General features: G+C 44.1%; 2 protein-coding genes across 2 annotated transcripts; both read right to left on the bottom strand.

The window, feature by feature from the left end:
- Positions 1–35,657: 35,657 nt before the first annotated feature.
- Positions 35,658–37,869, bottom strand: LOC147864505 (putative L-type lectin-domain containing receptor kinase S.5). The gene has a single exon (XM_087319762.1). It carries the CDS (start codon positions 37,867–37,869, stop codon positions 35,707–35,709), a length of 2,163 nt encoding a protein of 720 aa, XP_087175888.1. The 3' UTR covers positions 35,658–35,706.
- Positions 37,870–46,754: 8,885 nt separating this feature from the next.
- Positions 46,755–50,402, bottom strand: LOC147864504 (acyl-CoA-binding domain protein). The gene is made up of 6 exons (XM_087320537.1): positions 50,218–50,402; positions 48,983–49,064; positions 47,871–47,942; positions 47,292–47,373; positions 47,124–47,173; positions 46,755–47,053 (listed from the first exon to the last, which is right to left on the bottom strand). Exons 1-5 carry the CDS (start codon positions 50,358–50,360, stop codon positions 47,151–47,153), a joined length of 402 nt encoding a protein of 133 aa, XP_087176663.1. The 5' UTR covers positions 50,361–50,402; the 3' UTR covers positions 46,755–47,053; positions 47,124–47,150.
- Between the last annotated feature and the right edge of the window lie 21,687 nt (positions 50,403–72,089).

The following is a 72,089-nucleotide window of genomic DNA, read 5'->3' as shown; positions in this document are numbered from 1 at the left end:
ATAAATCCGCTTGTATCTTGCGTAACTGCTCCAAACGATCCTCCGCGCAAGGATTTGTGGACATTTCTGGGGTTTCAAGGACACACCACCGGGGATGATATCCCGTATAAGCGTAGAATGGCGTGACTTTAGTCGATGCGTGGATAGCGTTATTATAGGCAAATTCGGCGAACTGAAGAATATCTGCCCAGTCATTCTGATGATAGTTGAGAAAGCACCGCAGATACTGCTCCAGTGTTTGATTTGTTCGTTCGGCTTGACCGTCGGTTTGTGGGTGGTAGCCGGAGGAGAGGTTACAAGTGACCTTCAGCATTTTAAAAAGGTGCTTCCAGAATTTTGACACAAACTGGGGTCCACGATCGCTGATGATATTATCAGGGAGTCCATGATGCCGACATACTTCCCGCATGACAATTTCGGCGGTGTCTTCACTAGATATTTCTTTAGTACATGGTAAGAAATGAGCCATCTTCGTATATCGATCCACCACTGTGAGAATCGCACTGAATCCCTTAGAGACTGGAAGATCTGTAATGAAGTCAAGAGCAATGGATTGCCATGGCTTGCTTGGAATTGGTAATGGTTCTAATAAACCATATGGATGATGTCTTGGCATTTTCGCTCTGCAGCATGTATCGCAAGTCCGAACAAAATCTTCGACAAATTGTCGCATACGGGGCCACCAAAATGATCGTTGTACTAAATCTAATGTTTTAGTACTACCAAAATGTCCTGCTGTATATGTGTCATGGCAGTTTTGTACTACTCGAAGGCGGCAAGAACCATTAGGAACATACAAAAGTTCTTTAAAGAAGAGTAATCCATCACAGTATTTGAATTGCCGATAATCCGTACCTGGTGATTGTGATTGTGAACATGACGCTCGAGAGGGGTCAATTTGTGCTAGTATAGCTTGGGCGAAAGCGTCAGTCTTCAAGTCCTCACGTATAGTATTGGTAATGTCGGAATCCACGGGCATGTCAAAGACCTGTGCTGCTTGCAGTCGTGCTGGACCCAAGATTACTTGCTTCTGGTTATCGAAGGCTGGCTCACCGGGACGTGGTGTTAGATACGAACGCCGTGATAATGCATCTGCCTTCCCTTGGTGCTTCCCCGGACGATATGTAATTTTGAAGTCGAAGCGTGTGAGGAAGTGGGCCCACCGAGCTTGACGTCGATTCAGTACACGAGCATCTTGAAAGTAGGCAAGGTTCTTGTGGTCACTGAATACAGTGACCTGATGAGGAGATCCCTCCAGGAAATGCCTCCATTGCATAAAAGAATCAACTATTGCTAATAGCTCTTTATCATGAATTTCGTAGTTGATTTCGGCGGCGTCAAACTTACGGGAGTGGAAAGCCACAGGATGTAGCTTCTCGTCGTTACCCTGTTGTGACAGAATGCTCCCCAATGCGAAATCCGATGCGTCAGCTTCGATAATGAATGGTTTTTCCGGATCCACATGACCTAAAATTGGAGCTGATGTAAACGCCTTCTTAAGACTCTCGAAAGCCATGTCCGTCTCTTTAGACCAAATGAATGATTGTCTCTTCCTGGTGAGCTGTGTGAGAGGCAGCACAATTTTTGAGTAATTTTGTATGAACTTCCGGTAAAAATTTGCAAAGCCTAGGAAGCATTGCACATCCCGCACCGAACGCGGAGTGTGCCATTCTATCACCGTTTTGACCTTGGCTGGGTCCATGGATATGCCTTCTGAGGAGATGACATAGCCCGAGAAATTCCACTTGGTTGCACCCGAAACTACATTTCTCTAACTTTGCATATAGACCATGTTCTCGAAGTCGATTTAGTACTAATAGTACATGAGAATCATGTTCTTCTTGGGTCTTTGAATAAACCAGTAGATCATCCAAATAGATGATCAAAAAATCATCCAAGAGATCTCGAAATATATCATTCGCCATGTGTTGGAAGACTACCGGCGCATTAGTGAGTCCGAACGGCATGACCGTATACTCGAAGTGCCCATATCTGGTGCGAAACGCGGTCTTCCATTCATCTCCTGGTCGGATCCGTACGAGGTTATAGGCTCCTCGTAAGTCGATCTTCGTGAAGAACCTGGCACCGTTGATCCGTTCTAAAAGACTTGAGATAAGGGGAAGAGCATGTTGGGATTTCGGTCCCTCCGGATGGGATGTCCCCGGAGATAAATGACGGCAAGCCCGGTTGCGGTTACGGAACCGGATGATGAAGAGCACCCGGCATGAAGCCGGATGAAGTGTACCCGGATGCGGATCCGGATGATGAAGAGTACCCGGATACGGATCCGGATGATGAAGACCCCGGTTACGGAACCGGATGACGAATGTACCCGGAGAGAGATCCGGATGCGGGGACATATTTGTGAATATGTTTGCCAAGGGCCCTTGAGGCTATATTTGTAAATAGCCCGAAAGTCATATGTGTATAAATATGACTTAGGGCAAACAGTTTATGTTGCTACTCAATTTTCTGTTTTTCCACTTAAGAGGAGTGAAGAAGAAGCAGCCGAGAGAGAGAGAGAGAGAGATAGAGCGAGAGAGAGACGAAGAGGTAGACGCCTCTGTGTATTTCCGCCGCCTGTGGCGAGGACAGCGAGTTCAAGGTCGTTACCTTGCAGCTCGCCATTGTATATTTCTCTGTGCATAGTTTGGTTTGGAGTCTCGCACTCCCGTGGTTTTTCCCGTATAGGGTTTTCCACGTTAATCCTTGTGTATCGCGTCTTTCTCTGTATTTCCTATTTTCTGCTGCATTGATCCGCGATTACTCGGTTGTGGCCGGACGGAGAAGGTGAATCGAAGACGCTGATTCACAACAAACTGGTATCAGAGCGACTGTTGCAGAAAATGGAAGGCGGCGGCAGCGCACAGCCGATGATGATGGTGCTGAATGCACAGAATTACGCCGACTGGAAGATCAAGATGGAGGATCTTCTGATTGTTCGGGACCTGTACGAACCGATTGACAGGTCGGAAATACCGAAAGGGGTACTTGAGTCGGAGTGGAAGCTCCTGAACCGGAAAGCCGTAGCGACGATCCGACAATATGTCGATGTAAGCGTACTACAACACGTGGCGAACGACACCAACGCATACGAGATGTGGAAGAAGCTGTCGGGCCTCTACGAGAGGAAGAATGCGTTGAACCGGACCTCCCTGATGAGGAAGATAGTGAATCTCAAGTACCGGGACGGCGAGAGTATGGTGGAACACGTAAGCACGTTCATGGGATTCGTGAATCAGCTTGCGGCGATCAAGTTCCCGTTGGAGGATGCAATGCAAGCCATCATCCTGATGTGTACATTGCCGGAAAGCTGGGAGAACTTGGTGGTGACTCTCAGCACCTCCTGCACCGAAGACAACTTGTCTCTACAAACGGTAAAGACAAGTATTCTAAATGAAGAAGCGCGTCGGAGAGATAAGGAACCGGCCTCCGACTCGAAGGCGCTGCTTACCGAATCGGAACGGGGAAGACAATGGAACCGGAGTCCGCAAAGACGGGAGAAGTCGGGGACCCGGTCGCAATCAAGAGGAAGACCCACATGCTTCCACTGTGGGAAGCCGGGGCACTTCCGGAAGAATTGTCGGCATTACCGAAAAGACAACGGAGCCGACGACACCGATTCGAAGAAGTCACCGGAGAGAAACGGTGCATACCGGGGAGCCACGGACCGGAGAGGTCCGGATCGGCGAGGGCAGGACCGGAAAGGAACGACAGCACTCGCGGCAAGTGAAGAAGAGATAATGCTCATTACCGAAGAGACGGAGCTGAACCTTGCCGGTGAGGAGATGACCTGGGTGGTCGATTCCGGAGCATCGTTCCATCTGACCCCGGAGAAGAAATACTTCTCATCCTACACAGCCGGTGAGCACGGCTGTGTCCGGATGGGAAATGAAGGTACATGCCGGATTGCCGGCATAGGAGACGTGTGGCTGATGACATCAACCGGATGCAAGATGCTGCTGAAGGATGTGCGACACGTTCCGGAGGTCCGATTGAACCTGATCTCGGCTGGGAGGCTAGATGATGAAGGCTACACGGGTAGCATCCGGAACGGTGTCATGAAGTTCAGCAAGGGGAGCCTGATAGTGGCTCGGGCCCGGAAGGTCAACACACTGTACCTGATGAATTCCCGGCTATGTCCGGAGGAGCTGAACGTGGCAGCCGACACTGCCGGTGAGCTGTGGCACAAGAGACTGTGCCACATGAGTGAGAAAGGGATGAAGAGGCTTGCAGAAGACAACCTTATTCCAGTGAAGCATGTGCACCTGGAGAAGTGCACCGATTGCCTGGCCGGTAAGCAGAACCGAACCTCTTTCCACTCAAGGCCACCGACGAGACGTGGCGCACCATTGGAGTTGGTGCACACTGATGTGTGTCAGGTAGAAACGAAGTCACATGGCGGAGCCCAGTACTTCGTAACCTTCATAGATGATCACAGCCGAAGACTGTGGACGGCACCGTTGAAGACAAAGGACCAAGTGTTGTCCGTCTTCAAAGAACTCCATGCAAGAGTGGAAAGAGAATCCGGCAAGAAGCTGAAAGCGATACGAGCGGATAACGGAGGGGAATACCGGGGGCAGTTCCAGGAGTACTGTCGCTCGAAGGGAATCCGACTCGAGTTTACAGTGCCGAAGACGCCGGAACTGAACGGGCTGGCCGAGAGGATGAACCGGACCATAATGGAGAGGGTCCGGAGTATGCTGGCGCATGCGAAATTACCCAAGGGATTTTGGGTTGAGGCAATGTCGACGGCGACATATGTGATAAATAGATCACCCTCAGTACCTTTGGACGGAGACACGCCGCAGAGAGTGTGGACCGGTAGGGAAGTATCCTACCGGCATCTGAAGGTGTTCGGGTGTCTCGCATATGTGCATGTGGCAAAGGACCGGAGAGGAAAGCTAGATCCAAAGACCCGTCCATGCATACTCCTCGGTTACGGCGACGACGAGTTCGGCTACCGAGTATGGGACCCGGTCGACAAGAAGATATTCAGGAGTCGTGATATCATCTTCATGGAGGACAAGACACTTGCCGACTGGGAGTCGGAGAAGAAGATGAAGAGCTCCAAGTCGACCGGTGAGAATCAACTCTACGAGGAGCAGTCCCGACCGGCAAGGGACCGGTTAGCACTCGAGGATCCGGCCGAAGACGGTGAAGAAACAGAACCGGCCGAAGAAGATGAAAATGATATCGGAACCGGCCCCGATCCCGAAATGGATTCGGATGAAGAAGAATCGGAAGAACCGGTTACCGAAGCTCCGGAACGGAGATATCCTCTAAGAGAGAGAAGGGCCCCCCGGAGATTTCCGGAACCAGAGCACGTGCTGCTAACCGACGAGGGGGAACCGGAGAGCTTTGAAGAAGCAAAGCATGACACCAAGAGCCGCAGGTGGTTGAGTGCCATGCAGGACGAGATGGATTCCCTGCATGAGAACCACACATATGAACTTGTGGAGTTGCCGAAAGGAAAGCGGGCACTTCGAAACAAGTGGGTGTTCAAGCTGAAACCGGGAGATGCCGGAAACCCCTCGAGATACAAAGCCAGGATCGTGGTGAAGGGGTTTCAGCAGAAGAAGGGCGTCGACTTCGACGAGATATTCGCCCCGGTGGTGAAGATGACCTCCATTCGGACGGTGCTGAGCATAGCGGCAAGCATGGACCTCGAGGTAGAACAGATGGACGTGAAGACGGCATTCCTTCACGGTGACCTCGAAGAAGAGATATACATGCAGCAACCGGAAGGATTCGAGAAGAAAGGGAAGGAGCACCTGGTATGCCGGTTGAAGAAGAGCCTTTACGGACTGAAACAGGCTCCCCGGCAATGGTACCGGAAGTTCGACTCCTTCATGACCGACGAAGGGTACCTCAAAACGCAGTCCGACCACTGCGTGTTTGTGAAGAAGTTCGAAGGAGGAGACTTTCTAATACTCCTCCTGTACGTGGACGACATGTTGATCGTCGGACGGGACCAGGTCAAGATACGGATGCTGAAGAAGGCTCTTCACCGAACCTTCTCAATGAAGGACCTGGGTCAGGCGAGGCAAATATTAGGGATGCACATCATCCGGGACCGGAAGAAGAAGCAGTTGTGGCTGTCACAGGAGAAGTACGTGACGAAGGTGCTTCACCGGTTCAACATGTCGGAGGCAAGACCGGTCGGATCGACCCTCCCGGCAAACTGCAAGTTGTCCAGCAAGCAAAGCCCCAAGACAAAGGCTGAAAAGGAGGATATGATGAAAGTGCCGTATGCCTCAGCCGTCGGGAGCTTGATGTACGCCATGGTGTGTACGAGACCGGACATCGGATATGCAGTCGGAGTGGTGAGCCGGTACATGAGCAATCCCGGCAAAGAGCATTGGAACGCGATCAAGTGGATACTCCGATACCTGAAGGGCACAGCGAATGTGTGCCTCCGATTCGGCTCCGGTAAACCCGAACTCGACGGTTTCACCGATTCGGATATGTCGGCTGATGCAGATACCAGCCGGTCCACGTCAGGGTATGTGATGACGTATGCAGGGGGAGCCGTTTCGTGGCAGTCGAGGCTGCAGAAGACGGTTGCGTTGTCAACCACGGAGGCGGAGTACATGGCAGCTGTTGAAGCCGGCAAGGAAGTAATATGGATGAAGGACTTCATTAGAGAGCTCGGTATCCGGCAGGAGGAGTACCGACTCTACTGCGACAGTCAAAGTGCAATCCACCTTGCGAAGAACGCGGCCTATCACTCCCGGACGAAGCACATCCAGCGAAGATATCACTGGATCCGGGAAAGGATAGAAGACCAGGAGTTCGTGCTGACAAAGATCCACACGGACGAGAACGGGTCGGATATGCTGACCAAGGTGCTCACACCCGACAAGCTGGAAGCATGCCGGAAGAGAATCGGATTGGAGAGACATCCCATGCCGAAGTGAAGGGGGAGTTTGTTGGGATTTCGGTCCCTCCGGATGGGATGTCCCCGGAGATAAATGACGGCAAGCCCGGTTGCGGTTACGGAACCGGATGATGAAGAGCACCCGGCATGAAGCCGGATGAAGTGTACCCGGATGCGGATCCGGATGATGAAGAGTACCCGGATACGGATCCGGATGATGAAGACCCCGGTTACGGAACCGGATGACGAATGTACCCGGAGAGAGATCCGGATGCGGGGACATATTTGTGAATATGTTTGCCAAGGGCCCTTGAGGCTATATTTGTAAATAGCCCGAAAGTCATATGTGTATAAATATGACTTAGGGCAAACAGTTTATGTTGCTACTCAATTTTCTGTTTTTCCACTTAAGAGGAGTGAAGAGGAAGCAGCCGAGAGAGAGAGAGAGAGAGATAGAGCGAGAGAGAGACGAAGAGGTAGACGCCTCTGTGTATTTCCGCCGCCTGTGGCGAGGACAGCGAGTTCAAGGTCGTTACCTTGCAGCTCGCCATTGTATATTTCTCTGTGCATAGTTTGGTTTGGAGTCTCGCACTCCCGTGGTTTTTCCCGTATAGGGTTTTCCACGTTAATCCTTGTGTATCGCGTCTTTCTCTGTATTTCCTATTTTCTGCTGCATTGATCCGCGATTACTCGGTTGTGGCCGGACGGAGAAGGTGAATCGAAGACGCTGATTCACAACAGAGCATACCTATTTCTTATTGTGACCTTATTCAAGCCACGGTAATCTACAACGAGTCGAAGCGAGCCATCTTTTTTCTTGACGAAGAAAATGGGTGTGCCGGCTGGAGATTTCGAATGCCGAATGAAACCGTTCTCCAAATTCTCCTCTATATAGGCTCGAAGGACTTCTAGCTCGGTTGGTGACAAATTGTAGATCGGCCCCCATGGCGGCTCTTTTCCCGGTTGTAAGTCGATGGCGCAATCGTACGGCCGATGATGAGGAAGTGTGTTGGCTTGTACTTTATCGAACACATCAGCATACTGACGATACTTCTCGGGAAGTTGAACGGTGGACTCCTCTTTGGTGGTGCTGGAGGGTTGTACTGATATTGCGAAGAGAAACATTTCCTCCTTGCGCCCTTCCTCACGCAACTGACGTAGCGAAATGGTTGCAACCTTCTGGGTAGATCCTTGGGTTTGTCGCAACCGGATTTCCCTTGTCCTCCAATCTATGTCTGGGTTATGTAACTCGAACCATGGTAATCCTAAAACTATGGGATGTTCTGGAATACTAATAATATTAAATGATACTACACATGTTAAGTTATCTAGGACAATATTAACGGGTTCCGACTCTTCTATGATATTACCAGAAGCAATGGGACGACCATCAATGACTATTACTGAGGCTGGACATGGAAGCTTTCTGAGAGATATCTGATGAGCTCGGGCAAAATTCCTATCCATGAAGCAAGAATTAGCTCCGGAATCTAGAAGGGCTAAGGTATGTACTGGAGGGGTACTTTTAGTACTAACTGCTACTTGGGCTACGAACACATCACTAACTTGCTTAGAGGGAATGGAACCACTAATGGGCTGCACAGATCTAGGGCTGTCCAACCAAACGGCTCCTATTTTGGCTGGACTTAGTCGTTTAACTCTTCTTCTAATTGGCTAAGGACATCAAATTTGTTTGCGAGATTCGGACTACTATTAGGACTATTATGACTATGAGGACTATCAGAGATTCCTACTGAAATAGACTCGGGTTTAGTATAGTCAGAACTAACAACGACTTGGTTTACCTGCCTTCTTGGTCTATGGGGACAGTTTATCGCGATATGCCCTGGTCCACCGCAATAAAGGCATAATCGGTTTGTTCGGCGTCGTTGCTTTTCCTCCTCCGATAGCGGCCCACGACGACGTGTAGTGTCAATTTCCATTGGAGTTGGAGTACTTACTGGAGGCGCATTATGTGACTCCCTTTGAAAAGGTTTCGATACCACTGAGGCATAGGTAGGCTCGGATCTTGCCCTCGGCATCTGAAATTGTCGTTCCGAACGTCGCTCGAAGAGGCGGTTGTCACATCTGACCGCTCGACTGATTGCTTCTGTTAATGATTTTGGCTCTTCAGGGAAAGTCAAGAGTAAATCCTTGACATCGTTGCGTAGACCATAGCGGAACTGCTCCATCAATGCTTGATCATCCCAGGGGATATCGGCGGCGAGTAGACGGAAATCTGCAGCATATGCGGAGGCTGGACGGTCACCTTGGCGTAATCGCCGGATTTTGTTGATTGCAGTCCTTATGCTGTCAGTATCTCCAAAACATGCTTTAAACTCACTTATGAATTCTTCAAAATTATTTAGTACTGGAGATTCCTTTTCTAGTAGCGGAGCGAACCATGCTAATGTTGAGCCATTTAACAACGTGCCTACTAAACCCACTCGTGATGCATCGGTGGGATATCGGGACGGATGCATTTGAATAACTAACCGTACCTGGTTAAGAAACCCTCTAAACTGCGATCGCGTTCCATCGAACTTCGTGGGAAGGCCAATCTTGGGTTCTTTATGAATCCCTTGTGCTCTGTGCCCTTGTTGTTGCATTGCTACGATGGTTGCTTCGAGTTGTTGCACGCGTAACGCAAGTTCCCCATGCTGTTGTTGCGTTTGCTGCTTTTCTAAGGAAATTTGCTGAAGATCCCCCAACAAGCGTTGATTTTCTTGTTCCAAAGCATGAAACTTCTCTTTCAAGCATTGAAATTCCGAGAAAACGGATTGATACTCTTCAGCGCTAACGGTGGCCATGGGATGAAGGAAAAGGGAAATAAGAGACTAGTAGGAAAGGAGGGAGACAGAAGGAAGAGGGAGAGAAAAGACCAGACAGGCACCCAAAAATCGGTTCAAACTGTCAGGAACTCTATTAAGGCAGAGAAGGAATTAGTACTAAAAGAAGGATTAGTACTATTGTTGGGGAATAGTACTAAGACAGAGAAGGATTAGTACTATGAGAGGTGTCAAACTTTGAGAGAAGGAATGAGTGAGTGAGAGAGAGAGAGAGAGAGAGAGAGAGAGAGAGAGAGAATGATGATGCGAAAGATATATGTATTATATGAAGGAAGATATACAACAGTAGTTAGAAGGCTTAAGACTGGCGTTGAACCGATTTGGTTCGAACTAATGCCTTGCGCCTCCTTTTATAGTGTCTTCAGGAATACTCCTGAAGTTTCTAGAATGTTCCAGAGAAATCTGGAATATACATCAATTTCCCAATAAAACCTAAATGAAAATAATATCCTTCAAATTACAATTCATAACCTAATGGTAAAGTCTCGACCCGTGTAACAAAAGGTTATGGGTTCGAGTCTAGTTATGACAGTTCCCTTCTCGGAGGACAACTGGGAGTAGATGAAAGGGGTCATGGCCAACCCAAGTTTACGAGATCTGACCTGCATAGCGGTTCACGGACGAGACGTTGCGGAAGCTCAAGATTGGTGGGGGTGGCTTCCAACTGCCCGCGGAGGAGGATTGGTTTCGGAGGATGCTCGAAAGGCACGGAAAAGCCTTTGCATTCTCGTCGGGGGAGATCGGGTGCGTCGACTTGATGATTGTAAAGCTAATGGTGATCTTCACGGTACCACACGTACCATGCAATCTCAAACCAATTACGGTGCCGAGAGCTCACATCCCGAAGTTGATGGAGTTGCTTAGGCAGAAGGTCGATATGGGTATCCTCAAACCGTTGAACGCCCCATACTTGAATCGGTGGTTCACGGTGCCGAAGAAGAACGACACACTACACTTCATTCAGGACCTGCAGCTGGTCAACAAGGTGACCATCCGGAATGCAGGGATTAGTCCAACAATAGATGAGTTCGTAGAGGCCTTCGTTGGAAGGTTGATCTACTCGGTCGGGGACCTATACTCGGTGTATGAGCAATTCTAGCTAGTCATGGAGAGTAGGGATTTCACGACGATGTGAACCCCTCCCGGCCTAGTTCGGATGTGTACCCTACCGTAAGGAGGGACCAATTCGGTGGCACACATGGTGAATGCAATGAATAAGGTACTGAAGGACTGCATCCCGGATATCATCATGCCATTTTTGGACGACATCCCAATCAAGGGATATCCGGAGGACGCCAAGGACGATTCGGTCAAAGCGGATGGATGTTGGAGATTTGTCGCGGACCACATCTCCGACTTCGAGAAGATATTGCAAAGGCTTGAGCACGCTCGCTTTACCTTCTCCGGGGAGAAGTCATCTTTGGGACAATCGGAGATCCTGGTTGTCGGTGACCTGTGTGGGCCATACGACCGGAAACCGTCTCCGGCGAAGGTAGAGGCCATCTCAGCAATGAAGGAAGAGTGTCGGTCGGTCACTGAAGTTCAACGGTTCTTGGGGGCGTGCGCCTTCTACTACATTTGGATCCCGCACTACACGCATATCGTCGAGCCTCACTATGGCTTGCTAAAGAAGGGCCGGAAATTCGAATGGGGTAATGAGCACATAAAGGCGGTCCGGAGATTGAAGGAGAGGCACCAACTCTCCGGAAAGTGGAATACAAGGTTGACACTCCGGTTTACGTAACGGTGGATTCGAGTTCGACCAAAATCAGGGGGGTGGTTAATTAGGAGGACAAGGACGACACACGGTTCCCCATCCGGTTCGGTGCAAAGGTGTTTAGTGATCGGCAACAAGGATATGCCCAAGGATTTCACGAAAGCCTCTAGTTCGGACACAGGGGGACGTGGGCTACATTCAAGAAGTTGAAGGAGAAGTACTAGTGGTCGGGGATGTATCGCGGCGCCCATCACTTTGTGATGATGTGCGAAAGCTGTGAGATGCATTCCGGGATCTAGCACCATAACGAGTTGCACCCAACCTACCCGCCAAGTATTCACTTCAAGTGGATGGTCGACTTAGTGACGATGCCGATGGGGGTAGGGCAGATGTGGTACCTAGTGCTTGCAAGGAAGATTTGACAAACCAGGTGGAAGGCCGAGACCTAACGAACAAGAAGACTGTTGTAGTTTGTCGGTTCTTGATCGAGGACATGATTTGCCAATATGGGTGCGTGGGAAAGATTGTAGTCGATCGAGGGGAATTGGATGCGCAAGAAGCTGAGGAGCTATTTCATCGGCTTGGGGTTAAGCTTTCCCTCACGACGGCATACAATCTAGAGGTGAACAGGAAGGTGGAGCGAGGGTATGGGCCGATCGTGAAAGCGCTAGTACGAACATGCGATGGTTGAGTGGGAAACTGGCGGAGACTCCTACCTTACGCACTATGGGCCGACCGAACTACGCACGGTTCGATAACAGGGTACATGCCAGTGGAACTTATGTTTGGGTAGAAACCAATCTCGTCATTCATGGATGGCGATCGCCTAGGTGGAGGAGATGAGCAGAGAGAAATTGTTGGTGGCGTGAATCCGACAGCTCGAGCGAAGGCCAAAGGATGTGGAGCAAGCAAATGCAAAATTACTGATGGCGCAGAAGAAGTACAAGGGCCAGTTCGACCGGACATATCGGCTCCGGCCGAAGCAGATTGAGGTTCAGGCAAATGGTTGTTGGTCTACGACAACAATCTCGACAATCAGCACCGGTCCACCCGGAAGTTCGCGCGGCGATGGTTCGGGCCTTACGTGGTGACGAGTTTGGCCTACCGCCTTGCGGAGCTCGACAAGCCGAGGATGGCGGTACCGTTTGCGGGGATACAGATAAAGGCCTTCCAGAAATGGCATGTTGCAGAACCGGATCTGGAGATCAAAGACGAAAGCGTTGTCAAGGGCGAGGGGTTGGAAGAAGATCAGATCGGCGACGGATCGGAGGAGGAATAGAGAATAGCCGGAATCCTCACCATTTCACAACTTGGCACATACCGGAGGATGTGCGGTTTGGTGGCGGTGGATGTCATGAAGGATTCCGGCTATAGAGAGAGTCGGAGCTGGATGTGCGTGAACAGGGGTGTGTATGGATGCACACAAATTATGTGATATGTACAAACATATGTGAATAGTATAGTGTTAGTTGAGTGTTGGTGATTACTAGGTAGGAGTGAATGATAGGTACTTTATGGTCACACAATTAAAGGAATAACGGTGATTGAGGGGAGGAGATCGACGAGAGAATCAGGTAGGACAAAAAGTGAATGCCTTTATTGATGATGTAACGGCCTCCCCTTGTTCTATAAAAGGGGAAGTTAGAGACCGTTTTCAAGATCCATGATCTGGAGGACGAAGTGTTGTCGGTTGAGTGTCGTGCTTTCTCTCTCTCTCTCTGTTTTGTGTTCCGTGTTGATCCAGGGAAGAAGATGAAGCCTCTGCTCGCTCAAGAAGCCCGTGAGCTCCCGACCAGATACTCATCGTTCTATGTGTGTTTGCGGTGGTCGTAGTTTCAAGCACCGTTGTCGGCCAAGTCCAGTTGTATTCTTTCGTTCTCTGTTAATCGTTAGTGCTTTGTTGTGTCTCTTCTTGTGTTTGGGTACACTCTGGCGTGGCCCCTTCTTGATGCAGTTTGCTACACCCCAAGATCATGTTATTATTCCCAATTTGTTCCTGTTGTGCTCGCATCCAAGTTCGAGAGCCCATGAGCCCATGAGCTCATTGTTGTTGTCTAGCATTCTGATCGGAACAATACTCTTCTTCAGGCCCGTGCGCTAGCGGTCGGGATCCAGGAATTGCTCTGGATTGGATACTCGTCCGTAATTTGAACCAGTGAAGCTATCTGGACTTTGTTCTGGGCCACCTTTCTCCTTTACCTGCTCCTTGGTCCGAGACCCCGGTGGTCTCACCCCATTTCCACACATTCACGTGGAATATTGCGACAACGTGTAAGTGACTGACCAAAAGATTGTATTATATTTTCGTTTTAGTTGTTACATATGATGATGATGGCTTTATAAGACCACCACCGAAGCGCTTTCCTTCTGATAAGAAAGTAATAACTGATACTTCTCTTTTTCTTTTTTTTTACTCCCCGTAAGCGAAATTTTCTAGAAGTGTAAATTTTCGTCTTTGTCTTCAATTACATCAATTAATCCAACTTGCTTGCAACAAATAATGTGTTTACAATGTTGGAGAGGTTTCGTTAAAAAATCTACCCACATATGATGAGTGGGCGCAAACTTTAGTTCTATCTGTTTCGTTTCAATGAGATCATGAAGAAATTGATGTCTTAAATCCACATGATGTATATTGTTGCTCATTTTCAAATTGTTGGCTAGCTTGATTCAAGATTGATTACCGCAAAACAAAGTCACAGTTGGCATAGTAAATAGGTAAAAGTTCGCAAAGCATTGATTTAATCTAAATGCTTTTTTAGACATTAAAGTTATGGCTACATATTCAGCTTCAGTGGATGATAATGGTACGATATTTTGTTTTTTTGGCTTCCAAGTGACAAGAACTACACGCTCGCTTTGAGCAACGCTCGGCCACAACCGAGCCTAGAATAAAACACAGAAAATAGGGAATGAAACACAACACGATAGAGAGAAGTGTACACAGGATGTTTACGTGGAAAACCCAAACTCGAGAAAAACCACGACAGCCCACAGACCGCAAACTATCACTATGTCAGAATGTACAATAAGAAAGCACCGAGGCCACGACCTCGAGCTTGCTATCTTCGCCACAGGCGGCGGTTACAATCAGAGGCAACGACCTCTTCCTCTCTCTCACTCTCTCTGTACACAGTTGCGCGCTCTAATCTTCCGCCAACAAGAATGACCACAACTATAATCATAAGTTTGCCCTAAGTCACATTTATACTAATATGACTTTTCGGCTATTTACAAATATAGCCACGATGGACTCTTAGAAACATATTTACAAATATGTCTCTTCATCCGGTTCTCACCGGATCTGCACCATCCGGCTCTCCGTAGCCGGGTACTCGTCATCCGGTTCTCACCGGGTCTGCACCATCCAGCTCTCCGTAGCCGAGTACTCGTCATCCAGTTCTCACCAGGTCTACACCATATGTCTCTCCGTAGCCGGGTACTCGTCATCCGGTTCTCACCAGGTCTGCACCATCCGTCTCTCCGTAGTCGGGTACTCGTCATCCGGTTTCGGCCTCGGCCGAGTTTGCTCATCAGTACTGTTCTTCTCACTTCCCATCCGGAGGGACCTATTTCCTAACACCAAGAAATCGTAGCACCAACTAGTGTGTAAACATAGCCACATGTTGACTTGCAATCGTCCACATCTAAACCCTAAACCCTAAAAAAAGAGTGAAGTTTGTGATACTATATGTGTGGAGATCACTTAAGGCCGTAAGTAGATTTACAAAGTCAACAAACATGTGTCAAATGATTTGGAACTTCAAAAAATTACGGTTGTTGTAAATAAAGTTCTTCATGTAAATTTCCATGAAGAAAAGCAGTTTGTACATCAAAGTGGTGCAACTCTAAATCATGTTGAGCGGCAAGAGCAACGAACATTCGAAAACCACATAATTTTAGTGTTAGACTAAATGTATCTTGAAAAACAATACTTGGAACTTGAGAAAAACCTCAAGCAACAACATGAGCCTTAAAGAGAATTGGATTGTCATTAACATCTCGCTTGAGGCATAGAACCCATTTAGAACAATTATATGACGATCTTTTGGAGGCTCAACAAGAGTGAAGGTACCATTTTTAATTAAAGCCTTCATCTCTTCCTTAATAGCCTTGTTCCATTTGGTAGAATCTGATCCTAAAAATGATATGTATACAATCAGAGATAAACAGAAAAATTAAGCTGAGACACAAACACAAATCGACCAAGCAACTCTCATTCTACGTCTCGGCAAATTCTGATGATCTGGCCCTCATTCCGCTTCTCTGCCCAATCCGACCAGTCGGCCCTCATTTTTATAGATCTTCGCTAAAGCAAACTCATTTTTATCCACTCTCTCTTGTAACCATTGATACCTTCTCTGAATGTGCTTTGGACGAGAGTTATAGGCAACATTCTTGGCAAGGTGGGTGGCAATCTGATTATCGCAATGAAGTAGGCATTTTTCTTGCTTCATTTCACTTAGAAAATCCCTCATCCAAATCAAATCCTTTCCGTCCTCCACTGCATCCATATACTCGGCCTTCGTAGTCGAGAAAGCCACAACCTTTTGCAATCTTGATTTCCATGACACAACTCCCCCTACATAAGTCATCACATACCCTGATGTGGATCAACTAGAATCTACATCACCTGACATATCCTATTCCGACAACAAATGCAATATCCGGCCTAGTGCAGACCATAACATACATTAGGCTCCCAACAATCGAGGCATACAGTACCCCCTTCTCATCTCAGCCTTATCTTTCTCAGTTTTTGGACATTGACTAGACTTTAGCTTACAGCTCATCGGTAGTACAGATCCAACAGGTTTTGCATTATATATGTTAAATCTTTGCAAAACTTTTGTCACATATTTCTCTTGTGATAGCCATAGCATATTTTTAGTCCTGTCTTGGACTATATGTATTCCCAAAATTTGTTTTGCCGAACCTAAATCCTTCATGGCAAAGGCTTTTCTAAGAGCTTTTCTTAGCATTCTATCCAACAACTAACATATTGTTAGTCGGTCGGCTACCCGAAGTGTAAAGGTCGACAAAGGGAGTTGGAGTCAGAGTTGGACAAGTGTGAAAAGACAATAGTCAGTATTTTTATTATGCCAAATAGAAATTAGAGTAATTTAGAAAATAGAACAAATAGTGTAATTGTAGGTTCTTGCCGAATAGGCAACTGTACTATCTTGAAAGAGTCTCTTAGGTCGCCTATTGTCTCTTAGGTCATTGGACGGCTACAGACCAAGATGCTTACGATTCATTGAAATAGATGTTGACACAAGTACCGGTTGTCTAACCATGGGATTGGACAAAAGACTTTCATGTCTTTGTCGATGCCTTGGATATAGCCATTAGAAGCGCATTAATGCAGCTTTCAAAACCGAATTGGTATAGACTAGTATACTGTGCAAGCCGGAAGTTGTCAACTGCCGAGCGGAATTATTCAACAACCAAATGAGAAGCTCTTGGCATGATTTATAGTGTGAATAAGTTTCGACATTACTTCTTGGCTAGAAATTTACATTTCATGTGGATCACTCTACCTTGCTTTATTTCACGTGGATCACTGTACCTTCTCGACTGCGATATTTGGAACATATGACCACCAATTGACAGTTCTAACTGTCTAATCAACCTAATGGTTTTATTGAGCTTGTATCCGCCATTCGTAACAAAAACGAGCACACTTCCTAGTTAGTAACTCCTAGTTGATCCACAGGTGTGTTTGTTTATGAAATTTACACTTGATCCGCCGTCTACGATGCTATGGGGAATCTCTTGAGCCTATATTATGACCTTTATTGAAGGAATTCTCTTATCCATAATTGTCGATCCACTTGATTCCCCGTTCTCATATCGTGATTATTGAACATCGTGTGGTTCCGGCTCATCTTGAGCTTTAGAATTATATTGGAATTGTTGGGATGCCTTGGGTAGCCTATTGTCGTCCCATCTATCGTCACCGAATCGACGATTAGTTTGTTAATTATCGTCGTTTCTCCTTAAATTGGTCATATGCTCTCTGATCAGCATGATATGGTAACCTTTGTAAAGGCGTCAATCATTTCAATCATGCCACGGTGAATAGTCACTCATATTTTTTACGAGTGTCCCTCTTGTAATCATCTTGATGGTCATCGTCTCACCGGTAATCATTATAGCAATCATCCGTTCGATAATCGTCCTGCCGATTTCGATCCGACTAATAACGATCATCATATCTTGGCTGATCATTGTCCTGAAACCGGTGCATCTGCCGATTCCTATCATGTCGTCATGAGGTTCTATCTACCTTATTGGAGCCACAACTTTGTTCAGCCGATTCTATTCGCACGGATCAATGGTATGTGCCTTCAAATGGAAAATTGGACAATGTGTGCATAATGTACATGTCGGGATTTCGGTCCCTCCGGATGGGATGTCCGGAAATGAATGACGGCAAGCCCGGTTGCGGTTACGGAACCGGAGGATGAAGAGTACCCCGGCTACGGTGCCGGATGATGAAGACCCCGGCTACGGAGCCGGATGATGAAGACCCCGGCTACGGAGCCGGATGATGCAGACCCCGGCTACGGAGCCGGATGATGAATGTACCCGGAGAGAGATCCGGATGCGGGGACATATTTGTGAATATGTTTGCCAAGGGTCCTTGAGGTCATATTTGTAAATAGCCCGAAGGTCATATGTGTATAAATATGACTTAGGGCAAACAGTTTTTGTTGCTACTTATTTTTCTATTTTTCACTCAAGAGGAGTGAAGAGAGAGCAGCCGTGAGAGAGATAGAGCGTGAAAGAGGAAGAGGTCGACGCCTCTGTGTAATACCGCCGCCTGTGGCGAGGATAGCGAGCTCAGGGTCGTCGCCTTGCAGCTTGCCATTGTATATTTCTCTGTGCATAGTTTTGGTTTGGAGTCTTGCACTCCCGTGGTTTTTCCCGTATAGGGTTTTCCACGTTAATCCCTGTGCTAACGTGTCTTTCTCTGTATTTCCCATTTTTCTGCAACAACGATTCGTGTGTTTCCTTGGTTGTGGCCGAGAGGTGAAGGTGAATCGGAGCGTCGATTCGTAACAAGTGGTATCAGAGCGAGTTGTTGCAGAAAATGGAAGGCGGCGGCAGCGGGCAGCCGGGGATGATGGTGCTGAATGCGCAGAATTACGCCGACTGGAAGATCAAGATGGAGGATCTTCTGATTGTTCGGGACCTGTACGAACCGATTGACAGGTCGGAGATACCGAAGGGGGTACTTGAGTCGGAATGGAGGCTTCTGAACCGGAAAGCCGTTGCAACCATTCGGCAATACGTCGACGTGAGCGTTCTACAACATGTGGCGAACGACATCAACGCATATGAGATGTGGCGGAAGCTGTCGGGCCTCTACGAGAGGAAGAATGCGTTGAACCGGACCTCCCTGATGAGGAAGATAGTGAACCTCAAGTACCGGGACGGCGAGAGTATGGTGGAACACGTAAGCACGTTCATGGGATTCGTGAACCAGCTTGCGGCGATCAAGTTCCCGTTGGAGGACGCAATGCAAGCCATCATCCTGATGTGTACATTGCCGGAAAGCTGGGAGAACTTGGTGGTGACCCTTAGTACCTCCTGCACCGAAGATAACTTGTCTCTACAAACGGTAAAGACAAGCATTTTGAACGAAGAAGCGCGTCGGAGAGATAAAGAACCGGCCTCCGACTCGAAGGCGCTGCTTACCGAATCGGAACAGGGAAGACAATGGAACCGGAGTCCGCAAAGACGGGAGAAGTCGGGGACCCGGTCGCAGTCAAGAGGAAGACCCACATGCTTCCACTGTGGGAAGCCGGGGCACTTCCGGAAGAATTGTCGGCATTACCGAAAGGACAACGGAGCCGACGACACCGATTCGAAGAAGTCACCGGAGAGAAACGGTGCATACCAGGGAGCCACGGACCGGAGAGGTCCGGATCGGCGAGGGCAGGACCGGAAAGGAACGACAGCACTCGCGGCAAGTGAAGAAGAGATAATGCTCATTACCGAAGAGACAGAGCTGAACCTTGCCGGTGAAGAGATGACCTGGGTGGTCGATTCCGGAGCGTCGTTCCACCTGACCCCGGAGAAGAAATACTTCTCATCCTACACAGCCGGTGAGCATGGCTGTGTTCGGATGGGAAATGAAGGTACGTGCCGGATTGCCGGCATAGGAGACGTGTGGCTGATGACATCAACCGGATGCAAGATGCTGTTGAAGGATGTTCGACACGTTCCGGAGGTTCGATTGAACCTGATTTCGGCCGGGAGGCTAGACGATGAAGGCTACACAGGTAGCATCCGGAACGGCGTAATGAAGTTCAGCAAAGGGAGCCTGATAGTGGCTCGGGCCTGGAAAGTCAACACGTTGTACCTGATGAATGCCCGGTTATGTCCGGAAGAGCTGAACGTGGCAGCCGACACTGCCGGTGAGCTGTGGCACAAGAGACTGTGCCACATGAGTGAGAAGGGGATGAAGAGGCTTGCAGAAGACAACCTCATTCCAGTGAAGCATGTGCACCTGGAGAAGTGCACCGATTGCCTAGCCGGTAAGCAGAACCAAACCTCCTTCCACTCAAGGCCACCGACGAGACGTAGCGCACCATTGGAGCTGGTGCACACTGATGTGTGTCAGATAGAAACGAAGTCACATGGCGGAGCCCAGTACTTCATAACATTCATAGATGACCACAGCCGGAAGCTGTGGACGGCACCGTTGAAGACAAAGGACCAAGTATTGTCCGTCTTCAAAGAACTCCACGCGAGAGTGGAAAGAGAATCCGGCAAGAAGCTGAAAGCGATACGAGCGGATAACGGAGGGGAATACCGGGGGCAGTTCGCGGAGTACTGTCGCTCGAAGGGAATCCGGCTCGAGTTTACAGTGCCGAAGACGCCGGAACTGAACGGGCTGGCCGAGAGGATGAACCGGACCATAATGGAGAGGGTCCGGAGTATGCTGGCGCATGCGAAATTACCCAAGGGGTTTTGGGCTGAGGCAATGTCGACGGCGACATACGTGATTAACAGATCACCCTCAGTACCTTTGGACGGAGACACTCCGCAGAAAGTGTGGACCGGTAGGGAAGTATCCTACCGGCATCTGAAGGTGTTCGGGTGTCTCGCATACGTGCATGTGGCAAAGGACCGGAGAGGAAAGTTAGATCCAAAGACCCGGCCATGCATAGTCCTCGGTTACGGCGACGACGAGTTCGGCTACCGAGTATGGGACCCGGTCGACAAGAAGATATTCAGGAGTCGTGATATCATCTTCATGGAGGACAAGGCACTCGCCGACTGGGAGTCGGAGAAGAAGATGAAGAGCTCAAAGTCGACCGGTGAGAATCAACTCTACGAGGAGCAGTCCCGACCGGCAAGGGACCGGTTAACACTCGAAGATCCGGCGAAGACGGTGAAGAAACAGAACCGGCCGAAGAAGATGAAAATGATACCGGAACCGGCCCCGATCCCGAAATGGATTCGGATGAAGAGGAAACGGAGGAGCCGGTTACCGAAGCTCCGGAACGGAGATATCCTCTAAGAGAGAGAAGGGCCCCCCGGAGATTTCCGGAACCAGAGCACGTGCTGCTAACCGACGAGGGGGAGCCGGAGAGCTTTGAAGAAGCGAAGCATGACACCCATAACCGCAGGTGGCTAAGTGCAATGCAGGAGGAGATGGATTCCCTACATGAGAACCACACATATGAACTTGTGGAGTTGCCGAAAGGAAAACGGGCACTCCGTAACAAGTGGGTGTTCAAGCTGAAACCGGGAGATGCCGGAAACCCCCCGAGATACAAAGCCAGGATCGTGGTGAAGGGGTTTCAGCAGAAGAAGGGCGTCGACTTCGACGAGATATTTGCCCCGGTAGTGAAGATGACCTCCATCCGGACGGTGCTGAGCATAGCGGCAAGCATGGACCTCGAGGTAGAACAGATGGATGTGAAAACGGCATTTCTTCACGGTGACCTCGAAGAAGAGATCTACATGCAGCAACCGGAAGGATTCGAGAAGAAAGGGAAGGAGCACCTGGTATGCCGGTTGAAGAAGAGCCTTTACGGTCTGAAGCAGGCTCCCCGGCAATGGTACCGGAAGTTCGACTCTTTCATGACCGACGAAGGGTACCACAAAACGCAGTCCGATCACTGCTTGTTTGTGAAGAAGTTCGAAGGAGGAGAATTTCTTATACTCCTCCTGTACGTGGACGACATGTTGATCGTTGGACGGGACCAGGTCAAGATACGGATGCTGAAGAAGGCTCTTCACCGAACCTTCTCAATGAAGGACTTGGGTCCGGCGAGGCAAATACTAGGGATGCACATCATCCGGGACCGGAGGAAGAAGCAGTTGTGGCTGTCACAGGAGAAGTACGTGACAAAGGTGCTTCACCGGTTCAACATGTCGGAAGCAAGACCGGTCGGGTCAACCCTCCCGGCAAACTGCAAGTTGTCCAGCAAGCAAAGCCCCAAGACAAAGGCTGAGAAGGAGGACATGATGAAAGTACCATATGCCTCTGCCGTCGGAAGCTTGATGTACGCAATGGTGTGTACAAGACCGGACATAGGATATGCAGTCGGAGTGGTGAGTCGGTATATGAGTAATCCCGGCAAAGAGCATTGGAACGCGGTCAAGTGGATACTCCGATACCTGAAGGGCACAGGAAACGTGTGCCTCCGATTCGGCTCCGATAAGCCCGAACTTGACGGCTTTACCGATTCGGATATGTCGGCTGATGCAGATACCAGTCGGTCCACATCAGGGTATGTGATGATGTATGCAGGGGGAGCTGTTTCGTGGCAGTCGAGGCTGCAGAAGACGGTTGCGTTGTCAACCACGGAGGCGGAGTACATGGCGGCTGTTGAAGCCGGCAAGGAAATAATATGGATGAAGGACTTCATTAGAGAGCTCGGGATCCGGCAGGAGGAGTACCGACTCTACTGCGATAGTCAGAGTGCCATCCACCTTGCAAAGAACGCGGCCTACCATTCCCGGACGAAACACATCCAGCGTAGATATCACTGGATCCGGGAGAGGATAGAAGACCAGGAGTTCGTGCTGACGAAGATCCACACGGACGAGAATGGGTCGGATATGCTGACCAAGGTCCTCACACGCGACAAGCTGGAAGCATGCCGGAAGAGGATCGGATTGGAGAGACATCCCATGCCGAAGTGAAGGGGGAGTTTGTCGGGATTTCGGTCCCTCCGGATGGGATGTCCGGAAATGAATGACGGCAAGCCCGGTTGCGGTTACGGAACTGGAGGATGAAGAGTACCTCGGCTACGGTGCCGGATGATGAAGACCCCGGCTACGGAGCCGGATGATGAAGACCTCGGCTACGGAGCCGGATGATGAATGTACCCGGAGAGAGATCCGGATGTGGGGACATATTTGTGAATATGTTTGCCAAGGGTCCTTGAGGCCATATTTGTAAATAGCCCGAAGGTCATATGTGTATAAATATGACTTAGGGCAAACAGTTTTTGTTGCTACTTATTTTTCTATTTTTCACTCAAGAGAAGTGAAGAGAGAGCAGCCGTGAGAGAGATAGAGCGTGAGAGAGGAAGAGGTCGACGCCTCTGTGTAATACCGCCACCTGTGGCGAGGATAGCGAGCTCAGGGTCGTCGCCTTGCAGCTTGCCATTGTATATTTCTCTGTGCATAGTTTTGGTTTGGAGTCTTGCACTCCCGTGGTTTTTCCCGTATAGGGTTTTCCACGTTAATCCCTGTGCTAACGTGTCTTTCTCTGTATTTCCCATTTTTCTGCAACAACGATTCATGTGTTTCCTTGGTTGTGGCCGAGAGGTGAAGGTGAATCGGAGCGTCGATTCGTAACAGTACATTCTATTGTAGAAGGCCCCAGATTCAAACATGTTGTGCATTGAATAGCTTGTTGGAACCTTAACTCTTCTGAAGTTGGTAAGGATTTCTATAATAATGTCATAAACATACTTTTACTGGTTTGTGTTTTATCTAGTATGAGTGCCTTGTCAATCACTTGTTCTAGTGCTTTATCCTTAAAATTGAACACAGTTAGTGTCATCCGAAGCGGCTCTCGGAATGCCGATAAGAAAGTGTATTTAACATCTTCCTCTAGAATAGGTTGTACTAATTGTCGTTGAAGGTTTGGAAACCGAATAATAAACTATGGAATGGTCTCATGAACTTCTTGGTAAGCCGCATAGAACTGGCTCATGAGTTCTCTTTTTGGAATTTGTCAGTGAAACAACCGGATAAACTTACTAGTTAATTGTTTAAATGATTGGAACTCACCTTCCTCATGATGTGAGTACCAATTTGTTGATTGTCCGTCTAGTGACAATCTGAATTCTACGATCTTGGATTTGTCAGCATCCGCTTCCAACAATCTCTGAGATACATGGTTAGTTTGCCATGTGATAAGGAAATTGTGCATGTGGCTTCCGCGTCGGCTTCATCATTGTACTAAGAATAGGGATACGACATTATATCCTCTTGAAAAACTTCTCCTAAGTTTGTTAAGTTAATCTTCTAAATATTAACATGTTATCAGAGCGTGTGGTTTAGCATATCCTCTAAGCCCACCCGATTCGTATTGATTGTGTGTTCAAGACGCCGACGACAAATCCAGCTACCCACTACTGTAGTGCCACTACATAGCATGAATACATAACCGAGGGAAGAAAAGCCAAAGGAAGACATGATACCAACATGAGTGCACAAATGCGCAACTTGCTTCCTAGCGAAAACCTAGACCGAAGTAATTTCTCATCTTGGGAGTACAAGATGAACCAATACCTAGTCGATCAAGGGTATTGGAGCTATATCGACAACGCGCTCGAAAACAAACCCATCATCACAAACGCCAACTACCCAACATGGGAGCAAGGGGCGAGTTGGGTGATGTATTGTTTGGCAACATATGTCCATGATCTCATGCTTTGTCACATTCATGATGCAAGACGCCTAAAGAAGCGTGGTAGAATTTAAGACGAATCGTCGCTGCAAATACGACTACCCGCAAGCTTCAACTCCGACAAGAGTTGAACAACATCCGACAAAAAGACATGATTGTGTCAGATTACACGATCAAAATCAAGAATATATGTGACTCACTCAGCTCCATCAACCTAAACATCGAATAGGATGACATGGTGCAAGTGTGCTTGGGTGGTTTCGCACAATGGTTCGATCTAATAAGGACGGAAATCTTAGCGAGGAAGAACCCTCCCTCATTCTTCAACCTTCAATCCATGTTATTGGTCGAAGAGAACCATGTGAGAACAAAGAGCAAGACATCAGAAGGGCAAATGTACTTCTCGAATTCGGTAGGTGGTTGAGGACATGGTCGAGGCGGAAGAGGTCGGTTCGGCCAAGGCAAAGGAGGACGAGTCGGCTGGCATCATGAAAGTAACTCGACCCTTCGGGAAGCAAACGAAAATACTCGAGGAACCTTCGGAAGAAGGGGGAGTTTTCATGCCAAACATACTCGGTAAATCAGGCCTGTTATTTGTGATTACTATGGTAAGAACGGCCACCACGAAGAGTAGTGCAGAAAAAAGAGAAGCGATTTGACTTCCACAAGTCGGGAAGTCGCCAACTACACTACTAACTCCAAATTCAAAGGTTAGGGAGGTATGTTCTTCATGAGTAAGGAGAACACCATGTCGACATCTGATTCTACCAGTGCATCTCCAGCAAAAGAAGTACAGTTCGTCGACTCAGGCGCCTCAAATCACATGACATCCCACCAAGAGTGGTTTAGTGACTTGCGCACACCCAATTGACCCGGCTGCATGGAAACGGGAGACGACACCACACACACCATTCGGCATATCGGCAATGTCCCTCTCGGCAAGGGCAACAACTACTACATTAAGAATGTCTTGCCCATTCCCACAATACTGAAGAATTTGGTCTTCGTCGGCCAAACCGTGGAGCAAGGCATGCAAGTTCACTTCAACAACGGGGGTCATTTCATAGAAAAGAATGGCCAACTCATAACCAGAGGACGTAGAGAAGGCCGAATGTTTACTCTCGATTCGGATGAGATAAAATTGACCATGTATGCCAAAGGTCTCAAAACCAAGACTAACATCGAGTTGTGGCACAAGAGAATCGGCCACATCAACATCCAACAGCTTCGAGCTATGCAGTCGAAATGAGACTCTCGGCTTTTGAATCGAAATGAGTGAACCAAGTATGCAAAGCATGCCAACTTGGCAAACAACATCAACTCTCATTTCCAAAGGAGAGCTACATAAGCAAAGGCATCCTTGATGTCATCCACTCAGATGTATGGGGACCGGCTCAAACGCCAACAATCGGTGGATGCCATTACTACGTCACCTTTATTGACGATCACTCTCGGTACACTTGGATCTTCCCAATGAAGAAAAAGAGTGAAGAGCTCCTCCACTTCCAGAAGCTCAAGAGCCAAGTTGAAAAAGAAACCGGTTAGCACATTCAATGCCTAAGATCAGATGGAGGGAAGGAGTACTTCTTCGACAAATTCGTCTCCTACCTCCAATTTGAAGGCATTCGGAGAGGATTTCCATGCCGACACACCCCCAACAGAATGAAGTTGCCGAAAGGAAGAATCAACACATACTCAAGGTAGCACAAGCCATGTTGCATGAGAAGCACATGTCAAATTACCATTGGGCCAAAGCAGCATCCACGACTATCTACATTATGAATCGATGCACAACCACGGAACGGAGCACACGAACTCACCCCACACGAGGTTTATGTTGGAAAGAAGCCGACTTTATCGCATCAAGTATTCGAAAGTATAGCATACGTCCACATCCCGACCGAGAAATGACAAAAGCTCAACCCAAGTTCCAAAAAGTGCATTTTCGTGGGATATTCTTCTGAAAAAAAAGGATACAAGTGCTTCAACACTTCTACTCGATCGGTTCGGGTAAGTCGGGATGTTATTTTCGACGAATCGACGAATCGGCATCTTGGTATAAGCCTAATTTGGCTCCATCCAAACCGACCGAGGAAGAGTTAGATGTCAACTCAAATGATGACATTCAGCCATGGCCTGTACCACGAGAAAGTCCAAGCTCAACTATGATGAGTGTCACAGACACACCAAGCGCAAACTAAGACGGAGCACGGATGATGAGGCTACGATGGAACGATGACAGAATGACACAAGAGCCTAAAGATAGAGATGAAGATTAAGGAGAGAAGATGGGCAAAACAGGAATACTAGATTGATATGTCCATGACTGGCGTTGTTCACCTTGAATTCCTTCAAGATGAACTCAACTATTTATACTAAGTGGCATGCATACCTATTGCACGCATGTGATACAATAGAGCATGTAGGCAGTAGGTACGCATGCATGTGCCAAGTGTTAATAATACAAGGGAGAAATTATGCACATGATGCTAGCTAAAACCTGCAATGAGGAAGTATATACATGATTATATGTTAGATGTGTGGTTAACACATAACACTCGATTACAACATGGTTATATCAAGAGTTCAAATCTTGACAATGAGTGGACCACAAGAGCCTTCAAGAATCGAAAGCATACCTCGACTAGGGGTTGCCTTTGACAAAGGCAAATGTAAAATGCCTGAATACGAAGTCGATCATCTCGGCGAAAGCGATGCAGATGTGTCGGTTCACTCTCTGGATAGTTAGTTCAGAGTGCCCCTTATGCGGACACCCAGTGTAAAGAAGGCACGAGCATCGAGGAACGAAAAACTCTGACACTCATCCCGAGAGAGAAATTTGGTTACTCGATTTAGCTACAATGAGTATATGGCACATCATTATGCCTTCATGATGAAGGTAGTAGCCAAACAAGAGCCGGAAAGTTTTTCAGAAGCAGCTCATGAACCCCAATGTATTGAAGCCATGGACGAAGAAATGCAAGCACTGGTCGACAATGACACCTGGGATCTTGTAGCACCTCCAGCACACAAGAAGGCGATCTGTTGTCAATGGATTTACAAGATCAAGCACAATGCCGACGGTTCCATTAACCGTTACAAAGCTCAGCTTGTCACTAAAGGGTATGCTCAAACCCATGGCATCGACTACAAAGAGACCTTTGCCCCAATGGCAAAGATGACTACGGTTCGAACAGTCCTAGCACTTGCGGTGGCAAAAAGGTGGCACCTCCACCAAATAGATGTGAAAAATGTGTTCCTCCAAGGCGAGTTGGAGGAGGAGGTGTACATGGTACAACCACCCGGGTACAAGTCGAAATCACATCTGAATGTCGAATGCCGACTCAAGAAGCCCCTCTACGGCCTCAAGCAAGCTCCAAGGGCTTGGCATTCAAAGATAACGCAATATCTACACCGAATCAGTTTTCGAATGTCTCAGTCTGACAACTCGTTGTTTATTTGGAACAACTCCATTGGTTTGATCTTCATCATTATATATGTCGAAGACTTAGTGATCAGTGGCAAACATATGGCCGACATCAACACAGTCAAGATACTCCTATCTAGGAAGTTCGAGATGAAAGACATGAATGAACTTCATTATTTCTAGGAATTGAGGTCATTTGAACCGGCAAAGTATGACTGATCACAAGCTAATTTTGACTCCCCTCGATTGCAACCTAAAGTTGAACACAAATGCTGGAACACCATGTGAGCTGACTCAATGTCAGCAAATTATCGGGAGTCTCATCTATCTAACTGCCATAGACAAGATGCCACATGGATTGTAGGGGGTTGAACCCATGACCTCCTAGTCTTATTGGACAATCTTACCAGTTGAGTTACATCCGTCTATACATTATTGTATTGTATAAGATTCAACTTATTACATTGTAAGTTAATCACTAGAACTTTGAAGAAATCTCTAGAGAATGCATCTTCATGCACTCTCTAGAAGTTTCCTAGTTTACATGCATACCTCCACATTCTTGTATAAATACTCGGGTGCACCTTGATTACAATCAAGGTGAACAACACTAGTTGTGAATGCATAATATCAATTCTTGTTATCTTGTCTTTTCTCTCTCTCCCTTTCTTGTTCTCTTGCTTATGATCTCGCTCTCTCTTAGTATTTAGCCTCGTCTACCCGTCCGTGACATTTTTGTTCACCTTCCCATTTTCTAAGCCTCAACATGTCGGATCTAACTGAGAGAATAAATCAGCTCATGGAAGTCATGCATCAACTTCAACTTGAGAATGACAACCTTTGGGGATCGTTACGGAAGCTTCAACTTGGAACACCGATGGAACTCGAAGAAAGAAACAACTCTCCTCCAGCATCAACAAATGTTCTACCTGTAGAGCCTGGTCCCTTGTCCACTCTTTCTCCAACTCCTCTCCATCCCACTACAAGTATGGAGCCCAAGGTTAGTTTACCTGACAAGTTCGATAGCACGATGAAGCACTTCCGAGGGTTCATAAATTAGATCAAGCTTATTATCCAACTACAGCCCTAGCGGTATGCGGATGATTTTCGTCAAGTTGGTCTCATTGGGACCCTTCTGTCAAGAGCTGCACAAGCCTAGTTTGCACCGTTGGTCGAAACTTCATCACCACTTCTACAAAAAAAAAATTGTCTTTCTGGTAAAGTTCGAGGTGACATTTGGGGATACGGACCGATGCCGAACTGCCACTACCAAACTCTATTCATTACATCAAGGTATGCTTCCGGTATCTGTTTATACCTCTGAATTTATATAACCATTAGCATGTGATGTTCAGTGGGATGGCCAAGCGCTCTGTGACCATTTTCGTCGAGGCCTTCAAAGCGAGACTTAAAATCTACTACTCAACTTTCCAGAGCCTACGTCATTATTGCAAGCCATCTCGCAAGTAGTTAGTTGTAACAATTGGTTGTTTGAGCTTCATCAAGAGGAACGAGCAACTTCAAGATGGCAACCCTCTTCGAAATCTCCTCCATTGTCATCATACGATGACCCCATGCCAATGGAAATTGATTGAGCTCGAGCCCCACTACTCACCGAGGCTGAATGAAGGTATATTTATATTGTGGTGCATCTACCTATCTAATTCGTTTTTGCCCAATCAAGAAGAATCATCGACAATTATCTACAAACAACTAGACGGCCCCAACAACCGGAAAACGACAGTGTCCAACTATAGTAGGAGCCATTTGGTTGGACAATCTACATTTGTGTTGCTCCCATAGTTTGGCTACATCCATAGAAGATTTCTCCTTCCCGGTAAGCATCCATTTCAAGTCTACTCAATAGCACTTCTCGATTCCGGGGCTACAACGTGTTTTATGGACGAAATGTTCATTCGTAAACACAAATTTCTGGTTGTCCAATTGTCCAATCCAATCCTAGTGGAAGCTATCAATGTACACATGCTCTCTTCTGGAGCAATCACCAAAGCCACTGTCCCACTTATCTTATAATTCGGGAACCATCAGGATGTCTTAACATTTTATGTTATCACTTCACCACGACATCCGGTCATACTTGGTATGTCCTGGCTGAAGGCACAAAATACAATTGTCGATTGGCGCAACCACTCGATTACTTTCGCACAAACCAGCTTGGAGGTGCAAGCAGTATCTCATGTTGCAGCAACAATATGGCACAAATCGGTTTCAAGCACACACCCTTCCATTAAAGCAGGAATCAACTCCAAGGCAGATGTTCACGTATCAGTCACAACGAAGAAAATAGTGCATAGTGCCTCTTAATCGAGCAGTCCAATGAAGACAACTATTGACTCGTTGTCGTCCAAGTATGAAGACTTCAGGGACGTGGTTGAGAAAAAGAATGTTGATCTCTTGCCCAAGCATCGACCCTACGACTGTCCGATCGATCTGCAAGAAGATGTTAGTCCTCCCTTCAGCCCACTTTATGGGTTGTCGAAACCAGAACTCCAAGCACTCCGAACTTATCTTGACGAGAACCTTGAAAAGGGTTTTATTCAACAGTCCCTCAAAATCACCAACAGGAGCTCCTATTTTGTTCGTGAAAAAGAAAGATGGCTCCTTACGCTTTTGTGTCAACCATCAAGGTCTAAACAAGATTATTGTTCGCAACCGTTGTTACCTGTTTAGGTTAACACGGCATAGAATCCTCGGTCCTTTGAGGTTCGCTCAAGGCAATCATGGTCATGAATAAGTGCTCACGTCGTACCCGTAACTCAGGTAAACTGTATACTAGAATTGCAATGGTTATCTCGATTGTGGAGACTGTGGAGATTACGATGACGGCAACAACCGACATGTTACAAACTTAGCATAAACAGAGCACACGGCTCAAACACAGATACACTCAACACAACTCAGAGACACAGAAAGCCAGGCAAAACAGATCTATATTTCAGAAGATGTATACAAGATTACGATTAGTTTTTACAAGTTTTCCATGCCCTTTATATAGGGTCATGGGCGGTGACGCCCGGCGCGTGCACCGTTGCCCTTCATAAATATTTTTGGTTGTTACGCCCTCTTAACTACATTTCGGCCCCACCCTTCTTCTTCATTTTCCGTAACCATCCCCTTTGTCTTTTCTTCTCTTTGACCTTTCCCACTTGGCTGTTTGAGGCAACCAACAACCGGTACCCACTGCCTCTCATCCTAGAGTTGTTGGATCGACTCCAAACTGGGCGGATCTTCTCTAAGATTGACCTACAGGGGGCATACAATCTAATACGGATCAAACCGGGAGATGAATGGAAAACCACCTTTAGAATGCGCTACAGTCATTTCGAGTATAAGGTAATGCCTTTTGGCCTCACTAATGCTCATGCAGTATTTCAGCATATGATGAATGACATCTTCCGAGAATACCTAGATCACTTTATTGTGATCTATCCGGATGATTTCTTGGTCTTCTCTTCGAACATCAAGGAGCATATTCAACATGTCATGTTAGTCCTCGCCAAACTTCGAGAGCATGGACTCTATGCTAAATGTGAAAATGTGAATTTGATTGTACTTCTGTAGAGTTTCTTGGATATGTCATCTCGACACAGGGAATCATAATGGACACACGGAAAGTCAAGACTATCCAAGAGTGGGTTGTCCCAACACAGGTACAAGATGTGCAATCATTTCTTTGTTTTGCCAATTTTTATCGTCGTTTCATCAAAGTATTTTTTGTGATTGCACAACCTCTCATTGCTCTTACCTGCAAGGATGCTACTTTCAAATGAACAACAGTTGCACGAAAGGCGTTCAACTTGTTGAAACAAGCCTTTACTACGGCACCCCTCCTTTTACATCGTGACCCCACTAAGCTTTCCAAGTTGAAACGAATGTAGCTTCGATTTCGCCATTGGGGTGATCCTCTCCTAGCTAGATGAGGTCGGTGAAGCAAAGCCTTTACTACGGCACCCCTCCTTTTACATCGTGACCCCACTAAGCTTTCCAAGTTGAAACGAATGTAGCTTCGATTTCGCCATTGGGGTGATCCTCTCCTAGCTAGATGAGGTCGGTGAAGCAAAGCCTTTACTACGGCACCCCTCCTTTTACATCGTGACCCCACTAAGCTTTCCAAGTCGAAACGAATGTAGCTTCGATTTCGCCATTGGGGTGATCCTCTCCTAGCTAGATGAGGTCGGTGTGCTTCACCTGATGTCTTACTAATCCCGCAAATTCACGGCCCTAGAAATCAATTACCCTATATATGACAAGGAGCTTCTCGCTATTATAGCTGCTTTCAAAGAATGGAGATCCTATTTGGCCAGGGCGCAACATCGTATCCAAGTGGTTGCCAATCACAAAAACCTAATATACTTTTCTACCACGCGAACTTTAAATCGTAGACAGACACAATGGTCAACCTCTCCCAGTCCCCAAACGGCCTTCGGCCTCTCCTTCCATGGATTTCATCACTAATCTTCCCATTGTTGGTGGCTAAGACTCGGTTTGTCATGGTCGATCGCTTCACCGAGATGGCCCATTTTGCTCCATGTGCCAAGACGACTGGGTTGACCTTCTCCCACTTGCCGAGTTCGCCTACAACAACTCTCTGCATGCATCTACGGGAGTTGCCCCATTTTTTGCAAACTACGGTCTCCACCCCCGCTTCAACATTTCTCTTCCCTCTGACTCTTGTCAATCCTTCTGTAGAGGAATGGGTGCGTCTCTTCGAGGGTGTACATTGCAACCGTTCCTTGGAGCTCACCCTCGCTAGAGAACGCTACAAGGAGCAAGTTGGCCATCTTCACTCAGATGCCACCCGGTTCGAGGTAGGTGACTTTGTTGGGCTTCTCCGTCACCATATTGCCACCACTCGTCCTTGTCCGAACCTCAATTACAAGAAGTTAGGCCCTTTCATGGTTGTCCGCTTAGAGCCACCATCCCATTTCTATATTCATAATGTATTCCATGTCTCCCTTCCTGAACCTCACCATATATCTAAAAGCCCTGATCGACACCCTTCTCCTCCACCACCAATCCAACTCGCGACTAGAGAAGAATATGAGGTCAACCAAATTCTTTACTCTTGTCTCTTCCATCGCCAACTTCAATACCTTGTTCTCTAACAAGGGTACGGGCTGATCTTTGAAGCAACATGGGAGCCAGCACAACATCTCATGAACAATATCCATAGAAACCAACTGTAAGTCCTGGGAGGTGGCCTTAGAGGGACATGGAATGTAGGGGGTTGAACCCATGACCTCCTAGTCTTATTAGACAACCTTACCAGTTGAGCTACATCCATCTATGCATTATTATGTTGTATAAGATTCAACTTATTACATTGAAGATGCATTCTCTAGAAGTTTCCTAGCTTACATGCATGCCTCCACTTTCTTGTATAAATACTCGGGTGCACCTTGATTACAATCAAGGTGAACAACACTAGTTGCGGAAGCATAATATCAGTTCTTGTTATCTTGTCTATTCTCTCTCTCCCTTTCTTGTTCTCTTGCTTATACTCTCGCTCTCATTTAGTATTTAGCCTCGTCTACCCATCTGTGACACTAACTATTACTCAACCCAACCTGAGCTATTCGGTCAGACTCCTTAGTCAATTTATGGAAACATTGTGTGACATACATTTGCATTGTGCTAAGCGAGTTGTATGGTACGTTAGTGGAACCATGGATTAGGGAATTTTCTACAAGGACGGAGCGACGATTCGGTTAGAAGGATACATCGATGCCAACTGGGCCGACAATATACCCGATCAACGTTCAACATCCGGATTCGTCTTCTCACTTGGAAGTGAAGTGATTTCGTGGAGTAACAAGAAGCAACCAACAATTGTATTATCCAGCACAGAAGCGGAATACAAGGGTGCGGGCGTAGCCACCTGCAAAGCAATTTGGTTGAAGCGGCTACTAAAGGACTTCAATGAATCGGTCGACAAGCCGATATGTATCTACTATGACAATCAAAGCAACATCCAACTATCCCGAAACCCGGTCTTCCATGCCAAACGAAACACATCGAGGTCCATTACCACTATGTTTGGGAGCGCATCGTCAAGGGAGACATCAACCTCCAACATGTCGGTACTGATCAACAGATGGCCGATATCTTTACCAAGGCTTTAGGAGCTGACAAACTCCACCTGTTTTCAATGGCACTCAGCCTTCGGCCGATTAACACACCAAGCCTTTATCGAATGCTTGAGGGGGAGAATACCGACATGCCGAAACTACCGACTTGACATAAGTCGGAACCAAGAAGCTGACACGCCGAAAACAAAATCGGATGTCGAATGCCTCATACTTGAGCTTGAGGGGGCATGTTGAGATATCAAGCTCAACTAAGTTTCATCATTTAGTCAACCATGTAACTTAGTAGTTACATAAACATAAATAGAATCTATTTAGAATGTTGACTATAAAGGATTTAGTTCCTAACATTTAAGTAGGAGATCTCTAGATTCCCCATTATCGAGTTCATTTAATGTAGGACTTACACCCTTGTACTTATATTCTCCTCACACGTGTGTACCTTTGCACATGAGATATATATATATACCTCATTGTGGGTATTTTTGTAACTTGATGATGTCTTCTTAATATAAGTAAAGTTCTTTGTGTTACGCTCGTTAATCATCCCCCATTTACTAAATTGATAAGTGTAACTTCCTCTCTCTTCCTCTTGCACACATATCACATAGTCTTCCGTAACTTAATCACACACGTGATTAAAAATTCACATAATTAGATACTAATTAACCCTTAGTTAATCTTCTAATTATTAACCCATAGATATATAGATAGATATATATATATATATATATTGTGTGTGTGTGTGTGTGTGTGTGAATGCAGATACAGATATAGATGTTGAACTATAAGGAAAATAAAAGGAGAACAACACACAAGGACATATAATGAGTAACTAAGTGAGAGCATACAAAGAGAGTGTGCATTTCACAAAGATAAAGAGAAAACAAAGAAGAAAAACAACAAACAAAGAGTGAGAGCAAGAGCAAGAGCAAGAGCAAGAGCAAGAGTGTTTTGTCGAAGTGAAGATAGAGATTTGTGAGGGGTTGTTTGTGTCGTAAGAGAACACATGATTGTACAACACCTCTCGTCTCCATTTGTATCAGGTTCCTTCGTTTTGTGTTTTTATGTTTCCATTTTCTATTGCTTCTATCCACCCAATTGGGTGAAGATTGAAACCAAGGTTGCTATCAGCCTTCAGGTATATACATTCCTCTAGTCAAAACCTAGAGAAGTTGTATTCCGTTGTACTCAGAAAGATAGAGAAGTTGTATTCAGTTTTCCCCAATTTGGGTTTTCCACATTAAAACTTGGTGTACTTTGATTTTTGTTTCTGTTGCGTCTGTCTTATACCGTGTTTGAAGTCTAAAGCTCATCCCCATTCATATCCATATTCCTAACCTTCATATCCATATTCCTAAGAGAAGGAAGGATGGATCTAGTACTTATATGCATGTTTAGATGACATTTTTCATTGTCAACAGGTACAATAATTGTGTGTGGCCCTCCTCAATCCTATTAGGGAGGCCACAACACCGAGAGAAGGGAAACCGTCAAGCCGTTCTAAATATCAATTTGAGAGAAGATTTATTCTATGCCTATCAAGTACTAATTGACTATTACGAACCACACTAATTTGGTTTCATATTGGTGCATGTCAAGATCGCGAAAAGAATACATTTTCTTAATCTTCAAGGACAACCAAATTGAATGGGCCTTTGGACGATTCAATCTGTATAATTTGTAACGGCTTGGTATTTTACATAGCTTTCCATTGCAATATCCATCCTTTTAGGATACATAATTTATACAACTAAAACATCCGGCAGGCATCAAACGGACAACACTCTTATTTTGTTCTCGAGTGCTTTGACTCTATGACCTTATGTGAGTGAGCCTATGGTGTACCTATGCTTCTTGAATAACTTGTATCTGATGAGAAAGGATGTGATGAGAATTTGGATTGAGAAATGGTGATAACACTTTGTTGGGACCAATCCAGAGTGGCTGGGTATACAGGTATAGCCGTCGGTAGATTCAGCAAGATCTTGTCTTTGAGTACTTGGATGACTTGTCTCATGGTCGGGCGGACATCGGGATTCGGATGGCAGCAAGTGAGAGCAAGATGAAGCACACATATCCATTCCTCCTTCCGGACAATCCTCGGATCGAGCGCATCTTCGAGCTTATCACTCTTGTGGAGCAGCCACAGCCAGTCAATGATTCTACCTTCTTGTGGTGGTAGGAAAGGGTCAATGGGCCGACGGCCGCAGGCGACCACTAGGGCAAGCACCCCGAAGCTATACACGTCCGCCTTGTCCGTGCCCCTGCCTGTGTATACGAGCTCCGGGGCCACATACCCGGGGGTGCCCACGGCAGTGAGAGTCACCTCTTGGTTGTGAGAGATGAGCCGGGCGAGCCCGAAATCGCACAACACCGGCTCGAGTTCGTCCGTCAACAACACATTCTCGGCTTTCACATCCCTGTGCAGGATGCAACTCCCCAACCCTGTATGCAAATACTCTAATCCGGCCGCAATCCCTGCCAGTATCTTCAATCTTACGTCGCCTTCGAGCACTACTAATCCTTCCTTCCTCCCGTAAATGTATTGATCCAAGCTTCCCTTGCTCATGTACCTGTAGAGTAGCAATGCTTCCCCTTTCTCGTAGCACCATCCTTCCAACGCCAGCAAATTGCGGTGGCGGAGCGTGCTGATGATCTCGATCTCGGACACGAACTCTTGCTCCTTCTTCACTCCATCTTTGAGCTTCTTGAGGGCGAACAAGGAGCCATCCGGAAGCTTCGCAAGGTAGACACTGCTGTATCCACCCTCACCAATCTTATTGGCCTCCGAGAATCCGGCCGCAGCCCTCTTCAAATCTCGGTGGCGGTACCGCTGGGGCAAGGCTCTGCTGCCAGAGAGGGTTAACCATTTGGTTGAGGAGAACTGCGGCTGGTGTGACGAGAGCTTCGAGTGCCGGCTGTGGTGAATCCAGTACCCGGTGAATCCAGCAGTCAGAATGAGAAGCAAAACTATGGCAGAGGGTAAGCCAATGACAAGTCCCAAAGAGGGAGCAGCAGAATGAGGGTCTGTCATGTGGAAATTCCAAGCATATATGGCACATCCCTCCAGATTGCCGAGGCCGAAGCGGTTCGTGGAGGAGAATCCGGCGTACACAGGTTGATCGAACAGTGTGGAGATGTCGTAGGTGTATTGAAGGATGGGATGGAGGGGGCGGGCAGGCGGGGGATCATCTAAGGACATGTTGGTCATCCATACTTGGATGAGGCGGGTAGCCGATTCGTACTCGATCCACGCCGTGAATGTGTAGTTGTGGTAGAGGTAGAGAGGGGAGGAGGTGTCATTGGTGTCGGTGACATTGGAAGAGATGATGGAGTTGATGTCGATGCCGACATGGCTTTGGCTGGGATCTTTGTAGAGGAGGCTTTGGGAGGTATCGAATTCGACCGCGAAGAAAGGGAATGGAGGGGGCAGAAGGGTCTGATTGGTGATGGTGGTGTCTTGGTAAGTGACAAGGCCCATGGCACCCGACTGGCTGTCGTTGGGGGCAATGGAGGAGGTGGAGATGAAGAAGGCCATGCCGCTGCCCGATTTCGAGGCATTCATGATTAGTTGGAAGGTGAAAGAAGTGGTGAAAGACGCGGTGGACGATAGGATGAAAGGGTTCCTGTAGACCATGCGGCCGAGGTTCCCGATGCTACCATCGACACGCGGGTCGGCGGTGGTGGGATCTGGGGTGAGCCAGAATGCTGAGCCAGAGAAGGAGACTGCTTGACCTTGGTACCAGCTTGCCTCCTGGACAACAGAAATGTCTGCTATGTTGCTGCTGCTAAAGGCAGAGTGCTGGAATGACAACTTCTCTGCCTCTGCCTTCAGCAGCAGTAGTGGCAGGAGGATGAGAAACAGGACAACATGACTCTGCTTCATCATCATCACCTCCTCCTTCTTCTTCTTCTTCTTCTTTTTCTTCTTTTTCTTCTTCTTCAGTGATCTGTAACTGGTAGGTGGATCTGTAACTGGTAGGTGACTGTGAGACATTTTTCCATTATATAGGACATGTATGTTTGTACATGTGGTACATACATATGTGTGTATGTATGTATGTATGTATGTATGAGTCATATGTATGTATGTATGTTTGTATGTGTCAATGTGTGTATATGTGTATATGTGTATATGTAAGTATGTATGTATGCAAGTATGTATGTATGTATGTATGTATGTATGGATGTATGTATGTATGTATGTATGTATGTATGTATGTATGTATGTATGTATGTATGTATGTATGTATGTATGTGTGTGTGTGTGTGTGTGTGTGTATGTGTAAACATATATGTATGCATGCATTCCATTGGAGGAGCCTATTCTTTAAATTTTTAAAGTTTATAATACCATTCATAAAACATGTGCGGATTTTGTCTCCATTCAATCCATTGGCATTGACCATTCTTTGCTCATTTTCTCATTCTTTTGTTCCTCCTCTTGGACTATTGGCTGCGTCAACTCAAACCAATTCAAAAGTTTCTCAAATCTCACTTTGTTTCAACTTTCCTCCACTCTCGAGCCTAAAGTTGATGGATTATTATTAAAGTTTTTCGGCAATAATTCCCGGAGCTTTTAGAAAATGAAACGTGATTCTTGAACAATCCAACACCCTTCCTTGTGATTCTTGAACAATCATTGTTGGCCTTATCTAGCCTTCTCCATAATTTGTTGCACTATCAAGCGAACAAGTGGGGAGAGTGTAAACAGAAACATTAATCAAAGAATTATCTCAATGATGAAGTTTGTTGGTGCACCTATGAGTATGTGTCCTCAAGTTTACATGTGGAATGTACAAAACCATGATTGTATTTGCATTCTATGTGGCCATGTATGTGTGGAGTTTATGTGTTTGAGTATCAGTATGTGCGCTTGTATGTGTACGTGGGAAATAATAAATAAATAATAATCAAGCAAAATAATTATAATCGTATTCATAGGAAAGGCAGTTTTTACCCCACGGTGATCTCCTTTAAATCCAACATCACCTATTGTATGAACATGGCATTTCTCCAATAACAAAAGGATTCTCCTTCACTTGGCTCTCTCCTCTCGCTTCTCATTTTTTAGGTGAAAACACACAATTATATAAATGTGTGTGAAAAACACTACACACAATGTATCACCCACTAACTACACGGGTAGTGGAACGTATTGATTTGCCAAAAGGCAACACGAACAGTTTACTGAGAAAAGAATTTCTACTTACTCCAATAAAAAGTTCGACATATTAATACCCGAACTTTCGGAGATATACAATGACTCCGTCCATGTCTACCATCAAATACAAAAGCATTGTGCATATCCCAATTACACACAATCCCCAATACCTCAGAAACAGGAAAACAATCATAATCTCTGATTTTGTGTTGACCTGTGTGAATCAGGTTGTAGCTAGTCCCAAGAAAGTAACCACTGGAGACATCTTGCTACCGCCTTCCGTCAAGATTATTGATGATTCACAATACATAGTTACTATCGTCCAACCAAACACCCATTGTCTTGGTGTCAAATAACACTATGACAAATTTGATAAATGTACATAACTTAAACTTGGTTAAAGCATGAGCTTCTAGCAATGGCATGACAAACCCTATCTATGCAACCTCATCATGAAGTAAAGGGGGAGGGAGGGAGCCAACAAAGACTTTTTATGTCATATGTAACTTCAATCTAAATAATAAAGAAATGGTTTAAGCAACCCCATCATGAAGTAAAAGGGGTGGGGAGAACCAACAAAGTCTTTTTATGTCATATGTAACTTCAATCTAAGTAATAAAGGAATGGTTTAAGCAATCTCTTCATGAAGTAAAAGGGGAAGGGGGAGCCGAACAAATACTTTTTATGTCATATGTAACTTCAATCTAAATAATAAAGAAATGGTTTGACATATAAATGGCTAATTTCCCATTTCACAACTTGTCCTTATGATTAACTTACAAATACGTTCCTTGAGTTCTAATCTCTAACCTAACTACACTCTTGACATTATTTTCTAATGTCTCTTTTGAATATCAAATTCAACTTGTCAAAATATTGATTCTAACCTGATCATGATAGTTCCATACCTATGTCTTCATAAATTATCTTTTGGTTCCTTCGAATCTCGAAGCCCTCCATGCCACTTGCAAATATAAGTTTGATGGTTGCTCGCAAAGATTCTAACCTGATCATCATAGTTCAATACCTATGGTTTCCTAAATTATCATTTGGTTCTCTCCAATCTCGAAGGCCTCCATGCCACTTGCAAATATAGGTTTGATGGTTGCTCCCAAAGAGCATGATACACTCACCTCAACACTATTGGATGATAGATTGAGGAAATTGCTCCCCAATAGCCATTTCAAATCCCTCAACTATTTCAAATGTGGATGGTGTCACAAAATGTCAAGATTTGAGCTTGTGACCTTTAAAAAAGAGTCTTACACTCTCACCAACACACCACCTTATAAATATGGCACTATATATATAATAGATGATCACCAAATGGCATGCATGCACGCCAAGTGGCACACAACATGTATGGCAAGTGGTGATCATGTGTGACCCCATGTACAAGAAGGTTGCATATAGACATTGCTTAGATTCTGTACCCGAGAAACCTAAGTTTCAAGTTGGTGACCATGTATGATTATTATGATGTAATGTGAAAAGGTACTAAACCAAGTGATAAGTTGGATTTCCAACGTCTAGCTCCATTTGTAATGTCTGATCAAATCAACGATATTGCATTTTGTTTGGACCCGCCTTCACACATGTGTCTTCATCTAGTATTTCATGTTTCATTGTTAGAGCCATAGACATCAAGTTCAATCCCAAATCGGGTTGTTCCACCACCACCTTCGGTTCAACTTGTTGAACGACCAAAATATGAGGTAGACGTTGTTTTAGACTCCAAGATCATCCGCAACAAGTTATATAACCTTGTAGATTGGCTTGGAACAGGCCTTACGATCGAACGTGGGAACCTGCAAAGAACGTTGCTAATGTTTTACCATCCAATGAAACAATTGGAAGAGAAGGATGAGGGCCTCTTAGGGCTTTCTGAAATGCTTTGAAAGAAGCTCATATGTCTTCTATTTAGTCCAAGCATCATTACTTGCCGAACTCCTTCCTTTCAGAGATAAGTTGTAAATTTGTTTGAGAAGTACTCCTTTCCTCCTGTCCAACCGAAGGCATCAAACATGTTGACCGGTTGTCTTTTCGACTTCACTTTTAAATTTCTCGAAGTGTGAGAACACTTCACTCTTTTGCCGCATAGGATAAATCCAAGTGTGCCTGGAGAATTCGTCGATGAACGTGACGTAGTATCGGCATCCTCCAAATGTGGCCACTTAGAGCGGTCCCCACACATCAAAGTGGACTACGTCCAAGAGGTGTTTACTTACAATCCTTTCCTTTGGGAATGGATGCCGATGTTGTTTGCCAAATTGGCATGCTTCACACACTCCAATGTTGGAGAGAAGAAAAGAGACAAAAAGAGGGGAGATAAAGAGAAACAAAGGGAAAGAGTATGAGGAATAAAAAGTAATAGAATTATAATCACAAACATAGAAAGAAGACACAAATATAGAATCTATAAAAACTCTATATTCTTCAAAGATTTAATCAAATATGACCATGATAAGGGAACAAGAATACATGTTTATGTGATCGTGATACATAGGTTACGAAATTGAAAACATAACAAAAATATTTAATATTGCTTGTTGTGTATCCATCTTGAAGTCTTGTAGTTCTCCACTTGCCACAAAATGTTCTATACTATCAGTTTTCTACTTAAAATACCCTTTGTGCCCATTGTCATTGCAATGTTGTAATTTGTGATCATAATGCTGACTTTGAATCAAACTCAATCCAGTCTAATGTGTGAACACACCCTTTGAGAATGTATGAGCATTCAAAGGTCAAAGGTCACTGTTAACTGTCCAACGTTAACTATGTGTCATAGAATCATATTCTATGACACATAACTAATGAGGTTCCACATTCCCCATGACATATGAACTTCAATGAGAGAATGTAGAGAGAGGGTGACTTTATATAAAGCTCCTCTCTCCCTCTTTTGTACTTGGTTGTTTTCTATTGTATTTTTTACTCCTTGTTAATATACATTTGAGACTTTTTATTTTCCTATCTATCTTGTGTCTCTTCTCTCCTCTTTCACACACACATAACACACAATAACGTGGTTTAGCATATCCACTAAGCCCACCCAACTCATAGTGATTGTGTGTTCGATACGCCGACGAAAAATTTGGTTATCCGCTATCGTAGTGTCACTACATAGCTCGTGTTTAAAGGAGGAGTAAATCCTCATCGACATAATGAATACTCAATGGGTAGATCTCTCCCTAGCGAGAAGTTGGACTGAAACAACTTTGCATCTTGGGAGTACAAGATGCGCCAATACCCTATTGGCCAAGGTTATTGGAGCTACATCAAAGGAGCTCAAGAAAACAAACCCAACCCAAAGGACACCGACTTCTCAACATAGGAGCAAGCGACTAGTCGAGTAATTTATTGCTTGGCGACGTGTATCTGTGACCACATGCTCGACTACATTCAAGAAGCCAAGATGCCAAAGGAAGCTGGGAGAATCTAGGGAATATTTTTGCGGCCAACACAACCTCAAGAAAGCTTCAACTCCACCAAGAGTTGAACAACATCCAACAAAGGGACATGTCCATCACAAACTACACCTTGAAGATCAAGGAGCTTTGTGATTCACTCGGCTCAATAAGCGTCAATGTGGATGATGATGACATGGTGCAAATATGCCTAAGCAGCCTTGCACCATGGTTCGGCGTGATGAGAACCGATGTCCTACCAAGAGAGAATCCTCCCTCTTTCTTCGATCTTCAATCAATGTTGTTGGTTGAAGAAAACCATGTTTGAACAAGGAGCAACGCCTCGGAAGGCCACATGCTCTACACACTCGGATGGAGGATGTGACCGTGCAAGAAGAGGCCGATTTGGCTAAGGAAGAGGCGGACGAGCTTCGACCTATGAAAACAACTCCCATTACCAACAAGACGGTGGAAACTCAACAGGAAAGTTTGAAAGAAGGAGGAGCTTCCACGTTGGTCTAAGTTGACAAAACAACCCCTTCAAATGTGGATATTATGGCAAATCGACCACCATGAAGAGGAGTGTCGAAAGAAGAAGAGTGAGTCGGCTTCTACAAGTCGGCAACTCACCAATTATGCCACCACAATGCATCAAACCATATGACAATCACATCAAGAATGGTTCCGAGACCTACGAGAGCCGGATCGACCCAACTATGTCGAGACCGGAGATGACACTCCACATTCGATTCAACGTGTTGGCAATGTCCCATTCAGGAAAGAAGGCAAACAAACTTGCATGAAAAACATCTTGCATGTACCAACCATAACAAAGAATTTGGTCTCGGTCAACCAAATTGTTGAGTAAGGCATGCAAGTCCAATTCAACGAAGGTGGTTGCTTCATTGAGAAGGAAGGTTGACTCATAGCTCATGGTCGAAGGGAGGGCCAAATGTTTATTATATAAGTTCGAGATGACTGAGTGTAAATTTGTGGCAACCCCTCTTGATTGAAACCTCATACTGGATGCCAACTCTGGCACCACAGAGCATGAGTCGACACACTATTGACAACACGTTGTTAGACTTCTTATCTACCTCACGATCACACGTCCCAACCTCAGCTATTCGGTCGGCTTCCTTAGTCAATTCATGCAAAATCCACAATATATTCATTTAGATTATGCTAAGTGAGTGTTACGATACGTGAGTGGAACGATGGACTACATAGTTCTCTATAAGTCAGCCACAACAAATCGAATTGAAGGATATATGGATGCCGATTGGGTAGGCTACAAAGCCAACTAACGATCGACCTCAGGATTCGTCTCCTCTCTCGGAAGTGGAGCCATCTCTTGGAGTAGCAAGAAGCAGCCAAGCGTCGCACTTTTGAGCACAGAGGCCGAATACAGGGGCACGACGGTGGATGCATGTGAAGCCATATGGCTCAAGAGGATACTTAAGGATCTAGACGTTTCCATCAATGATTCAATCTTGTTGTATTGCGACAGCCTCAACAGTATCCATCTTGCTCGAAACCCCATCTTCTATGCTCGGATAAAGCATTTTGAAGTGCACTATCACTTCATCTGAGAACGTACCCTTGCAGGGGATGTTGACCTTTAGCACATCAACATGAATCTTTAGACAACCGACATCTTCATGAAGGCTTTAAGGACCAACAAGCTTCGGCAATTTTCAACCGAGCTTGGTTTTTCGACCTATACCTTGCCGAGCTTGAGTGATAGTTGACCTAACAACTGACTCTCCAACATTAACTATGTGTAATAGAATCATATTTTATGACACATAATTAATGAGGTTCCACATTCCCCATGACACATGAGCTTCAGTGAGAGAATGTAGAGAGAGGGTGACGTTATATAAAGTACCTCTCCCTCTTTTGTACTTGGTTGTTTTCTATTGTATTTTTTACTCCTTATTAATATAAATTTGAGTCTTTTTATTTTCCTATCTATCTTATATCTCTCCTCTCCTCTTTCACACACACATCTCTAATCTATGCACTCTAGTTAATTATTTACACATAATTTGAACCATGCATACCATACGTGCATTGACATTCGAGTATGTTTCTATCATTCAAGTATGGTAAACACCCTCGAAGTATGGTAAATACCATACTCTTGTATCTATTGTTTCTATAGGGTAAAACTTTTTCAAGGCAAAAAGGTGAGAATTTTTTTTTAAATGTCAAAAAAAGAAAAATACGCATTTGTTTGCAAACGTATGTTTGAGCATAAGAATGTGAATATTACATTCTATGATTGTAATCTTTGTTGATGACAAAATTTGTTTTTACCAAGCCACCCTAATGTTGTGTATTCCAAGAACCATGTTTATGTGGCATATACTATAAAACTGCCATATGAATGTGATTTAACATATTATGTAAGTACACTAGTTCTGGCGTATGAATACAATAAAACAACATATCATTATTTCTCCCCATATTTCAATGATATGTCCATTAAATTTATAATCAAGGATCAAAACCTTAATTGTTGCTTATCATTGATGTTTTCAACAATGAAACTTGTATAATTATATCGGATGCTGACCAACCTTTGTTCATTTGATTGTAACTAACAAATTAAGATTGATATAACTTGTGTGCCTACATAGTTAAGTATACAAATCCCAATAAACCTTACAGTGGTGGTTCAAGTAATTCATGAAAAAAGCCATACTTTCTTGCCAATTATTGAAATGGTTTGCATGACTTGACAATTTTTGCCTAAAAGTTATGTCAATTATTATCATCTTGGCTCCATGCAATTATTATTAAAATCAAGAATTAAAGTTTGCAATTGCTTTTTCACAACTTGTGTGAGGTTTCCTATTACATTTGAATTTGTCAAAATTCTTTATTATGTAATGAAGTGTGCAAAGTGTACATGATCACATTTAAACTTTAGGATCGCGTTCTACCAAGGTCATTGAGTTATCAATCTAGTACACATACATATTTCAATCTATTCTTTAATTTTTTGTTTTTAATGTGATTTTTTATTATATGCTATCAAATATTGTATTTCACACATGTGACAATGGCCCAATAATTCTCTCCATCAAAAGCTTCCACAAATCATTCTCTCCATCATCTCTAATGAATTGTATAAAACTAGAAGATCACTAAAGCAAGGTGGTAGGGAAGGGTTTAGGGTTAAGAATAGGGAATGCAACTTAAATCTTTTAAGGAACTTCAACAAGCAATGAGGTCAAACTTTATGCAATTAACTCTTATGTTGAGCTAATGATTATCAAAGCATATTAAAGAAAGAAAATTTCTCCAATATGGTTCTTCAAAATCCTATGATTTCCCCGCGTTGAGGAAGGTTGTATGCATCTTGTAATGAAGATGGTCAAAATTGTTAGGTCAAGATTAGTAGAAAAAAGCACACTTGTGGTGCTCACTGCTTTGGGAAACAGAGAAGCAAGCTCAAAATGGTTGGGTGAAAAATGCTTGGGATGTTTAAAGATTACAATTTACACACCAACGATGTTTTAAGTCCAAGCATCGAGAATTGTTTCTAGCAATTGAGTTTTGAAAGATAAATCCTTGAGAATTTCCCACATGTCATAGGTCTTTGTATGTTTGTCACAATTGCTAAGATTAACGATTTCCCATCCTACCCTTAACCCATCAAAATTTAGCTTTAGAGTTTGCCCTTCTAATTATAACCAAACCAAGGAAAAACACCTAAACATCCAAAAAACAATATGCAAAGAGATAAAGTACAAAGAAGTACATTATGCAAGATGTAGAAAGAGATGCAATGCGTTTATTATAGAGAACTAACTAAGCATTGTATGGCTTGTTTTATAAAGATTGATTTTATATTACACCCCAACTATCATGTCTTCAATTGCTTCTGACCTTAAGAGCATGGCTTTATGAATATTATGGAAGGTGTAGTGGGAAGGGACACACTCCTAAAGGGCACCAACTAAGCATTGTAAGGCTTGGTTTATAAAGATTGATCTAATATTTTATGTTTCGACTATGATGTCGTCAATTGTTTTTTTTACCTTAAGTGCAAGGATTTCAACATATAAATCTTACATGTAATATAAATGATAATCGTTCATGTGTGCTCATGGTATTACAACACAAAAAAAATTAAATACACTACTTGCTAAATAGTTCAACCATTCAATAAGTTCAAAACAAAAATAACTACAAAAAGTTCTCATATTTCTTCTCCTGTGTAACTTGGAAGTTTTTCTTTTTTAATTTTTCTTGTAGCCAAACCAAACTTCTGGAAATTTACCATCTTCTTATCACTTGAGTCATGAAGTTATGCTTTCGGCCATATCTCTTATGAAAGATTTTAGTTTAATACCAGGAATACTATTCCTTTTTTCAACAGAATTAATAGAAACTTGGAACTTTATTCTTGATTTGAACTCCCAATGTATGATAGATTTAAAACTATACCTCCCCTACGAACTCCTAGTTGCTGAGGATGTCTATGGGGTGTACATAATTTGAAGTCATAATGGTATTAGTGTAACTCTATGAAACGTTTGATTATCAAGATTTTCCCACCTTTCAACCCAATTAATTATCAAATATTTTGGCCACTGCAAAGGAAAACCACAGAATTGGCATTCAAGTAGAATATATACATTGAAGTATCACCATGAAACTTACATGGGCCTCTAAAGAAGATCATTGATATTATAAGTCATGTTGTCTCTTTCCTGAAAATAAATGGGTTTGAGTTCATTTAAAGGGAGTTGCAGAGCTTCTTATATGATGTAAGATGAAGCTTACATTTTGCATCTTATATGATCTACGAAAAGACTTGCATTTTGTTACCTGATAGCATCTCACACTTGCGTTTCTCCTTCAAAAGTTCTTGCTTCAATTGGGAAACAGTTACATCAAGTTCCGCTTTACTCTACAAAAGACAAACTTTTAACTCAATAATCATGTGGGATGAATCTGAACCGATGGCCACTTAACACAGCTCAACCCTCTCCACAGGTCCACTCTCACTTTACTCATTGAGTGCTCTTCTTCAGCATAAAGTGTTTATGTTTCTATAAAACACATGTTTATGTTTCCTTTGATCTCTTGGCGCATGGGTTTCTTGCTTCCCACTATTGTTACTCACATCTTAAAAATATCTGGTAACTTCTCAAAGAAATGCTATTTTCATCAATTCAAAAGATAATGAAGATAATGGATGAGTAAATAATCAAACAGTTAAACTAATATTTCCTTACAAGCCTAGCTCAAGCTTCCAATTATTGGGAGTTGAACATACTTGCTACATATATGCACAATATTGGAACCACTTATTTCAAATAATGATGAACACATTTAGAATGAAAATCTCAAAACAAAAAATCACAAGCTCCTTTAATGAATACAGATATTACTGGCTAATTATACCTTTCGTAGTGATTCAATGTTCAGTTGGAGTGCTGCAATGGTTTTGGACTTCTCTTCCAGTGCTTCTTTGGCCTGATAGGAAGAATTTTTGAACATTTTTAGTGTTAAGGTATGCTCATTTATTAGATTAAAAAATGAGGAATTTAAAAAAACGGATGCCTAGAATCCACCGATAAGCATATTATGATAAACCAAACATGTCAAAAAACTCTTCTCTTATCACAGAAAACATGTTCTTACAGCAAGCTTTGTAAGGTATTTTTTATTGTTGGGAACATAACTAATCACTTTCTCTAAAATCAACCTACTTGGAACTTCTTGTTAGATTAAATAAAGATTAGGGGAACCTGAAAAGGCTAGTCCTGGCTTAAATATTTTATTGTATAAAAGCTACGAGCATGTATATGGACTAATTTTAAAGGAGAGCAAGTGAAGTGAGTTTCATTATCATACAGGGATATGACACTTAATATTGAACGACATTGTATAAAGGGAAAGCCTTTGGATTGAAGGCGTTTGTAAAACCTTTGATTCAAATTAAAGAAAAATGGTGTTTTCAAATTATTTAGTTTTTCTCTTTATTCATATATCATTTGCTTTGCTTTCAAAGTCTTTGACTTCCTGGTCACTTAATTCACATTTCTGCTCAGTTCAATGTTCAAATGGACTCTAGAATGAAGAGGCTCAAAATTTCTTGCACCATCGCTACAACCAACAAATGGTAAAAATATGAACATGTGATTTAGGATAGTTGCGATATACATGTGTTGGTCCAGAAGGTATGACAACATGGCCCTATTTAGTAGAGCAGCAAAATAAAGGCGCACACATTTAAAAGCATTCAAAGAAGGCAAGAGAAGACATGCGTGTTTGAATTATATACCAGATCAGAACATCATAGAAAAAACAGTCTTTTTAAAATCTGAGCCTGAAAGCATCAAAGCAAGAAAGAAATAAAAAATGGCTGATTGGCATGTTTGACACCTAACATGATCGGAGGACGGAAGCATCCGATAAAGGAAAGAAACACATGCATATTTGACATCTAATTCTCACCAGATGATAAAAGCATCAAAGAAAAAATGGAACGCCGAAAGAAAGAAAGAGCATGCCTGTTTGACATCTGAATCATACTTGTTCCTCCAATCCGCAGCTTCGTTGAGAGCATCCTCATACGATCTCTCCAGTTGAGCTCTGAGAAACGGGCCATTCGAGAAGGATACACAGAAAATAGAAAAAGAAATAAAGGGAGCAAAGGAAAGGAAAGGAGGGAATCTAGTTGAGCAAAGAAAAGACGGATCAAGAAACGACGGGAAATGAGGAGATCTTCTTGACCAGAGAAGGAGAGCAAGCAATGACGAGAAACGTGAAAAACTTCATGAAGGAAGGAACGAAGGAAGGAACGAAGGAAAGATCGGGGGAACGAATGAAAGAGAGAGAGAGAGAGAGAGAGAGATTACTACGCGTAAGCAAGAAACGACGGGAACTGAGGAGATCTTCTTGACCAGAGAAGGAGAGCAAGCCATGACAGGAAACGTGGAGAACTTCATGAATCAAGGAAAGACGGAAAGATCGGTGGAACGAATGAGAGAGAGAGAGCGATTACTTACGCGTAAGCAAGAAACGACAGGAAATGAGGAGATCTTCTTGACCAGAGAAGGAGAGCAAGCCATGACAGGAAACGTGGAGAACATCATGAATCAAGGAAAGACGGAAAGATCGGTGGAACGAATGAGAGAGAGAGAGCGATTACTTACGCGTAAGCAAGAAACGACAGGAAATGAGGAGATCTTCTTGACCAGAGAAGGAGAGCAAGCCATGACAGGAAACGTGGAGAACTTCATGAATCAAGGAAAGACGGAAAGATCGGTGGAACGAATGAGAGAGAGAGAGCGATTACTTACGCGTAAGCAAGAAACGACAGGAAATGAGGAGATCTTCTTGACCAGAGAAGGAGAGCAAGCCATGACAGGAAACGTGGAGAACATCATGAATCAAGGAAAGACGGAAAGATCGGTGGAACGAATGAGAGAGAGAGAGCGATTACTTACGCGTAAGCAAGAAACGACAGGAAATGAGGAGATCTTCTTGACCAGAGAAGGAGAGCAAGCCATGACAGGAAACGTGAAGAACTTCATGGAGGAAGGAACGATGGAAAGATCGGTGTAACGAATGAGAGAGAGAGAGAGAGAGATTACTTACGCGTAAGCAAGAAACGACAGGAAATGAGGAGATCTTCATGACCAGAGAAGGAGAGCAAGCCATGACAGGAAACGTGAAGGCCTTCATGAAGGAAGGAACGAAGGAAAGATCGGCGGAACGAACGAATGAGAGAGATTTTACTTACGCGTTGCTCTGAGCGTCTCGCAGGGCGGAGTGGAACGTCCATGTGCGCTGGAACAAGAAGAGGCCGATGGAGAGGATGAGGAAGAAGGCGCAGACAGTGAAGAAGCCAAGGCCGGATCGCCTGCTGGCCATGGCCATGGCCATGGCAGTGCCTGCTGTCTCTGCGTCTGTGTGTGTGTGTGTGTGTGGGTGTGTGTGTGTGTGTCTCTGTGTGTGTGTGTGTGGGTGTGTGTGTGTGTGCAGTTTGGCGGCAAAGGCGTCAGTCACACGAAGGTTTCTGAACGTCACTAAATAAGAAGGAAGAGGCTTCTTTTCTCTCTAAACCCCCTCCTCCACTCACTCTAGAGTCCAAATTAGAATTGGCCGGCCGGCTTCACGACACACGGAGCCGGCCATCGAGATCATGGGCCGCCCGCCCGCCCATCCCGTCCCGTCCCGTCCATCCATCCGCCCGCCCGTCCATCCTTCATAGGACCCTCACGTGAGTTTCTTTTGGAGTCTTTTCCCTTTACCATTCAATTTGCTTCTCCCACTAATTCCCCTGTAACCACTCCGGTCCTCTCAATTTTTTTCGACTTTGATGCTCGTGTAAACCACCCTCGGCATTTCTAATACTATCATTCGTACGAGGGATTTCTCTCCCAATTCTCAGCTCAAGACATGAAGATATGATGAAGCACCATGTGCTCTACTTTTGATGGGCACTCTGCGGACATCATGGAAATCATTCATGGCGACAGTTTGCAACTCGAGCAATGACCGATTTAACTTATACCACAACCAATAGTGCCATCTTATCTGAACATGACCAATGTAACACATTTGCACAGAACTCCATTGGTGATGCCTAGAATGTGCAAATTTTGATTGATTGGCAGCAACACAACTGAAGTCATAGCTCCCCCCAACGCCCAAGCAATTCTAGGAGCTTAAGCAAGTTCGTGGACTCCTAAACTTGCAATTACTAGAAGAAGCAAAGATACCAAAAGTTTGAATGAAAAGCCTTGTAAGACTAAGACCGACAAAGCTCAAAGATTTGATCAATCTAACAACCAAGGAAAATGGTTGGAAGAGGTGAATCACATGGCTTCAAAATTTCCTAGCAAAACTAGCCAATTGGCGAAATTTGTTAATGTGACCTAGGATAATTCAATAGTTGATATGAACATTCTTACTCTAGACAGTGTTATTGAATCAAAAGTAGCTACAAACTGGCTTTTTCACTTCAAATCTTCCTATCGTGTCACTCCATTCCAAACTCAATTCTAATAGCACGCTGCTATGAATTTTAGGACGGTTAAGAGTCGACAACACACAATATTGTGTTGTCATCGGCATTGGAGAGGTAGAACTTAATCTTCATGATGGTTCTACTCTTATTTTACACAAGGTCCGACATGTGCTTGATCGGAGTTTATCTTTGATTGTAGTTAGACAACCAAAAGTTGGTTTTTGAACAAGCTTCTTGATAGGTGTCATCAATCCACAAAAAAGTACCTCCTACTTGCTCGAGAACCCAAGGTACATACATTGTATTCTTAAATTGTAGAGAGAGAGATTAGATAGATCGATAGATAGATAGATAGATTAGATTATCGTATTCGAAGGTCAAATATTGATAGAAAAACATGAACTTGGCCACAACCAAGTCGAATGAAGAATAGGAGCAACAAGCAAAATAGAGAGAAACAAGAAAAATATATATGCACAAGATATATTGTGGAAAACCCCAAATTGGGTAAAAACTACAGGTGCCCACAAACACCAAACAACTCTCTATAAGAGAAATATACAACGAGACGAACACACATGCACCGACCTGAGTTCATTCACTTCGCCGATTGACGGTTACAACAGAGGCACTCTAAGTGTCTCTCTCACTCTCACACGTAGTCATGAAGATTTTCGGTAACGGTGTGAAAATTGCATGGAATGTACAAAATCGAGTGTGGTTCTTCACACACAATATGAAACAATAATAGTGAAGATATTATTTTATATTAGTTTAATATCTTGGTATGAAAAGATGGATGTCTTCAAGAGCTTCCGAATGCATTTTACTACATGTGAAATGGACAACTTAGTGTCAAGTTATGTGAGTGTAAAGTTTGAGAAGAAGAAGAGGAAAACAAAACTATGAGATATCCCACATAAATAGGACACCATCAAGATTCAAGATTATATATGTTAGGAGCACAAAAAGGTTGGGTTGTATAGCTTGGATGAATGGATGTAGCCAAGTTGTTCAAAATGGTTTTGGGGAACCGGACCAGACGGAAAGATCGATCGAGTTGGTCGAATAAGCTGATCGCGACGCACAGTGTCTTGAAGATTTTCAGTGTGAAATGAAAAAGCCAAGTCATTTCTTTAAGTTATATTTTTATCATTATACTTTCACATGTAAATTCTCATACATGATAGCTTGAATGAGTGACATGGTTATCATGCAACACATGTAATGCATGAGCGCCAAATGACAAACATGTATCTTATGCATTTTATGCATTACATGCATGTCTTGCACCCTCACATGCATCATATGCATGGGGGCATCTATAAAAGAGTGGATGAAAAAGAAAAACGAGTTATGTATGAATCAAGAATTTAATAAGAAGAAAATTCGTTATCCAATTGATGATATATTTTGTTCCTCAAATCTAAAGTCAAGGGTTCAATCTTAATCTCTCTCTCCAGTCTCTCAATCTAAAGTCAACCGTTCTATCTTATCTCAATCTCTCTCTCTTACAATCTATCTTAATTACTTTCTCGCTAAAGCTAGTGCAAACTTCGAATCCTTCCAATCCAGAACCCCGGCGGTTCCGCCTCACGATCCGCACGTAGTGACAAATTTTTCACGACATAATTAGGTGTAAGTAAAATTTTGAACCTTGCACCTCCTACATGAGAGCCACATGACTTACCACTAAGCTAAGTCGTGACTTTAGAGTTATATTTTTATCATTGTACTTTTCATATGTAAAATCTTATACATGAGAGCTTGGATGAGTGACATGGCAAACATGCATCGCATACATTTCATGTGTTACGTGCATGTCTCGCACCCTCCCATGCATCATATGCATGGGGGATCTATAAAAGAATGGAGGTCACGCAAGATGGGACAAATGAAGAAATTGGGAAGAAATTAATAATAATAATAATAAATCAAGTTATCCTAATGTATCTTGTCTCTCAAATCCAAAGTCAAGCGTTCAATCTCTCTCTCTCTCTCCATATCAATCTCTCTCAATCTATCGTAAATCCTTTCTCGCTAAAGCTAGTGAAAGCTTCGAATCCTTCCGGTCCAGAACCTCGGCGGTTCCGCCTCATGATCTGCACGTAGTGACGGATTTTTCACGACAACACTTCGTCTATTCTGGATATGGAAGCTATGACCTCGCACGCACTGCACTCAGTTACATAGATACACACACAACTGGACTATAAACAAGACGACACACACTACCTCATAAAGTTTGCTCTAGTTATCTTTATACTTAGATAACTTTTAGGCTATTTATAGAACTGGCCTAAATAGGCTCGACTCAAAACCTATTTACATTTTCCTTTATCTTGAATTCGGCCCATTCGAAAGGGACATCATTCTCAACAAATATGACTTATGAGACCAAAAATATTACATTTCATGTGATACATGTGAAAGTGAGTGGCGACTCTTGACGCTCAAGAACTTTACCAATGAATGTTGCAATCGAGAGTGCACATTGTGGTCATGAGAGAAATTCATGCAAGGATTGGGCTTGGTCGAAGATGTGTAGAAAGCATGGTTGAATATTATCAAAGGCAGAGCATTGTATCGAAGTCTGATGATACTCAGACTCTCGAACTTGTTTAGGGCAAAGTGTGCATAGTCGACCACTCTCATCACTTGTGCCCCAACGCCCCGTCTCACATTGCAATGCATGTGAGCTAAGTCGCATGGCAGCAATGGTTCAAATGGAAGACAACGGAATGAGCTCTAACTATTGATGTGTACAGTTTCCCAGTTCCACGAAGAATATGGCTTTGTAGTTAGGTGCAACGTGTGTGGTATAATGTGTGAAGCGTGAGCTTCCACATTTTTCCCATGTCATGATACATTGGTGTTGCAAAAAGGCTTCCTTTACAAAGGAATCTAGTTATTCATCATGAAGCAAATTGTTGCATTTCATCTACCAAACCACTTTTTCATATTTGCATCCAACCAGAACACAAAAATTTGTGTTTATGCGTCTTTTGGATCTTTTTGCTTGCTTTCCATGCAATTCTAGGAAGTCAATGTAAGAGACTTTTTTGAACCTTAACCATGTATTAAACAACCCTTTCCATGGCCATGATCTCAAGAAGAAGTGATCTCGTCTCAAGGAGGAGGAGGAGGATGTATGGTGTTTGTTTATTAACTTGTAATAAACTATTTTTTGGACATTTTCAAACTCTTTCCAAGTAGATTTAGGGATGCTACCACCCCATACAAAAGCATCGATGTCACCAAAGTGTCGAAAAGGTATTTCTTGATGACCCAACACTAAATATCTCCACGATTACACGTGTTCTCAAATTCATAATATGCTCACTTTCCCGCCTCTAAGCAGCGTGTAGCACTTTCATTCCATCTATGATCTGAAGGAACTTCAAGGCCAAGATATTTGAAGCTTTCCACACATTCAAGTGGCTCATTATTGTACATAATGCATGGCTTATCTCTTTTTTGGCTCTTCACAAGCATAATCTTTGTTTTAGAACTATTAACACTTACTTTTGTATGCATGCAATTTTTTTCGAATGCCTTCATAAGCTTTCGCACATCTCCTAAATTATTCGCAAAAAGCACTACATCATCTGCATATAGCAAAAGCATAATGAAAACATTCCCAATTGCAACTTCTTCAACAACTTCCCTTACAAACTTGGCAACCATTTCTTCCAATTCATCAATGCACATACCAAATAGAGTTGGTGAGAGTGGGCATCGTTTCTTAACACCAATAGTGCTATTGAAAAATTCTAAAAGTTTATCGCTCACATGCACACAACATATAACCTTCTCAAATATTCGGGAGATTGCAAGCATATATTCACTTGGCACCTTGAGTTCTTCTATTCGCCTCCAAAGATGCTCATGAGGTACCATATCAAAAGCTTTCTTAAAGTCTACGAAGCAACAATATAAACCTTTACCTCCAAGACAACTTTTCTTGAAGGGTAACAAGGTGATCAATGGTGCTATGGTGTTTTTGAAAGCCAACTTGTCCATAAGCTCTCTTACCATTTTTCTCCGTCCATGCACTTATCTTTAATTCCATTCATCCAAATAGTTTTGTCATTAACAAGCCAACCATGATGGTTTGATAGTTGTTTACGTTATTTATATCTCCACCTTTATGTAAAGCTTTGATCCAATTTGTAGTCTAATCATATGGCATACCATGTTGCAATGCATGATTAAACATATCTCTTATCCATGCATGCGCTTCCTTTCCCATCCATTTGAGCATTTCAGCCTTTATACATTGAAGATCGCTTGCATTTCGAGAGACCAATTTCTTAAGTTCTATGCATATATTTTTTCGATTGTAAAGAAGGGAGACAAATGTGAAAGAGAACCATAATACATCATCTTTCCTGCAAGAGATAGATCATATAGATGCGTTGTCGTGAAGATTTTTGGCAATGGTGTGAAAATCACATAAAACTACAAAAAGATGGAGGTCTTGAGGAGCTTTTGGATGCACTTTACTACATAAGAAACGGACATCTAAGTGTCAACTTATGTGGGTAGGAAGTTTGCAAAGACAAACAGAAAAATAAAGTTGTGAGATATCCCACATAGACAGCAAGTAAGGATCTCACCATATATAAGGAAGAACAAAAGCTATTATCTTTGTGTTTATGTGTGGAGCATAGAGAGTTCAAGGTGACTTGAACTAAGCTATTGGATGAATGGGTGTGGTCTGGCTACTTGCAAAGGTTTTGGCCAACCAAAACCGGACCGGCAACGGAGCCAGTGAGCCGACAACCGGCATTCGGCAACCGGCAACTAGACGATAACCGACATCCGGTGACCGAACGATAACCAGCATCCAGCAACCGGCGGCTAGATGGATAAATAAATAAATAAATATTTATTTATACATATACACAAGGAGGAAAAGTAAGGATTTGAACCTTGCACCTCCAAGTTGAGAGTCAATAAGCTTACCACTAAGCCAACACATTTTCTTAGAATTATATTTTTATCATCATAACTTTACATGTAAACTCTCATACATGAGAGCTAAAATGAGTGACATGGTTATCATGCACCACATGTAATACATGAGCGCCAAATGGAAAACATGCATTTTATACATGTCTTGTACCCTGAAATGCATGAGGGCATCTATAAAAGAGGGGAGGAAAAAGATGAAAAAGACTAATGTAAAATTTTTGAATGATCAAATAAGAGACTTGTAACCCTATTGTTGATGTATCTTCTCTCTCAAATCTAAAATCAAGAGTTAAATCTTTATTTCAGTATCTCTCTCTTGCCATATCAAACTCTCTTAATCTATCTTAAATACTTCTCGCTAAACCTAGCACAAACTTCGAATCCTTCCGGTCTAGAACCCTGGCAGTTCCACCTCACGATCCGCGCCTAGTGACGAATCTTCACGACATAATTAAGTGGTGAACCTGACGTGAAAGAGGCGGCAGGAAGGATCAAATTGAGGATCGACCGATACTTGGAGATGACTCAACGAGAATGACTCGACATGCCCTGATGAAGTGGATACAGAAGAAAAATAAGAAGATGAGCGCCCTGAGGGTGTACGATGAATTCGACCAAATGTTTAGTCGTCTCCCCAACACGGACCAAGTGCTGCTTGAAGAGGACAAGACTTTGTACTTCTTGAAAGCTGTGGACATGAAGGATAGACGAGAATTGGGTACTCTCCTCGAAGATGATACCCAAGCGAACGGGCTTGTGGCGGACTGGGTTACGGTGAAGCGAGCATGAAATAGGCTCGACAAGCGTCGCCAGTGGGTTGATGACACCGACTTGGCGGGATCGACTGTTGCGGAGAAAACAAGACAACCGAAAGTAGTTGAGCCGCCCAAACAAAGCAGCCCGGAAGAAAGGAAGATTGATGACGACATCATCGAAGAGCTAGCGAAGAAGTTCGAGATGGTCACGCTAGCCAACATGAATCATCGGGGCCCCAAAGGAAAAGAACCCTTTAGATGTGTGTGGTGCAATAGCATGGACCACATGAGAAGGGATTGTGCGAGCCTTTGAGAGGCGATCCGACAAAATATCATATACATAGATGATAACATGATCTACTCGACTGAAATTCGAAGACCCCTAGGGGTGAATTTCGGAAGAGGGGGAATGAAGAAATCTATGGAAGATGCTGAGGCAACTCATGTGGATGCGATGCACTATGCTACAACGGCCGGAATAAGAGTCGGGAAAGACAAAAATGAAGCTGCGAAAGTGGGAGCAAAGTTTTGGTCTTCCGTTCTCGAGTATGAGAAGATGGGGAAGGTCACATCGAACGAGGTTGAGCTTGCGGACCGAAGCGTGCAAAGCATAACCGGGTGGTCGAATCCGGTGGATGACAACACCATACTCGCGGAAGTGATGTGCGACAACCACGAGGTGTTCGTCGAAGAAAAGAGAAAAAGAATAGAAGAGCAAGTTCCACCAAAAAGACATGAAACAAGGAACGCAAAAAAGAAAGAAGATGCAGAAACGAGTCGATCTTTACAAATGGAGGAAGGAGACACTAGCCAAAAAGCGGAGTCGAGCAAACGAGTCGAAGAAACGGTTCGGCCCGTGAAGATTGGTGTTGAAGACCCCGCTTGAAAGACAAGGACTATGCCTACCTATAAGCTAAGGTCGGACATAGAGCAGACAACTGACTTAAAGAAGATTCTTGAGGAACGCGTTCTTGACAGCCACGTGACCTTGTCCTTGAGGGAATTACTCGGCATTACAAAGGAGTTCCACGACACGATCGTGGACCTTGTAAAGCGAAAAAGGCAAAAATCGGACGAAGAAGAAGAGAAGCCACTAAAAGCGAAAGCAAATGCCATAACGATGGCAAGAGACGAAGTTGATGAAGAAATGGTGAACAACCACTATACTCGACCTCATTGGGCACGAGTGACAACGGAGACGCCGATGAAGATCAGGGAGAAGAAAGAGACCGTGGTAGCCTTGATCGACCACGGCTCAGAGATCAACCTCATGTCAACCGACTTCTACAAAAAAGGAAGATGGCCAATCAATACAAATCACAGATGGAAGATTCGCGAGGCAATAAAGAGTCTTGACAACCAAAGATCTGTTCAATTCCTAACGGTGCGAGCTAATCATGAAAGAAATCGAGATAGTCTTGGAGGCAAATCCTTAGATTTTTAGAGCAGACTATTGAAGCATGGGGCACAAATAGTCTGAGCGATCACAAGTCCCCACAAGAAAGAAGAGCGTGTGGATTGCGAGGAGAAGCAACATGTGTCGCACCTAGTGGCACATGTAAACTAGTACTACCCGACAAGAAGGACAAGCGTCGGATACAAGAATTCGAGAAGATGCTGAAAGAAGAAAACATAATAGAAGAAGAAGAGTTCGTGACTCATATTATGGAAGAAGCCTCATTTAACGACACCATCGGCAAAATCGAGGACGTCGTGGACTTGAGCTATCTTCATGATCAACACATGATTTCGGTTAACTCCATCAACATGTACGTTATCATCGATGAATACCATCGTGGCATCTTGATGGAGGAAGCTAAAGTCAACACAAAATATAAAACGGTGGATAAGAAGATCAAGCCAGTTGCGGTTCCGCTACCGGAAGATAGCTGGCAAAATATGAAGGAAGTGGTGAATGATCCAAGCTTAAGGGATCTGAAGGCAATAATTCATGTCTTCACCGAAGAGACAAAGGGAAAGCTACGAGTTGGAAACGAGGATTTCCTCCTCCCTGAAGAGGAGCGAAAGTTTCGTGAAATTCTTGAAAGGCATGGGAAAGCCTTCGCGTTCTCTCCCCAAGAAATCGGATGTGCCAACCCAAAGATTATAGAGCCGATGGTGATCTTCACGGTGCCGCATGTGCCTTAGAATTTGAAACCGATACCAATTCCAAGAGCGCACCTTCCGAACCTGATCGAGCTCTTAAAAGAGAAAGTGAATATGGGTATTCTAGAACCGTCGAATGCTCCTTACTCTAATAGGTGGTTCACGGTGTTGTGAAGATTTTCGGCAACGGTGTGAAAATCACGTGGAACGAGGAAAAACGAGAAGGTGCAATATGCACATGTATGGAAGGGGTGATGGTTAATGTGCACGTGTGATGTGTGTTTAGGTGATCATTACATATATATATATAATAAGCCTAACGCATACAATGAGGTGCAAGTAAAGGTTTTGAACCTTACACCTCCAAGATAGGAGGCAATAGACATACCATTAGACTATGTTTCATTTGAAAGTTAATTTTGTTCATTGTACATTTCACACAAAATTGTTTGTACATGAGAGCCTAGATAAGGTACATGGTCATCATGCATCACATGTGATGCATGAGCGCCAAATGGCGATCATGCATCTCATGCATTGTATGTATGTACTACACCCTCACATGCACATATGCATGGGGGCATCTATATAAGAAGGAGAGAAAGAGAAATAAAGGGGAGATAATGTATGCAATCAATAATAATTAATAAGTTCTAGTTATCTCGTTGGCAAGGTGTCTTCTATCTCAAATTTGAAGTCAAAGGTTCAAACCGGGAATAGGAATTCCCACTTGTATCTATCTATCAATTTATCTTTAATACTTCTCGCTTGCACTAGTCCTTCCGCGGTTCCGTTATCTTGAACAATCCCATCATCAATCCTCCATAACCACTAGCGGATAGAGGCCCGGTGCTTGTCCGCACTTGTGACGCGCACATCACGACGTTTGGCACGTGTGTCATGCGCCACACGACATCAATTTGGTGAACCTGACATGAAAAACACAAGGTGGTAATGGAGGCATCACGAATGATGGATGCGGTCTTGGATGCTTATGACTTAGAAGAGTCTATAAGAAGAGAAGGTAGGCTGAGACTGATAATGCTTCCATTTATAAGGAAGGCCATTGAAATGATGTTGCAGGATGATAAGGATAGAGCAATGGATTATCTCAAGTTGGCAAGGCAAGCTGAAAGATTATATCAAGAAGTTCCGGATTGGTATGAAGCAATTATGACGTCCAGATTCGAACCTCAACCTTTTCATGGGCTTCTCAACAATGATGAAAATGAAGATAACCTTTTCATGGGCTTCTCAACAATGATGAAGATGAAGATGATCGAGATATTCATGATTACTGTCATGAAGAGACATTCAGTGAAGAATGTGGGCTTGTAAGAAAAGATCAAGATATTCAAGGATGCGGTTGTGAAGAGAGACGCGGCGAAGAACATGGGCTTGACAAGAGACATGGATATATGTTCACAGTGATCGTGAAGAGGCATTCAATGAAGAAGAAGGTTTCGAAGAGAGAGATTGAGATTGACATGCCTATGGTCGTTACGAGGATCATTGCAAACTCGACAAATGAGAAACATGTGACAAAGAACGCAATCTTGAAGGGAGAGATTATGATTGTCATCATGAAGATCATTGCAAACGCAAGAGAAGAGAGATATGCACTGAAGAAGGATGTGATCACAAAGAGACATGGAACGAAGAACATACATTCGAGGGGAAAGACCAAGATACTCAAGGATGCAGTCGTGAAGAGACATGTGATGAAGAATGTGGGCTCAAGGGGAAAGACCAAGATACTCGGGGATGCAATCGTGAAGAGACATCAAACAAAGAACGTGGGCTTGAAGAGAAAGATCAAAATCTACACGATTATGACAAAGACAAAGATCATTACAAACTCACAAAGAGTGCTCCAGATCTACAAAGTTATGATCGTGACAAAGATTACTATAAACACAAGAGGAGAAATAAATGTCGAGCTCTTCATGGTTGTGCTAATAAAAAAGCACTCGACGGAAGCCATGATGGTGAGAAAGTTTGGGATCAAAACTCTCATGGTTTAAATTTTGATGACAAGTATGATAGGTTTAATAAGAGCCACAAACAAGAGGAGTTAGAAAAAGATGAAAACTTTACATTTAAATGTGATGACGGTGATGATAGAAATGAAACACACGATTTAGGGCTTAATGATAGTAAGGGAGAATGCATTATTGATGGTGAGTGAGTGCCATGAGAAGAATGAGGGTTATGATGATAGAAAGTTGTGCACTTTCTATGGATATGGTTATGATAGGGGTAATGATGAGGGTGAGAGTGACGAAGAGAAATCATGTGTTTTAGGTTGCCTTGGTTTTCTTCGTGATAGATTTTATAAGAGTTTCACTAGATCAAATGGTGACATTCATGAGGATATCCATTATGAAAATAGAATAGGTACTTGTGATGATGAGGATGTTCTACAAAAATATGTCCATGTGGATGTGGGGTTACATAATGATCACACGGGTATAAGCAAGGAAAATCTAGGAAATGTTATCTAGGTAGGATGTGTATAATGATGATGTTGATGTTATGAGCATGTGTGGGAAGGATGGGATTAAGGTTGATAATATTGAGGATAATCTAGAAAATGTTATGATGGTTTGGGATATGTATAACGATAATGTTACTGTTGTGAGTGTGTTTGGGAAGGATAATTTTAGGGTAGATGATATTGAATATGATGCTTATCTTGTAAAAAAAGATTCAGTGATCAAAGATGTCGTTAACTCAAAGGATTATTATAATGATGATGTAAGTATATCTAACAATCAGGTTGTTATTGAAGAAGATGAGGTTGTGGTAAAATGGATGGTTATTACTTGTAAAGAAGAAAGGAAAGAAGTGATTATAAAGACAACACACAAGAAGGAAGGAAAAGATGCATCAAGATGGTGGGATGTTCAACTAAACAGAGGAGGTTGTATTGCCAACATTTCTATCTCCCATCTCAAAGAAAAGGATTGGCTAATTAGAAGAAGCACCCAGTTTTTAGCTTTGTTTTGAGAAGACACATCGTCAACACCCCAAGAAGATCGAAGAAGAAGGTTGGGTATTGGTCTGCAACAATAGCTTTGACAACCAACATAAGACGACAAGAAAGTTTGCAAGAAGGTGGTTCGGATCATATGTGGAGCTAGACGGATCAAGGCTGGCCATACCGATTGCGGGAAAAAGACTAAAGATCTTCAAGAAAAGACAAGGTGAGGGTCCCGAACTCGATGATCTCAACAATGAAGATAGTAAGGCGAAACCCACAAACATGAGCGAGGTGAACGAGGACATGGAGGAATCTCACACTGTAGCCGAAATCTCACATTCTCTTCTTGGCACGTACCGGAGGACGTGCGATTTGGCGGGGGTGGATGTCGTGAAGATTTTCGGCAACGGTGTGAAAATCACGTTGTTGTGCCTTTTGGTGCCAGATCGTTGCGTGAGTCGGGTGGGAACCACTGGGGTTTTGGACTAGGAGGAGGAAGAATTTGAGACAAGTTTCTGGTTATGGATAGATTATTAGAAAGATAGGTAAGTTATGAATCTCGTGAATCCCACAAGTTTAGTGTATTTAATCAATATTTAGATAGTAACATGTATTTAGATTTAAAGAAAGAGATTAAAAAGAACTTGTGAATCCCACAAGTATAGATTATTTCGTGAATCCCACGAATATAGTTTGTTAATTGGTGTTTTAGGAAATATATCCAATTTCCAAATAATCCACACCTTTTACATTGTGCTCCCCATCCTTATGTAGTGATGAGGGAGTCTTAGTAATCCATGCTTTTTTTTCTAACTACAGTAGACATTCGGTTAAGTGCGCACTTTGAACGTAAGGAAGAAATGCGCACTTAACCGAGCCGCGCACTTAGGGCTTTTAAGTCAAAAAAAAATTCCCCCAATTTTTTCCCTCTATTCTCTTTAGTAGAAAGTGCAGCCCAAGCAACCATCACAGAGACCCTCTCTTCTTCCATAATCAGCCCATTGGTGCTCCTAGTGCTACTCCAATCCACGGTCTTGCTCCTAAATTCATATTCCGGTATGTATTTTCTTTCCTGTCTGTTTTTTGTGTCTCTTTCTTTTTTTCTTTTGAATGAATATGAGAGAAGGAAGAAAAGAGAGCTTCTAAATTTGTGAACAATTTAGATGGTAATGTGTTAATTATTTAGAAATTATGCACAATTTCTTTAGTTTGATATCCACATACTTTATTGTGGCTGAAATGGCATGTGGTTTAGGAGAAATAATCCACATATTTGGCTGAAATAGGGTAAGAAAATATCTATAAGTAGGGTTTTGAATCCACAAAATTTGATTGATGGCTGAAATAGAGTAAGAAAAATATCCATAAGTAGACATTTGTTTGGAAAATGTCCATAAGCTATTAATCGATTAATTGATTAATAGCTTTCCCATCATGTTAGTCCACATAATAAGCTATTAATCGATTAATCGATTAATCAATTAATGGCTTATTAGCTTTCTCCTAATAGACCCATGCACAATCTATTTAATGGTAGCATTGGAACATCTAAGTTCAATTCATGATGCATTTCATAACATTAGTTTTTCTCCAAAGCAAACCATTAGATCAAGATTGTATCCACATCCTAACATGTGTGCCTCCTTGATGTATAATACTCCAACTTAATTGGAGAAGACCCAATTCATTTGTCTATGAATTTTAAGTTATTTGTGACTTCAATAAGGTTGTATGCATTAAATGTCAAAGAGTTTAAACCTTTAAAAGGTTTTGTACATCTAAACTTGATTGGTAGGGGACGAAATATTTAGGTGAATTTAGCTAATTAGCATTGCATATTTCAGAGATGAATTTAACCCATAAGCGAGGTGCTGGACTTCGTTTGAATGATGAACAAAGGCTACAAATTTTAGATTTAGTGGAACAACCATCATCTCCTTCTCTTCGTAACATAGGTAGACAATTTGGTGTAAGTGAATCCGCTATTAGAAGTTTGATCAAGAAGAAAGATGAGATACGATTGCGTGCTCAACAAAAAGATCACAATGCAAGAAAAAAAACTTTTAGAGGATCAAAAGGAAAATATCCTGAATTAGAGGAACGCTTGTATGCTTGGATTGATGCCTCTCGTCGATTGTCAATTGTATTGCCTCCATCCGTTATTATGGAGAAGGCTCGACGATTGGCATCAGAAATGAATATTTCAGATGATGACTTCAAAGCAACTTGGGGCTAGTTTAGGAAATTTTGTCATCGTCAATGTTTGAATACTATTAATTTATATGGTGAAGGAGGGGCAGTTGATCGAAATGACCCTGAATTGTTGGCTTCTTTGGAAAGGCTTTATGGTATAGTCAATGAGTATGATCCTAACAATGTTTACAATATGGATGAAACTGGTTTGTTTTTTCGATTAGCTCCACAATACATAGTGCTTTTGCCTAGTGAAGATCCGACAACAATTCGAGGTAAGAAAAAATTGTTAGATAGAGTTACCTTAGTTGTTTGTTGTAATGCAACTGGAACTGAAAAAGTTCCAATTACTATGATTGGAAAAGCTAAGGAACCAGCTTGTATTGTTGGAAATTCATGGCCATTGCCTTATGTAGCGCAAAGAAATGCTTGGATTGATATCCCTTGCTTTAATAAGTGGTTTGATCAAGTGTTTGTGCCATTTGTTCGTTCTCGAACTAATCGAAAAGTGCTTTTAATCCTTGATAATGCACCTGGTCATGCCGAAGCATTTGAACGTGATGCTATCAAAGTGATTTTTTTCCCGGCAAATGTCACATCTTGGAAGCAACCGATGGATATGGGAATCATTGCAGCTTTGAAAAAGAGGTATAAATATCATTTGATAAGAGAAATCTTGGCATATCATGATAGTCCAGATTGTGTTAAGATTCGTTTGGAAGATGTCGCTAAACGTATGAGAAGAGGCTCTATTGGTTTAGCTTTTGGAAAGTCGCCACATTTGCTAGATGCCGCGAATCTCATTGTTACTGCTTGGAATGAGATCAAGCAAGAGAAAATTTTTAATTGCTATAGAAAGGCAGATATTGTTCCATCATTTCGTGCTAATGATGTTGATTTAGAAGACGGTGAAATGGAAGATCAATGCATTGATGATCTTGTTGCTTTGCTATGTAATTGCAATTTGCTTGAAAATGCACATGTAGAAGAAATTCGAGATGAGATCATGGAATGTGTAAATGCAGATTCAAATGAATCAGAAAAACTTAATCAAAATCTCCTTGAAGAGATTGATGAAGTTATAACACAAGCTTCTAATGCCAATGAACCACTTGCATATGATGAAAACAATTCAGATTCTGAGTTTGTTGAGATTCAAGACATGCATGGATGCTTAAAGGAAGAAGATGTGATTATTTCTGAACTCTTGAAAGATATTGTTGATTGTGAACTCAAGCTAAATTCAATCACAACAACAACTTACTTGAGTTCCGAAAAAGCAAAGCAAGTACAATCAGCTTTATCAAGTGCTCGTCGAATCATTCAAGAAACAAATTCTGCCATTGTTTCTAAGCGTATCGTTAAAAGTAGGCAAATGACCTTACGTGATTTTGGTATGAAGTAGAGATTTAAGACTGAAAATCATATTTTTGTTGATCATTTTGTTGTTTTCTAAATGTTTGGAACAATTTTCTATTTGGTCTGATGTAATTTCATCTTGAAATAATGGAATTTTTTTGATCTGGATTTTGACCTCTAAAAAAAGCGCACTTAATAGAATGGTTTACTTAAGTGGACACGCACTTAACCGAATGTCTACTGTATAGACTCCATGCTTTTCCTATAGATAGACTATATGCTTTATCTAAAGTGATCATGCTTTTTCTAACTTGTGCGTTTTTTATCGACTATAGCGTTCATGCACTCTAGATGTGCATGCATAGCTTTTTCATTTAGCATGCGTTTTTCTTTTAACTAAAGTTTATCCTACGTGAACTTACCTTTCTATGTGGGACATCTATTTTTTAACACTAATGAAATGCTAGTGTAATGGTAAGGTTTCACATTATTAACATGGAGGTGCAAGGTTTGAATCTTGCCCTACGCATGTATTATTTATTTTGACATTTTCTTCTATTTCTTCATATTTACTAAAACGTTACTTTATAAGTTTTTCATGTAGTGTGCGAATTACACTACGACAACGTGGAACGAGGAAAAACGAGAAGGTGCAATATGCACATGTATGGAAGGGGTGATGGTTAATGTGCACGTGTGATGTGTGTTTAGGTGATCATTACACACATTTATATAATAAGCCTAACGCATACAATGAGGTGCAAGTAAAGGTTTTAAACCTTACACCTCCAAGATAGGAGGCAATAGACATACCATTAGACTACGTTGTTTCATTTGAAAGTTAATTTTGTTCATTGTACATTTCACACAAAATTGTTTGTACATGAGAGCCTAGATAAGGTACATGGTCATCATGCATCACATGTGATGCATGAGCGCCAAATGGCGATCATGCATCTCAAGCATTGTATGTATGTACTACACCCTCACATGCACATACACATGGGGGCATCTATATAAGAAGGAGAGAAAGAGAAAGAGAGGGGAGATAATGTATGCAATCAATAATAATTAATAAGTTCTAGTTATCTCGTTGGCAAGGTGTCTTCTATCTCAAATTTGAAGTCAAAGGTTCAAACCAGGAATAGGAATTCCCACTTGTATCTATCTATCAATTTATCTTTAATACTTCTCGCTTGCGCTAGTCCTTCCGTCGTTTCGTTGCTTGCGCTAGTCCTTCCGCGGTTCCGTTATCTTGAACGATCCCATCATCAATCCTCCATAACCACTAGCGGATAGAGGCTTGGTGCTTGTCCGCGCTTGTGACGCGCACATCACGACGTTTGGCACATGTGTCATGTGCCACACGACAACAATGCCGAAGAAGAATGGATCATTGCAATTCATCCAAGATCTTCAACCCGTCAACAAGTGACAATTCGAAATGTTGGAATCGGTCCAAGCATGGACGAATTTGCCGAGGCGTTTGCGGGCCGGTCCATCTACTCCATTGGTGATCTCTACTCCGGATATGACCAATTCCAATTAGCGATCGATAGTCGTGACATTACAACCATGAGGACTCCGATCGGGCTCGTGCAGATGTGTACCTTACCTCAAGGTGCAACGAACTCGGTGGCTTATATGGTGAATGCCATGAACAACGTCTTGAAGGATTGCATCCCGGACATCACCATGCCATTCTTGGATGATATTCCAATAAAAGGATGTTCGGATGAAGAGAAGAATGAATCAAGAGATAAGGAAGGGTGTAGAAAGTTCGTCGCGGATCATATGAAAGACTGCGAGAAGGTGCTCCAAAGGCTCGAAGACGCAAATTTGACATTTTCGGGAGAGAAATTCGCATTCGGGCAACCAAAGATCTGTTGGGATTTCGGTCCCTCCGGATGGGATGTCCAGAAATGAATGACGGCAAGCCCGGTTACGGTTACGGAACCAGAGTACCCGGCATGAAGCCGGATGAAGAGTACCCGGCATGAAGCCGGATGAAGCCCCCGGCTACGGAGCCGGATGATGAAGACCCGGTTCCGGATCCGGATGATGAAGACCCTGGCTCCGGAACCGGATGACGAATGTACCCGGAGAGAGATCCGGATGCGGGGACATATTTGTGAATATGTTTGCCAAGGGCCCTTGAGGCTATATTTGTAAATAGCCCGAAAGTCATATGTGTATAAATATGACTTAGGGCAAACAGTTTTGTTGTGTGTTGTTTGTTGCTCATTTTTCTGTTTTCCACTTAGAGGGAGCGAAGTGAGAACAGCCGGAGAGAGAGAGAGAGAAAGGAAGAGGTCGACGCCTCTGTGTAATACCGCCGCCTGTGGCGAGGACAGCGAGCTCAAGGTCGTTGCCTTGCAGCTCGCCATTGTACATTCCCTGCGTATAGTGATAGTTGGAGTCTTGCACTCCCGTGGTTTTTCCCGTCTAGGGCTTTCCACGCTAAACCCTGTGTAGTCGAGTTTCTCTCTGTTTTTTTTGGTTTTACTACTGCACTGACTCGTGTTTCCTCGGTTGTGGCCGAGCGACGAAGGGTTTTGAAACCGTCGATTCCTCAACAATCTGGTATCAGAGCGACCGCAGTGCAGACAATGGAAGGCGGCAGCAGCGGGCAGCCGGGGATGATGGTGCTGAATGCGCAGAACTACGCCGACTAGAAGATAAAGATGGAGGACCTGCTCATTGTTCGGGACCTGTATGAACCGATCGACAGGTCGGAAATACCCAAGGGGGTACTTGAGACGGAATGGAGGCTTCTGAACCGGAAAGCCGTTGCAACCATTCGGCAATACGTCGACGTGAGCGTTCTACAACATGTGGCGAACGACACCAACGCATATGAGATGTGGCGGAAGCTGTCGGGCCTCTACGAGAGGAAGAATGCGTTGAACCGGACCTCCTTGATGAGGAAGATAGTGAACCTCAAGTACCGGGACGGCGAGAGTATGGTAGAACACGTGAGCACGTTCATGGGATTCGTGAACCAGCTTGCGGCGATCAAGTTCCCGTTGGAGGATGCAATGCAAGCCATCATTCTGATGTGTACATTGCCGGAAAGCTGGGAGAACTTGGTGGTGACTCTCAGCACCTCCTGCACCGAAGATAACTTGTCCCTACAAACGGTAAAGACAAGTATTTTGAACGAAGAAGCGCGTCGGAGAGATAAAGAACCGGCCTCCGATCCGAAGATGCTGCTTGCCGAATCGGATCGGGGAAGACAACGGAACCAGAGTCCGCAAAGACGGGAGAAGTCGGGGACCCGGTCGCAGTCAAGAGGAAGGCCCACATGCTTTCACTGTGGGAAGCCGGGGCACTTCCGAAAGAATTGTCGGCATTACCGAAAAGACAATGGAGCCACCGACGGTACCGATTCGAAGAAGTCACCGGAGCAAAACGGTGCATACCGGGGAGCCACGGACCGGAGAGGTCCGGATCGGCGAGGGCAGGACCGGAAAGGAACGACGGCACTCGCGGCAAGTGAAGAAGAGATAATGCTCATTACCGAAGAGAGGGAGTTGAACCTTGCCGGTGAAGAGATGACCTGGGTGGTCGATTCCGGAGCGTCGTTCCACCTGACCCCGGAGAAGAAATACTTCTCATCCTACACAGCTGGTGAGCACGGCTGTGTCCGGATGGGAAATGAAGGTACATGCCGGATTGCCGGCATAGGAGACGTGTGGCTGATGACATCAACCGGATGCAAGATGCTGCTGAAAGATGTACGACATGTTCCGGAGGTTCGATTGAACCTGATTTCGGCCGGGAGGCTAGACGATGAAGGCTACACGGGTAGCATCCGGAACGGTGTCATGAAGTTCAGCAAAGGGAGCCTGATAGTGGCTCGGGCCCGGAAAGTCAACACACTGTACCTGATGAATTCCCGGCTATGTCCGGAGGAGCTGAACGTGGCAGCTGACACTGCCGGTGAGCTGTGGCACAAGAGACTGTGCCACATGAGTGAGAAGGGGATGAAGAGGCTTGCAGAAGACAACCTTATTCCAGTGAAGCATGTGCACCTGGAGAAGTGCACCGATTGCCTGGCCGGTAAACAGAACCGAACCTCCTTCCACTCAAGGCCACCGATGAGACGTAGCGCACCATTAGAGTTGGTGCACACTGACGTGTGTCAAGTAGAAACGAAGTCACATGGCGGAGCCCAGTACTTCGTGACATTCATTGATGACCACAGCCGGAAGCTGTGGACGGCACCGTTGAAGACAAAGGACCAAGTGTTGTGCGTCTTCAAAGAACTCCACGCGAGAGTGGAAAGGGAATCCGGCAAGAAGCTGAAAGCAATACGAGCGGATAACGGAGGAGAATACCGAGGGCAATTTGAGGAGTATTGCCGTTCGATGGGAATCCGGCTCGAGTTTACTGTGCCGAAGACGCCGGAACTGAACGGGCTGGCCGAGAGGATGAACCGGACCATAATGGAGAGGGTCCGGAGTATGCTGGCGCATGCGAAATTACCCAAGGGGTTTTGGGCTGAGGCAATGTCGACGGCGACATACGTGATAAATAGATCACCCTCAGTACCCCTGGATGGAGACACGCCACAGAGGGTGTGGACCGGTAAGGAAGTGTCCTACCGGCATCTAAAGGTGTTCGGGTGTCTCGTATATGTGCATGTGGCAAAGGACCGGAGAGGAAAGCTAGATCCAAAGACCCGGCCATGCATATTCCTCGGTTACGGCAACGACGAGTTCGGCTACCGAGTATGGGACCCGGTCGACAAGAAGATATTCAGGAGTCGAGATATCATCTTCATGGAGGACAAGACACTCGCCGACTGGGAGTCGGAGAAGAAGATGAAGAGCTCCAAGTCGACTGGTGAGGATCAACTCTACGAGGAGTAGTCCCGACCGGCAAGGGACCGGTTAGCACTCGAGGATCCGGCCGAAGACGGTGAAGAAACAGAACCGGCCGAGGAAGATGAAACTGATACCGGAACCGGCCCCGATCCCGAAATGGATTCGGATGAAGAGGAAACGGAGGAGCCGGTTACCGAAGCTCCGGAACGGAGATATCCTCTAAGAGAGAGAAGGGTCCCCCGGAGATTTCCGGAACCAGAGCACGTGCTGCTAACCGACGAGGGGGAGCCGGAGAGTTTTGAAGAAGCAAAGCTTGACGCCCATAGCCGCAGGTGGATAAGTGCCATGCAGGAGGAGATGGATTCCCTGCATGAGAACCACACATATGAACTTGTGGAGTTGCCGAAAGGAAAGCGGGCACTTCGAAACAAGTGGGTGTTCAAGCTGAAACCGGGAGATGCCGGAAACCCCCCGAGATACAAAGCCAGGATCGTGGTGAAAGGGTTCCAGCAGAAGAAGGGCGTCGACTTCAACGAGATATTTGCCCCGGTAGTGAAGATGACCTCCATCCGGACGGTGCTGAGCATAGCGGCAAGCATGGACCCCGAGGTAGAACAGATGGACGTGAAGACGGCATTCCTTCACGGTGACCTCGAAGAAGAGATCTACATGCAGCAACCGGAAGGATTCGAGAAGAAAGGGAAGGAGCACCTGGTATGCCGGTTGAAGAAGAGCCTTTACGGACTGAAGCAGGCTCCCCGGCAATGGTACCGGAAGTTCGACTCTTTCATGACCGACGAAGGGTACCACAAAACGCAGTCCGATCACTGCGTGTTTGTGAAGAAGTTCGAAGGAGGAGACTTTCTAATACTCCTCCTGTACGTGGACGACATGTTGATCGTCGGACGGGACCAGGTCAAGATACGGATGCTGAAGAAGGCTCTTCACCGAACCTTCTCAATGAAGGACTTGGGTCCGGCGAGGCAAATATTAGGGATGCACATCATCCGCGACCGGAGGAAGAAGCAGTTATGGCTGTCACAGGAGAAGTACGTGACAAAGGTGCTTCAACGGTTCAACATGTCGGAAGCAAGACCGGTCGGGTCAACCCTCCCGGCAAACTAGTTGTCCAGCAAGCAAAGCCCCAAGACAAAGGCTGAGAAGGAGGACATGATGAAAGTACCATATGCCTCTGCCACCGGAAGTTTGATGTACGCAATGGTGTGTACAAGACCGGACATAGGATATGCAGTCGGAGTGGTGAGCCGGTACATGAGCAATCCCGGCAAAGAGCACTGGAACGCGGTCAAGTGGATACTCCGATACCTGAAGGGCACGACAAACATGTGCCTCCGATTCGGCTCCGGTAAGCCCGAACTCAACGGCTTCACCGATTCTGATATGTCGGCTGATGCAGATACCAGCCGGTCCACATCAGGG

This window comes from Azolla caroliniana, unplaced genomic scaffold (assembly GCF_043228905.1).
Source record: "Azolla caroliniana isolate FFs.n. ecotype wild unplaced genomic scaffold, voAzoCaro1.0.p SCAF_5, whole genome shotgun sequence".
NCBI lineage: Eukaryota > Viridiplantae > Streptophyta > Polypodiopsida > Salviniales > Salviniaceae > Azolla > Azolla caroliniana.
This window is presented reverse-complemented; position numbering and strand designations above follow the sequence as displayed.

Bases quoted from the DNA above. Each gene is read 5' to 3' on its own strand.
- LOC147864505 (XM_087319762.1), bottom strand. From the start codon at position 37,869: ATGTCTCACAGTCACCTACCAGTTACAGATCCACCTACCAGTTACAGA.
- LOC147864504 (XM_087320537.1), bottom strand. From the start codon at position 50,360: ATGGCCATGGCCATGGCCAGCAGGCGATCCGGCCTTGGCTTCTTCACT. The intron at 49,065-50,217 runs GTAAGTAAAATC...CCCGTTTCTCAG, and splicing joins CGAGACGCTCAGAGCAACGC to AGCTCAACTGGAGAGATCGT. The intron at 47,174-47,291 runs GTAACAAAATGC...ATTTATTTTCAG, and splicing joins CAAGTGTGAGATGCTATCAG to GAAAGAGACAACATGACTTA.